Source organism: Molossus molossus, unplaced genomic scaffold (assembly GCF_014108415.1).
Source record: "Molossus molossus isolate mMolMol1 unplaced genomic scaffold, mMolMol1.p scaffold_m16_p_2, whole genome shotgun sequence".
NCBI classification, from domain to species: Eukaryota; Metazoa; Chordata; class Mammalia; order Chiroptera; family Molossidae; genus Molossus; species Molossus molossus.
This window is the reverse complement of record NW_023425355.1, coordinates 56,928,933-57,001,021: the sequence shown is the minus strand read 5'-3', so window position 1 is coordinate 57,001,021 and position 72,089 is coordinate 56,928,933.

Here is a 72,089-nt window from a genome sequence, read left to right as displayed (position 1 = left end):
TTTTTGTAGTCTCTACTTAAGTACTTTCTGAAATGTTTTCCCTTGAAAGATTTTAACTTAGCACTATTATAGAACCACATGAACGAACACTTGAGCAGAACTATAGCTTTTGTGAGAAACATTAACAGTGATGAAAATGCATATTGGCAATTAGGTTGCAACTAATCAAGAGCACCACTTCAATCTATTATGAATGATTTATATGTAGCAGATTGGATATGGAGATCATTAGTAATAATAATCTATTATCATTACAAGGTCACTGTGGTGATTTTTGTCAAAGGTGACAATGATGTTATTGACCTAATTTAAGAAAATCATATTTAGATATTACTTTGTCTCTTGATTACTGTGGAGAAATTTTAAATTGTTGACTTTACTACTGAGATTTTGCCTTAAATATAAAAAATAAGTTTTGGGATTACTTGATTGATAAATTGGGGCTATAAGGTTAATTAAGTGCCAATCATAAAATATTGGAATGTTAATTTTTGTCCCCCCCCACTTTAATTTACCATACTGCCTTTTCTAAAATGGGTTTTTGAAGAATTTAAAACATATAGCTTTTTAAATATATGGGTAATACATATTCAACATAGAAAAATTAGAAAATACAAATACACAAAAAGAACGTTAAATATCTTTTTATAAGCAAGATCCATAATTACTTTGTAATTTATCAATATATTGTTAACATATTTCTATGTCAATAATATATGTCTATACACACATACCACATACAGATATATATGTGTATGTATATATACATATCTATTTAAAACTATATATATATGGCAGTATACAAATCAGAGAAGTGTATGTCTCAAGTTGAGTAATTAGTGGGGATCATTATAGAGCACAGTTCCTGTACTATTACCCAGTACCAAGGGTGGCATATGGAGACATATAGTCATTTTTATAACTATTAAATAAAGGAAGTCATGTTGGACATTAAAAACATGACTGACCCAAAAGTAAGGAGACATGGATTCTAGTCCTGGCTCTACTTAACCAGGTATGTCTTCATGTAAACCATGTAATCTCTCTGGGCCTAAGTCTCCTAATCTTATAACAGGATTGTTTTAATCCTTAAATGAAATGTATATATGAAAATTTTCTGTAAACTGTAACAGACTATCTTAATATAAGGAATTATAATTACTACAAATTGTTTACATTGGTGAAAACTTCCTGAAATTGTGGGCTTTTCATCTCAAAATGAGTGGGATACTGAGCGAAAATAAACTGGGAATATCTTTGTGAATGAGAATTCCACAGTCTTGTCATAAGCTCCTTTATAATTAAGAAATTCTCTAGCAGTATGGTTAATACAATTGTTTTCAGTTTCAAGCAGACATTTTAAGAAACTGACCATTTTATTCCTTGTGAATTATAAAATGAAGTCTTACATTAACAACTTCCATGTCCACTTCCACCCCCACCCCACATGTGTCTCTTCTTTTCCTCCATATAGGGACTATTTTGTACTTGCTTTTACATATGTTTGAAGGATAATTTGGCCTAAATTGTTTGCAGGAATTACAAGGGTGACCTTTATTCAGCTGTCTCCTTTTTGATTCCCATGACTTCTAGATCTATCAAGGTATGTGCATTCTACAGTGAAATTTACTTTAGGGAATTGAACACGTAGCTACACAATGTAAAAAGAGTGGAATGCTCCAGTGGTGTATTTTGTTATGTTTACTGAGTGCCATGTAAATGAAATTGCATTATTTTAAACTTTAAAAAACCTATTTGGCCATTGTATAGATAAGATTTTTTCTGTACTCCATAATTGTTAGTCCTTGCAAAACCAATTATGGAGGCTGTGCTATATATTTGAATGATTCTGTGACCTTTTCCACATACAGTTACTCCTTGACTAGTAGAAATATCTGCAGGGTACAAGGGAAAAGCAGAAGCCAATGAGGGTGTTTGTAAAACCATTTAGTAGTTCTCATTGACTGCAAAATAAATGCAGCATTTCTTCTTATCAATGGCAAAAACATTTCCATTCAGATAGTTTTATTGACAAAACTAATATTTTCCTCCTGAAATGAATGTTTTAATTTTTTAGGAAAGGCTGAGTAAAGTATCTGTATTGCCATGGTATTTCATGCATTTATCAATCTATATGCTCAGTAAGAATTCTTTTGGTAAATATGTCAGTATAGACAGAATTAACCTGAAATATTCAGAAAGTGACTGCTTTTATGTCCATCCCTCTTTTAGATGAAATATGTAAGAAAATGTGGCAAAATGTGGTGAGACATTCAGATTAAAGTTAACCCTTGAACGACACATGGGTTGTTAGGGCCGCCAAACCCTTGCATACAGTAAAAAATCTGCATATAAATCTTGATACACGAAACTTACAATATTTAGGACTTAAATCAGAGCCCTGTGGTAGTGACTCTGACTAGTTTTATTAGTTATACTATTTTTTAAACTTACCTTATTGTTGAATGTATTACAGATGTTCCCCAGTTTTGCCCCCATTGATCCCCTGCTGCCCACTCCCAACCTTCTCCTGCCTTCCCCACATTATTGTCTGTGCCATTGGTTATGCATATATGCATATAAGTTCTTTGGTTTATCTCTTCCCACCCCTCCTCCCACCTTCCCTTTGAGGTTCATTAGTCTAACAACCAATTTGTACTTCTTAATTCCTTCACTTTTTCACTCATCCTCCTAATCCCCCTCCCATCTGGTAACCAACAAAAAGTTCCCTGTATTTATGAATCTGTTTCTGTTTGGCTTGTTCATTTGGTTTGTGATTCCATTGTTGATAGATACATATTTATTGCCATTTTATTGTTCTTATTTTTAATCTTCAAGAAGACCCTTCAACATTTCATATAATAGTGGTTTGGTGGCAACAAACTCCTTTAGCTTTTTCTTGTCTGAGAAACTGTGTATGTCTATCAATTCTAAATGATAGTTTTGCAGGACAGAGCAATCTTGGTTGTAGGTCCTTGCATTTCATCACATTGAATATTTCTTCCCACTCCCTTCTGGCCTGCAGTTTTTAAGAATTTCTTTTGAGAAATTGACTAAAGTCTTATGGGAGCGCCCATGTAGGTAACTAACTGCTTTTCTCTTAGTGCTTTTAAGATTCTCTCTTTGTCTTTACGTTTTACATTTTGATGATGATGTGTCTTGGTGTGGGCTTCTTTGGGTTTGTCTTGATTCTCTGTACTACCTGGACTTGTATGTCTGTTTCCTTCACCAAGTTAGGGAATTTTAGTGTCATTATTTTTTTTCAAATAGGTTTTCAATTTCTTACTCTCTCTCTTCTCATTCTGGCACCCCCATGATGGGAATGTTGGTACTCTTGAAGTTGTCTCAGAGGCTCCTTATACTATTCTCACCTTTTTGGATTTGTTTTTCTTTTTGCTGTTCTGATTGGGTGTTTTTTGCTTCCTTATATTCCAAATCTATAGTTTGCTTCTTGGCTTCACCTACTTTACTATTGATTCCCTTTAAATTATACTTTATTTCAGTTTGTGCATACTTCATTTATCACTGGTCCTTTTTTATGTTGTTGATGTTCTCATTAAATTTCTTGATGTTATCATTAATTTCCTTGAAGTTCTTACTTTCTTGAAGTTCTCACTAAGTTCCTTGAGCATCCTTATAACCAGTGTTTTGAACTCTGCATCTGATTGATTGCTTATCTCCATTTTGTTTAGTTCTTTTCCAGGAGTTTTGTTCTGTTCTTTCATTTGGGACATGTTTCTTTGTTTCCTCATTTTGGCTGCTTCCCTGTGTTTGTTTCTATGTATTAGGTAGAGTTGCTATATCTCCTAGGCTTTGTAGGATGGCCTGTTGTAGTAGGTGTCCTGTAGGGTCCAGTGGCACAGCCTCCATGATCACCCCAGCTGGGCCCTTGAGATGCACACTTCATGTGGACTGTACACCCTTCTGTTGTACTTGAGTCTTGATTGCTATTGGCAAGTCAATGGGAAGGATTTACTCAGGCAGATCAGCTTCATGGACTGGCTGTGCCTACTGACCACTGACCTCTGACTACCTTAGAGAATCAGCTGTGCAGGGACCCACCACCAGAGCAAGATTGACTTCAGCAAGGCCTTGGTACCCATTTAGTCGCTTGAGGAGGTGGTTGTGGGGGGTCCTTCAGTGTGGTCTGAAGCTATTCACTGGGTGTGCTGGCTCTGGGGCAAGGTCAGCCACTGCCTGTGTTCTTCCCAGGGCCACCAGGCATAAGCTACAAAGCAATTTGCAGATGGCTGCTTATTGTGCTGGGCTTGGAGGTGCCCAGGCAATGCCAAGCTGTGAACCAAGGCTGGCTGCTTCTAGTGCCAGGCTTGGGGCTACTTATTAAGAGGTGTGGGGCTTGCTGAGGCCAGATGCTGCTTGTTTGAAAGAACTTAGGAAAATATGAAGCAGGAGCCAAGACAGGCCAATCCTATGGTAAAGACACTGGAAACAGCTTGGGTGGGCCTGAAACAGGTGGGGTAGGGCTTCAGGGGATCTCCAGGGTGGGGCAAACAGGGTAAGTCAGGTTGGTGGAGTCCTAGATATGGTGCCTGGCTACCAGTCTTGTGGAGATAGGTCTCACCAAAGGAACAAAGGTCTCCACCGGCACGTCTGTCTGGGAGAAAGCACCCTCTCCAAACAACTCAATTCTTCCCTGTATTTCTCTGCTGCCTTTCAGGCTGTGTCCTCCACACTGAAGCCTGGAAGGAGCAAGTCTGAGAAAGTCCCTGTGCAGCCCTTTAAGTGGAACTGCCTGGGACTCCAGAAGCCTCAGCCTCAACTCCCACTGATTTTTATAGGCAGAAGTTATGGGGATTTCTCTTCCTGGCCCTGGAATCATGAGCTTGGGGGTCAGGTGTGGGTCAGGGACCCCTTGCTCCACAGGGAGGACCTTCACAGCCAAGGTATTCCTCCTGAATTTTAGCCTCCACATGTAGGTGTGGACCAGCCCGTCCTTGCCTCTGGCTCTCCTGCAAGTCTCCATGTGGCTTCTTTATTTTTGTAGTTGTAGGACTTCCATTCAGCTTGATTTCAGGCAATTCTAAGTGATGGTTGTTCCGTAGTTTAGTTTTTTTTTTTTTTTTTTTGATGTGGTTGTAGGAGGAGGCGAGTACTGCATTTACCTACAGGGCATCTTGACTGGAAGTTCCTAGTTATACTACTACTTTTTCTTCCAGGTTTACGGTTCATTGATCATGAGCCAAAACTAACTAATGTTGATTATGGAAAACTTGTCTCATTTTAATAGTCTGTATTACGTCTGGGACACTGCTGGCCAAAGCTGTATGGCCCAGAAGGCAAAAATTATGATAATTAGAATAATTTTTTTCTATTGTCTTATTTCCACTGCTGAATTTTTACAACTTGAACTTTGAATGGTGTTTTGTGCTGTGTAATGAAATTTATTAAGAGTATACATAAATAACTGGCATTTCAGTAAACTATAAATTGACCTTAAAAAACTCCATATAGACTTCCGGTCAAGATGGTGGCATAGGGAAACGCGGTATCGCGTTCTCCCACAACCACATCCAAGTTACAACAAAACTACCGAACAACCATCATCCAAAACCACCTGAAATCAAGCTGAATGGAAGTCCTACAGCTACGGAATTAAAAAAAAAAAAGCAGCTACATCCAGACCAGTAGGAGGGGCGGAGGCGCTAGGGGAGGCGGCGGCGGCGCGGCGGCCGCGGCGGCGCTACGGGCTGGTCCCACACCCAAGTGTGGCGGATAAAAATCAGGAGGCTCCCGCGGCTGGGAAAGTCCTTCCTGAGGACTGAGGGGTCCCCGTCCCACACCAGGTGCCCCGCTCAGGTTTCCAGTGCCAGGAAGAGAAGTCCTCATAACTTCTGGCTGGAAAAACCAGCGGAAACTGAGGCTCAGGGAAGCTGACCTGGCTGGAGCCACAGGCAGCTCCCTAAAGGGCCCACGCACGGACTTATCAGACTCTCTCCCTCTAAGCTCAGAGGGGAGGCAGCTCGAGGGGCACCAGAGAAATACAGGGAAGAACTGAGCTGTTTGGCACTGGAGCGAGGGCTGGAGAGGGGTCTTCCTCGGGGACAAACGTGTGGTAAGAAGCCTTTGCTCCTTTGGTGAGCCCTTCCCTGGGGCGGCAGACAGTCGCCATATCTGAGACTCCAGCAACCTGGCTCACACTGGTAGCCCCGCCCTGCTGACTCCCTGAGGCCCCGCCCCGCCCCACACAACTTTCAAGCCCACCCAAGCTGTTGCTACTTGCTTAACCATAGGATTGGCCTGTCTTGGATCCTGCTTCAGGTTTTTCCTAAATTCTTTCAAACGAGCAGCATCGGGTCTCAGCGAGCCCCATACCTCTCATTAAGTAATACACAGAAACAAACACAGGGAGGCAGCCACAATGAGGATACAAAGAAACAGGTCCCAAATGAAAGAACAAAGCAAAACCCCAAGAAAAGAACTAAGCGAAATGGAGATAAGCAACCTAACAGATGCTGAGTTCAAAATACTGCTTATAAGGATGCTCAATGAACTCAGTGAGGGCCTCAAGAGCATAAAAAAGGACCAGTCAGAAATGATCGCTGCATAGTTAGAAACGAAGGAGGCTTTAACTGAAATAAAGAATAATTTACATAGCGTCAATAATAGAGTACGTAAATCCAAGGAGCAAACCATCGATTTGGAATATAAGGAAGCAAAAAATGCCCAATCAGAACAGCAAAAGGAAAAAAGAATCCAAAAAAATGAGGATAGTGTAAGGAGCCTCTGGCACAACTTCAAGCGTGCCAACATTCGCATCTTGGGGGTGCCGGAAGGAGAAGAGAGAGAACAAGAAATCGAAAACCTGTTTGAAACAATAATGGCAGAAAACTTTCCTAACTTGGTGAAGGAAACAGACATACAAGTCCAGGAAGCACAGAGAGTCCCGAACAAGATGAACCCCAAGAGGCCCACACCAAGACACATCATCATCAAAATGCAAAATGTTCAAGACAAAGAGAGAATCTTAAAAGCAGCAAGAGAAAGGCAGTTAGTTACCTACAAGGGAGTTCCCATTAGGCTGTCAGCTGATTTCTCAAAAGAAACTTTGCAGGCCAGAAGGGAGTGGCAAGAAATATTCAGAGTGATGAAAACCAAGAACCTACAACCAAAATTACTGTATCCTTCAAAGCTGTCATTTAGAATTGATGGACATATAAAAACTTTTCCAGACAAGAAAAAGTTAAAGGGGTTCATCACTGCCAAACCATTATTATATGAAATGATGAAGGGTCTTTTTAAAGAAAAAGATAAAATGTATGAACAAACAAAATGGCAATGAATACATATCTATCAACAATGGAATCTACAAACAAAATGAACAGGAAGAACAGGAACATTCTCATAGATAGAACATTTTGTTGGTTGCCAGTTGGGAAGGGGGTTGGGGGAATGGATGAAAAAGGTGAAGGGATTAAGAAGCACAAATTCATTGCTAGACTGACAAACCTCAAAGGGAAAGGGGTTGGGGGGGGGTGGGAAGAAATAAACCAAAGAACTTATATGCATAACCAATGGACACGGACAATAGTTTGGGAAAAGGTGGGAGGGGGGCGGGAGGGGGGAGGAGGGGGTCAATGGGGGAAAAATGTGGAACATCTGTAATACATTTTACATCCAACAATAAAGATGTGGGAAAAAACAACAACAACAACAACAAACCTCCATATATAGCCCTGGCCAGTTTGGTTCAGCAGTTAGAGTGTCGACCCACAGACCAATGGGTCTCAGGTTCAATTCCTGTCAAGGGCAGGTACCTCGGTTGCGGTTCGTCAAGGTCCCTGGCTACCAGTTGATGTGCCCCTCTCACGTTGATGTTTCTCTCTCTCTCTCTCTCCTTTCCACTCTATCTGACGATAAATAGAAAAATATCCTCAGGTGAGGATTAAATGAAAAACAACTCCACATATAAATTTTGACTACCCTCAAACTTAACGACAGTTTGCCTTTGTATCCAAGAATTCAACTGACCCCAATGGAAAAGTGTTGTCTCCCAGGGACTGGGACTCTACGATTAGGAAACTGCTGTTTCAAATGCAAAAATAGTTTTCCCATCTGCATTTGTTTGAATCTGTGGATATGAAACCTAAACTGGTGATACTGACCACTGACTGAATTTATTGCAAAAATCTGCTGTTAAGTGGAACCAGGCAGTTAAAACCCTTGTTGTTTAAGTCAACAGTGATTGAAATCTTAAGTCACCTGAAGGACTTCCCTCATTGGTCTTCATTCTAATTAAAAATATTGGTTAATGTGAAGTTCTTAGTAAGTATGGAATAGAAAGCATTGATATCCCCTATCTTTTACGTTTGTTGATGCCTGTGTCTGGCAGTGCTACACATAATTATTCAAATAAGAATTATAATCCCAATTTACAAAAAAGTAAAAAGGATGATCTGAAATTTTTATAATGCTTTGCAATCACTTGATGCTTTCTCTAAGTATGTAAAACAATAAAATTACATAAAAAAATGAAATCCTTAAGTCTTGGAATTTGCACTGTCCTTCAAAAATACAGTACAAGTTCAAATACATTAACAGTTTTTTTAAAAATTGGGTTGCAGTTGAGTGTAGTCCATAATGGAAATTTAAATTGAATTTGTCAGTTTTTTAAAAATTATTTTTATTAATTTGTTTTTGTTACAGATGTTTCTCCTTTTTCCCCCATTGACACCCTCCTCCCCATCCCCCATACCCCTTCCCCAGCTTTGTTGTCTATGTTCATTGGTCATGCATACATGCATATAAATTCTGTGGTTTATCTCTCCCCCACCCAACATCCCCTCTTCTGGGGTTTGTCAGTCTGTACCCTACCTCTATGTCTCTGGGTCAATTTTGTTCATCAGTTTGTTTAGTTTATTATATTCCACAAATATGTGAGATCATGTGATATTTGTCTTTCTCTGCTTGGTTTGTTTCACTTAGCATAATATTCTCCAGGTCCCTCAATAAAATTACATAAAAAAAATGAAATCCTTAAAGTCTTGGAATTTGCATTGTCCTTTAAAAATGCAGTACAAGTTTAAATACATTAACATTTTTTTTTTTTAAATTGGGTTCCAGTTGAGATTAGTCTGTAATGGGAATTGAAACTGTATTTGTCAGTTTTAACTGCCATTTTTCTAGAGATACTACCTTCAAGGGAATACCATTGCCAAGAAATTCAGATCACTATAGAATAAAAAATGTAAGAGCAGAAAACAAAATGACAGATTAAAAAAAAAAAACTTAGGAAATTGAGATTTTTGCATATTTTATCATTTGTGAAAATAATTTTCTTATTTTGGATATTGTGCATCTGCCAGTTATGTAATATTAACTTGAAAGGTATTTTTTTTTTCATAAAGAAGGTTAAATGTGTGAAAAATTAGTGTCTTCCTAACATGATGTGAATGAATAGATCAGAGTGGAGGATAAATGCCTAAGAGGCCAAAAGAATGTACACTTAAGAATATACTTGGCTCCAAATATTTAAAAGGTTCAGAGAGCAGCTACTTTCCTCCCTTAAAGAGACAACAAGGTATAGTAGAAACGCCCTCATCTGTTAATCAGTAAACCTGAGCTCTACTCTCAGTCTTTTTTTCTTTATTGATTTTAGAGAGAGAGAGAAACATCAATAAGAGAGAACATTGACTGGCTGCCTCCCGCATGCTCCCCACTTGGGATTGGGCCCACAACCTGGGTATGTGCCCTGACCAGGAATCAAACTGGCAGCCTCTTGGTGCATGGGTCGGCGTTCAACCACTGAGCCATACCAGCCGGGCCCTACTCCCAGTCTTAACATGAGTGAAATGATCTTCCTCGGGTGACTTCTCTACATTGAGCCTTGGTTTACTTATTCTATAATACAAAATTTGAGATGGGTAGGTCCAACATTTTTCCTGCCCAAACATTGTTTAATTTTTAGAAAATTAAGGGTTAAGTTGTAATTTATACAACAGTTGTTAAAAAGATTGCTGCTTCTTTACGTGGCCTAGTGTTTTGGTAATAAGACATGTATTTATTTTTTATATTAAAGCAGTTGTACATCCTAACATCACTACCACCAGCCCCCACTCTCCATGTACACCAGTATTGGCATTATATTAAATAAATTTGAGTAGAAGTTTAGTTAGTGGTTTTATTTTCCTCCTTGATAAAAATGCTTAACTTTGGAATACGGCTATGCTGCTCCTCTGTCAGTCTCCTGAAGTTCAGCAAAACTGTATGTTTTTTCTCTCTCTCTCTCTTGCAAGGTGGTCATTCAAGGTCAAGCATCTATCTATAACTTGGAACCAGCCAAGTGCATAACCCGATGACTTCAGACTCCAATGCTTTCAATCTGGCACCCTTCCTGGGCATTGAGTTCATACTAAAGCGTTTAAAATATATTATCTTTCATCTACATAACACAGCAATAATAACCTGGGCTCAAGACAGTGCCTGGGAGCAAATAACCACTTGGAGTTAATGATCTGAGGGGCAGCTGAAGGACCATTGACTCTTCCTAGCCAGTCCTTCATCCCTATAAAATGCCTAGCCCTGAGATGTCAAGACTTCAATAATTTTTCTGTCTCACATCTGATTAAGTGGTGGTCATAAATAATAACATTTACTACATAATAATGAGATGTGGTAATGCAATAAAATATCAACAGTTTTAGTACTGTATAAAGATGGTTATTCTAATCAAACCAAAAAAAAAAAAAAGTAGTAAATGAAATTCATGAATCATAATATTTTAGCAGTGACTTGCCTTTTATTGATTTGAAATGAATATAAGAATTCATATGGTTTAGGGGAACAGTTCCCTTTCTTTTGCTCCTTGTTCCACTGACAAATGATCTATTTTATTTTTATTTTTTATTTTTATTTTTTTTTATCCTCTCCCGAGGATATTTTTTCATTTTTTGTTCAGGTAGAGTGGGGGGGGGGGGTGAGAGGAACAGAGAGAGAGAGAGAGAAACATCGATGTGAAAGGGACACATCGAGTGGCTGCCACCCGCACAACCGACCAGGGCCGGGGACAAACTGCAACCGAGGTACGCGCCCTTAGCGGGAACCGAACCCGGGTCTCTCAGGACCGCAGGCCGACGCTCTAACTGCTGAGCCAAACCGGCCAGGGCCAAATGATCTATTTTAGAAATGATAAAAAAAATGCCTCTGACATCTATTCAAAATGTTTTTTAAAAATAGTGTATATCCCGCTTCCCCCTGCTTTTTTAACACTTGATTCAGTTTTAAGATATGTACAACTCTGAACTAACAAATAGAACACTGCAGATGCTCTTTTCCAGAGGGAGCATTTTTAATTTATTTATTATTGTGACAAATTAAGAAGTCTCTACAGTGTGCCAGGCATGGTACTAGGTGCTAGAGAAACAAAAATCAATAAGGGACATGGTCCCTAATTCCAAGCTCATGGTATAGAGCTGAGGACTGATCTATATACAAAGAAACAAAATAATTAAGTATTGTGGGTATGGAATGCATAGGAATTTACTTGTTCATGGCATTCATATTACTTTTCTAAATAAAAAAAATTCATATACGGGAACTTCTTCTGTAGGGCAATGAGACATGTAATCTCAAATATCTCCCACTCAAAAAATATACAAGAATCACTGGTCATGGTAGGCAGAATGCTCCCCTCCAAAGATGTCCATGTCCTAATCCCTGGGATCTGTGAATATGTTGCATCACATAGCAAAGGAAAATTAAGATTGCAGATGGAATTAAAGTTGCTACTCAGCTGACTTTACAACATAGAGATTATCTTATTTAACTGGGTGAACTCAATATAATCACAAGGGTCCTAAAAAAAGGAAGAAGGAGGGAGAAAAGAGAGTACCAGAGAGATGGCAGCGTGAGAGCTTGGCCCAACATTGCTGGCTTTGAAGCCAGTGGTCACAAGCTAAGGAATGGGGGTAGCCTCTGGAATCTGGAAAGGGTAAGGAAAAAGATTATCCCCTAGAGCATTCAGAAAGAAATGTAGCCATGCTGACACCTTGATTTTAGCCCTTCAAAACCTATTTCAAACTTTAGGCATCCAGAACTGTAAGATAAATCTGTGTTGTTTTTATCATCAAGTCTGTGGTAGTTTATTACAGTAGCAGTAAGGAACTAGTACATTGTGGTTTACCAAGCTCAGAAAATTTTGAGAGGTGTCTGTCAGCAGTCATAAACGCTGAAAGTCATGGTTCATGCAGATCTTGGTGCATAGGGATATTTGTCTAGTGACCATTTTTCCTGGATATCCACATCAGGTCTTTCCATTAGAAGTATAGCCTTAAAATACCTGACAGTTCCCTCTTACTCCCACCTCCAGTCTCAGAGAGAATGTAGTCTCTTTCCTTTCCCTTCTGTTGACCACTTGTACCCCTTTCTCCCATTACCTTGTCCCCCCCCCATCCCTCTGCCTTGATGTCTAGGATACAAGATTTATAGATGGGTGAAAAGTGGAAAGTTATCTTTCTTTCATGAGGTACTACAGCAGCGGGAAAAATACAGGCACTATTATCTCAATAAAGTATGCTGGCATGGGTTTTATGACAAACATAAAGTTGGGAATTGAGTACAATATGAAACAGGAGTCTCAGGCCCTCTGCTCAGTATTAGTTCTCAGATTTGTTTTGTTTGCAATGCAGGACTCTTTTTTTTCCCTTTCTTTCTTCCCCTCCCCTCCCATTCCTTATATATATATATATATTTTTTTTTATTTTTAAAATGTTTTTATTGATTTTAGAGAGCGAGGAAGGAAGAAGAAGAGAGGGAAATATCAACACCAATTGACTGCCTCCTGCATACCCCGCATCCTGAGCATGTGCCTTAACCAGGAATTGAACCAGCAACCTATTGGTTCATGGGTCGATGCTCAACCACTGAGCCACACTGGCTGGGCTCCCGTTCCTTTTTTAAATGCTTATAGCTTGAATGTACCTTTTTCAGTTCCATATTATCTGCTACCCACTACTGTCTTATTCCTTACTCACCTGACTTGTGTGTTATGAACCCTGTTCTGTGCTGTAGGTATTAAGTGCATATGCTTTGAGGTTTATGTAGGTGAGATGATACAGTTCTGCCATATATTGGCTGTTCAACTTGGGCAAGCAGATTAAATATAATCTTTTTAAACTTCACTTTTCTTATCTCCAAAATGGGGATAATTATTATACCTCATACCTCAAAGATTTGTGAGGTTTAAAATGGCATACACATGACATATAAAGCACTTTGAACAATGCCCGGAATGTAACATAGTACATGCTCAATAAATATTAACCATCACTCCCACCAATATTATTGCAATTATGAGGGCACAAAGTGTGTGTGGGTAATCAGTTCCATCTAGTAGAGGGATGCCAAGCAGGCATTTGAAAAGGATTCATGGAGAAGGTATGCTGGAACCATTCTGTAAGTGTGGACTGGTCGGGGTAGGGAATAGCAACTTGATATTATCTAATGAAAAATAAATGGTAGGGATGGGCAGATGTTCCAAGCAAGTAAAGCAATGGCACAGAAACATCAAATGGACTCTTACAGAAATCTTAATCATTGTCTTAAGCTAAAGGGTGATGTGGAAAGTAGACATGAAAAGGGATGAAGCTGGAGAGGTAGGCTGTGGAAAGATGAAGAGGGGCTGTTTTGTCCTAAGGAGCATCTCCTTTTTTTTTTTTTTTTTTTTTTCAGGCCAATGGTTTTCTAATGCTACTTGGGAAATTTGAAGTTTAGTGTACTACCCACTGAGCCTGTGACTTGCCTTAGGGCAACCCTTGAAACAGATTCACCTAAGAACACAGTTTTTGAAAAATTTATCTTTATTGTTGAAAGTGTTAGAGATGTCCCACTTTTACCCCCATTGACCCCCTCCACCCAGCTCCAGCTCCCACATCCAGGCCTTCACCATATTATTTTCTCTGTTCATGAGATATGTATACAAATTCACCTAAGAACATAGTTTAAAAGCTTCTTCTGTAGGTATGGAGGAACTGGGGAAGGATTTTAATTACATTTGTGATGTACAGCAGTGATTTTCAACCAGTGTGCCACAAGAATTTTTAAAACATTCAATACTTGACTATTTAGTCAGGGTCAGTGACATCTTTTCCCTTATATTGTTAAATAAAAAAATGACAACAGCCAACACAACAGTAGCTGTGTGGTGTAAATGCCCTGTCTTGAATCACAAATATATGGGTCATATAATAAGAGTTGCATCTTTTTAAAAAATATGTTTTATTGATTATTTTAGAGAGAGAAAAAGGGAGAGAGAGAGAGAGAGAGAGAGAGAGAGAGAGAGAGAAATGTCAATGAGAAAGAAACATCAATTAGCTGCCTCCTGCACACTCCCTACTGGGGATCAAGCCCACAACCCAGGCATGTACCCTGATCAGGAATCGAACCTGGACCTCTCAGTCCATGGGCTGATGCTCAATCCACTGAGCTACACCAGCTGGGTGCATCTTTTTTTTTTTTAAATCCTCATTCAAGGATATTTTTTAAATTTATTTTCAGATAAAGCAGGCGGGAGAGATGGAGGAAGAGAGAAAGAGAAACATTGATGTGAGAGAGACACATCAATTGCTTGGTTCCCACACAACCCCAACCAGGGCTGGTTACAAACCACAACCGAGGTACGTGCCCTTGGCTGGAATCGAATCCGAGGCTATTTGGTGTGGGCCAATGCTCTAACCTCTGAGCCAAACTGGCCAGGCCATCTTTTTTCTTTTTTTAACTTTATTGTTGAGAGTTACATATGTACTCCCCCATTTTCTTCCATTGCCCCTTTCCACCTGTTTCCTGCTCCACCCTAGGCCTTCACTACCCCATTGTCTGTGTCCATGGGCAATGCATATATGCATATAAGTTCTTTGGTTAATTTCTTCCTGTACACCCTCCAGCCTTCCCGCTGAGATCCACCAGTCTGTTCCATGTTTCCATGCCTCTGGTTCTATTTTTATTCATCAGTTTATTGTGTTCATTAGATTCCACATATAAGTGAGATCATGTGATATTTATCTTTCTCTGACTGGCTTATTTCGCTTAGCATAAATTGGTTATGTCACATAATAAGGTTGTGTCTGATTGGTTAATTCTTGGCACCAGAAATCTTTTTTTTTTTTTTTTTTTTATCCTCACCCAAGGACATTTTTGTATTTATCTTCAGATAGAGTGGGAAGGAGAGGGGAGAAGAGAGAGAGAGAAATGTTGATGTGAGAGAGACACATCAACTTGTCACCACACACAGGACCCCAACCGGGGCTGGGGACAAACTGCAACTGAGGTACATGCCCTTAGCAGGAACCAAACCTGGGACTCTGGTCCACGGACTGATGCTCTAACTGTTGAGCCAAACTGGCCAGGGCCAAAAATTTTACAAGTATAGGCACCTGGTCTTTTGAAAAGTCACTTTGGAGTAGAAAGGGTAGGTAATTACTGTTTTTTGTTTGTAAATCAATAAAAATGAAACCTATATTTTTGCTGATGGGCAAAAATTATAATATATTTTTTGGTGTGCCTAAGAATTGCAGTAATTGGTTTATATGTGCCATGAGATGAAAAAGGTTGAAAATTGCTGATCTAGAGGATTTGTCTTGGTGATAGTATGGAGAAAAGATTGGAGTGGGGCAAGACCGAAGGTCAGGAAACCAATCAGGAGAGGATTGCTATAGGTCAGATGAGAAATAATGAGAATCACGTGGTAATTAACAATGGGGAATAACCATAAAGACATAGATTTGAAAGATGGTTATCAAACTTGAGTGTGTATCAGAATCTCTTGGAGGACTTGTTAAATTGTAAATTGCTAGACCCTGCCCATGAGTTACTGTTTCAGTTGGTCTGGGGTGGGGTCCAATAATTTGTATTACAAACAAGTTTTCAGGGGATATTTATGCCATTGGTCCAGGGACTATACTTTAAGATATACTAACTATCTAGAACTGACAGGCATGTGACACATTAAATGTGCAGAGTAAGGGAAAGATTTCTGGTTTGGGAGACTGGTTAGACAGTGTTACCATTCAGTGTTACTGAGATCAAGTTTAAGCTGGGTTAAAAAATTTTTCTCCTGACCCTAGCAAGAGAAGTTCAGCTAAAAAATCTTCAAGCATGGCCTTGGCCGGTTTGGCTCAGTGATTAGAGTGTCTTCCCGTGGACCAAAGAGTCACAAGTTTGATTCCGGTCAAGGGCATGTACCTCAGTTGCGGTTCTGTCCCCGACCCTGGTTTTTGGGGTCATGCAGGAGACAACCAGTCGATCTCTCTCCCTCTCTCTGTCTGTCTCTCCTCAGGTGAGCATTTTAAAAAAATCTTTTTCTTTTCTTTTTTTAATCCTCACCCAAGGACATTTTTGCATTTATCTTCAGATACAGTGGGAGGGAGAGACGGAGAAAGAGAGAGAGAGAAACATAAATGTGAGAGAGACACATGGAGTGGCTGCCACCCACACGACCCCAACCGGGGCCGGAGACAAACTGCAATAAAAGTACGTGCCCTTAACGGGAACTGAACCCAGGACTCTCTGGTCCACAGGCCAACGCTTTAACCACTGAGCCAAACTGGCCAGGGCCAAGAAAATTCTTTAAGCATGACTTGTAATCAGATCGTGGTGTCTCTTCTAGATATCTTGACTTTGTACTATTATACTACTTTCTCCCACCCCTACCCCACCTCCCAACCCCACCCCATTCATCTACCTTATTGTTATTCACTTTCAGGAAGTGAAAGTACAGGTGGAGTGGGGTGTAGGATAATGAGTTTCATTTTATACCTGTTGCGTTTGAGGAGCCAATAGAACATCTAAATGAGGTAATCTTATTTTTAAAAGCCTTAGGCTTTTTAAATTTATTTTTATTTATTTATTTTTAATTTTACAAAAGTTTATCACCTTGTTTCAGTTTGACATCTCTTTATGTAAAATTTGAATAGTCAGGATACAGGTCCAGATGTAGTTGGATTGAGCTTTCAACTGGTAACTTCCTATATATTTGCACTCAATCCTATAAGTATTTCTGAGTGTTAAATTTGGTCTTAGATGACATAATCCTTTTTATAGTACAGATCAGTGAATCCATAACATGTTCATTTTTAAATTCCCCTTGAACACTCCTGTGACCTAGCTTTCTTTACATTACTGCTTCACCAAAGAGAAAATAAAAATATGGCAGAATATCCATGCTGTGAAGTAGGGGAGAGTAAGAGATTATCATGTAGGTTGCCCTTATTTCTTCTTTTCTTTCTTTCTTTCTTTCTTTTTTTTTTTTTTTGTGTGTGTGTGTGGCCTATTTTACTAATGATCAGATTTTTCCCCAATGCTACAAGCTCTCTCTCTCTAGTAGGCAAAAATCTTGCAACAGCATAAAATACCTAAATGCAATGCTAAGATAAGGAATAGAACAGAAACTATTAGACTTTAGAGTAGCAGTAGAAGTGGATACTAAGCAAGAAGAATTAAACTGATATACTTGATTTTGTTGCAAGGGGTACTTGTACAGGTAAGTTGATCTTTCTGGCATATGGTATATCCTTACAGAGATAGATATAGAAAGAGTGAAAGAGAAAGAGATAGATATTCTCCATTTACTTACTTGTCAGTTTATAACCCCATGATACTGTATAATTATCTTAGTGTGGGGGCAGAAATATGGTAAGATGGTCAATTTTAGCCATTCACTGATGTAAACTTCCTTGAAAAGACATTGAATTGTGCCATCATTCTCCTTTGGAGTCCACTAATCTTAGTGACTGATTACATACTTGTATTTTGTGGATAGAATAGCCACTCATACATTTCCATCTGCAAGGTGCATGATGAACCTTAACTTGTAGATTCCATTCATTTTCTTGTAGCATTTAGCTCTAATCTGTTAAGGAAAATGGAAGCATTTCTTTAATCTAGAAACACACACACACACACACACACACACACACACACAGGATCAAACAATCACAATACTGAAAACAAAGCCTTGGACTTTAGCTAAGTATTTATAGACAAGCCATAATCTGAAATGCATCCATGTTTGCCAATAAGAAGTCCAATATTGAATGTTTAGGAAGTGGGATCAGAATTAATAGAAATGGCTCTTGAGGTTTCTGGGAAATCTTTCTGAGCAGATCTTCCTAGGAATGCTATTTCAGCCCCATGATATTGCTAAGCCTATAGCTGAATGCAACGTGTCTTTTGGGTGAGGCAAAGTCCAGTTCTCTATCTCACCTTAATACATTTGAAATTACTATTTCTTCAGCCTAATGCACTTCCAAAACATATTGAGAATTGCTGTATATTCTTTTTTTTTTTTTTTTTTTAAGGCAAAGTAAACAAAACAAAACAAAACAATGACAAAGATTCTGGGATAAGTACAAAGGGGCAAGGTTATCTGAAGTAGTCAGGGTTTCTTCTATAGGATAGATGTTGAATTGGTGACTTTCAAATATTGTCCTATTTTTTATTTATTAATTTATTTTTTTAATCCTCACCCGAGGACATTTTTCCATTTTTATTCAGGTAGAGTGGGGAAGGAGAGAGAGGAAGAGAGAGAGAGAAACATCCATGTGAAAGGGACACATCAAGTGGCTGCCTCCTGCATGACCCCAACTGGGGCCGGGGACAAACTGCAACCGAGGTACGTGCCCTTAGTGGGAACCAAACCTGGGTCTCTCTGGACCACAGGCTGACATTCTAACCACTGAGTCAAACTGGACAGGGCTGTCCTATTTTTACTAGATGTCTGACAAATGTCAGATGGAACTATTCAACTTATGTGATTTTAAATGGCTGTTTTCTGGAAATGTATCACCTACTTATTTTGCCTGAGATTCATCTGTACTACTGCCTTCAAACTTCACTTTTAAAAGCTACACTTTAAGTGACACTGATTATCACTCTGTGTAATAGATAATTGATTTTGCTCTCTTATTGGAAAAATTTTCACCTGGTTAAATGGGATGGATATAATTCATAGTCTATGATGTAAACCTTCAATGAAAAATTAATATAAGCAATACAAGTTGTCAGTACCCTTCTTAATTTTATTTAATTTTATATACTGCTTCGTTCAAAAGCACTCTGATTGATGCTTGAATATTTTGTATACTGTGTATGAACACAAAATGAAAGATTCTTTTATGTGCACACCCTCATCCAAGCTTCTGTCTATATACTGTATGATGTGAGTCTTACCTATGAGTACTAATTTTTATCAAGCTCATGGTTTAAATCATAAGAGAGCACATGAAGTTACTGTTCATTTTATTGTTGACAGTAGTTTGAGGAGGTGGAGTAAGGAATTCAAAGAAGAATGTTTGGAAATTCTAAGAAAGGCTGATTTTTGGTTAAGTACATTTTTGTAAGTCATTTGGTCATTTGGTAAAGGATTATTCTTTTGGACAGATGCAATATTCATTAGAAAGAGAAGTGAGGAAATCACAGTACTATTAAAGAATAGCAAGGGAGGGTGAGGCCTGTTAAGAATATTCTGAATCCAGGAGAAAGAAATCAGAATTGCCATAGAGAGTGACCACTGATAAATGGAAACTTTTGAAAGGGTTATTTCCATAAAGTCTGAGAAAATCTTGGCCTCCATTAAGATTTTGTCCCAGAGAGTCTAAACTATAAGAAAAGTATTCGCTTTGTCTGCAGAATAAAAAAAAACGATCTTTGTTTAATCATTTTCTTGGGAGCTGAACATCTTGCTACATTTGAATAAAAATGCCTATTTCATTATTGATGGGAACACAGAGTTTGGTGTACCAAATGATTTACAGTAGAGCTTACTGACGGGGCTACCTTAAAAATGAACAAGCTATTCAAAGAATACTAGTTGTTGCCATGGCCGGTTTGACTCAACCGTTAGAGTGTAGGCCTTCAGACCAAAGGGTCCTGGGTTCAATATCTGTTCAAAGGCATGTACCTGGGTTGCAGGTTTGATCCTGGCCCTGGTCAGTGTCATGCAGAAAGCAACCAATTGATGTGTCTCTCTCACATCTATGTCTCTCTCTCTCTCCCTTCAACTCTATCTAAAAACAAACAAACAAAAAAGAATACTAGTTGTTAATGTGTTTAATATCAAATGAAGTATATCATGCCCACAAATTCTAAGAAATCTACCAAATGAGTGCTATGTATTAAAAAAGTAGTTTTACTCAAAAAGTTAAATATTGAACTGCCATTGGACCCACTGATCCCACTTCTGGGAATATACCCTAAGAAGCCTGAAACACCCATCAGAAAGAATATATGTACCCTTATATTCATAGCAGCATTATTTACAATAGCTAAGATCTGGAAATAACCCAAGTGTCCATCAGTAGATGAGTGGATAAAAAAGCTGTGGAACATGTACACAATGGAATATTATGCAGCTGCAAGAAAGATCTCTTATCTTTTGAGATGACATGGAGGGATCTGGAAAGTATTATGCTAAGCGAAACAAGCCAAGCAGATAAAGATAAATATCACATGATCTCACTTAATTGTGGAATATAATGAACTAAACAAACTGATGAACAAAATTAACCCAGAGACATAGAGGTAGGGTACAGACTGACGAACCCCAGAAGAGGGGATGTTGGGGTGGGAAGAGATAAACCACAGAACTTATATGCATGTATGCATAACCAATGGACATAGACAACAAAGCTGGGGAAGGGGTGGGGGGATGGGGAGGAGGGTATCAATGGGGGAAAAAGAAGAAACATTTGTAACAATAACAAATTGATAAAAAAATTTAAGGTAAGTTTTATTATATCTTTAGGTAAAATGGAAAGTGGTGACGTGGAAAATACAATTATGATGCATTAATAATACTATCAGGATTTTTTTTCTCTAGTGAAGTCTCTTAAAATGTTGAGATACATAGAGCTATTAAATACTGAGCTGCAGAGGACCTTGAAAAATCATTTGCTTTAGGCTTTTGCTTCAAGCATGTGAGTTTCTGCACAGAGGCTAAGGGAGTCATGGTGTACAGTAAATCCTCTCTGAATGTGATCAGTAGTTTCTTGGAAACTGTGACTTTAAATAATTGAGAGTTAAGTTCCTATGGCATATTTCTGGTTACAAAATCAACCAAACTTCTAAATGAAGACACAAAACATTTCTTATGTTAAACATTGAATGAATGTGAGCTATACATACATTTAAGGAGGATTAAGAAAAACAAGCACTGGCCCTGGCGTGTTTGGTTTAGTGGTTAGAGTGTTGGCCTGCGGTCCAGAGAGAACCAGGTTTGGGGCATATACCTCGGTTGCAGTTTGTGACCAGCCCTGGTTGGGTCGTGTGGGTGGCAGCCACTCGATGTGGCCCTTTCACATCGATGTTTCTCTCTTCCTCTCTCTCCCTCCCACTCTATCTGAACAAAAAATGGAAAAATGTCCTCGGGTGGAGGATTAAAAAAAAAAAGAAAAGAAAAACAAGCTCTGGCCTGTGTGAGTCAGTTGGTTGGAGCTTTGTTCTATATACTGAAAAGTGACAGGTTTGATTCCTAGTCAGGGTACATACCCACGTTGTGGGTTCTTGATCCTCAGTTGGTACAGGAGGCAACCAATTGATCTCTCTGTCTCTTTCTCTCTTTCTCTCTCTTTCTCTCTCTCCCCCCTCCCTCCCTTCCTCCCTCTCTCCCCCCTCCTTTCCTCTCTCTAAGATCAATTTTAAAAAACAGAAAAAAAAAAAAAAGAAGATAATTATTTTCCAACCTATTCCAGGAAGCTCAGGGTGCAAGGCGGGACCCACCCTGGACAGGATGCCCCCCTATCACAGGGTGCACTCACACACACCTACACTCACTGGGATTGGGACAATGTATACATGACTGTTCACCTCACATGCACATCTTTGGGATGTGGGAGGAAACCAGAGTCCCTAGAGAAAACCCACACAGACATGGGGAGAACATGCAAATTGCACAGACAGCCATCCCAGCCAGGAGTCATTTTTGTTTTTCCTCATCAACATTATAAGGAAATGATGTCATTTAAGGACCTGCTATGAGGAATTCTTATTTAAAAAATATGTTTTTATTGATTTCAGAGAGAGAGGAAGGGAGAGGGAGAAAGGGAGAGGGGTGGAAGGAGAGAGGGAGGGTGGGGGGGAGAGAGAAAGAGAGAGAGAGAGAGAGAGAGAGAGAGAGAGAGAGAGACATTGATGTGAGAGGGAAACATTGATTAGCTGCCTCTTGCATGCCCCCCACTGGAGATGGATCCTGCAACCCAGGCGTGTGCCCTGACCAGGAATTGAACAGACAACCTTTTGGTGCACAGAAAGATGTTCAACCAACTGAACCACACTGACCAGGGCCCAGAATTCTTTATTTACCAAACATATGTAGCATTTATATGCCAGGTACTGTTCTAAGCATTTTACAGATATTAACTGGGCACCTTTGTCATGGCACTATTTTTCCCTCCTACTCTTTCTTTCTTTCCCCTTATTTTTCCTCTCTATAGGGTTCGGCAAAAGTAACTTTAAACTTGTTTGTATGGGAAAAAAAATGCAGGTTATGATTATTACTATTTTTATCGTTGACACTATTACAGAGGTTTTGATTATTATAATAGCTTTTTTAATGCAAAAGAATGTACAATGGCACAGTAAATTTACTTTTGCCTGTCCCAGTACATCTTTTCTGTTACCGTTTTTCCACTACTCTCTTCTTAGTTTTGCCACTGGCCTTTCTTAGCATTGTTATGGGCTTGTTGATGCCCTCCAGTGTAATGAGGTGACTGAACTCTTGTGTAAGCCTTTTTTCCCCCCTCATTGGTTTAAAAATTGTCATGGATTTTAAGTCATAATTTTTGTAGACATCAAAATAGATTACTTTATAATTTTGACTTCATTTCTGTCACTTGTCATTTTATCATGGAAGGAAATAAAATTGGCCTAGAATATTTGATGTCCACATAGCATTAGTAGTTACTTCCAGTGTCTTAAGATCATTTCTTTAATGATAATACTTTTGAATAAGTCTAGGTTTAGAAAGGGACTGCATATTCCTTAAATAGTAATTTCCCATTTTAAATTTCCAGTTTGCCAAATCACATGAGAATTTACTCCTTTTTTTCTCATTCTTGACATTTGGCAAAAGAGAGTGAATATGTTTTCTTTGTTTTATATTTTCTCATTCTTGAGTTTGTGTTTTTGTTTTATAAATTTAGTAGGTTTTTATAAGTGACTTCTCACTTTGTTTTTTCACTTTTCTGTTAGATTGAAGATAATCTTATGTGCCTGACATACTTGTGTTTTCAATAATAGTATAAAATTCAGTATTTAACTTACTTTTAAAAAGTGATCTAGACATTTTTGTTTATCAACAAGTGCAAGTGTATGATATAGCAAGTTACGAACAATCACTTTATAAAAGCCAACAACTCTTCTATTTATTTTATATCTGTTATCTCTTTTAATCCCCACAATAACCTTCTGATACCTGTACTATTATATTACCATGTCCAGTTTTAAAGTTTAGAAAACTGAGGCCAAGAGAGATTAAGTAATTTGGCTAAGGTTAATAGTAAATGGTATGGATAGTATTCAAACAGGGTTTCAGCTATTTTTTCCTATATCTCCATTTGTTACTAAATCCGTTAACAAGATGATTCTGGTTTTAAAACTCCGATTTATTTTTTTTTGTTTGGGTGCCCAAATTTATAAATTTCTAAGTTAAGGCATCTGAATCTTGGACTGGACTATTGGATATGGCAGATTATTTTCAGACACCTGCACAGAGAGTACTCTTAATGTGACCCCTCTAAAGTGTGATTCCAGTAGGTGTATTCTGAAATATAGTCTTAATATGTTTGCAATAGATGATAGATAGATAGGTAGGTAGGTAGATAGATAGATAGATGATAGATAGATAGATAGATAGATAGATAGATAGATAGATAATAGATAAATGGATTGACAGTAGATTGATAGATAGATATAAGTGATTCAGAGGAACTGATTTGTAGTATTCCCTAATTCTTTGACTAGCCCATATCACCATACTGAGAAGAATCTCTTTGTCTTATCTTTGTCTGTTGTCCGTATTGTTCATTTCCCATGAAGCCTCCTTGAGTAAAGAAAATAGAGATTTCTTCCTGTATTATTTGCTGTTTCCTATACTCAAAGTGTGATATATTCAAGATTCATTATTTGTTTTTCTTCCTTTACCTTTTCTTCCTTGGGGATTTCATCTACCTTTATGACTCTAACTGCTTTTTCTTTTATAAATGATTTTAAAAAACCAGTTTCTTACACTATGATCTCATATCTCCAACTTCCTGTCACATGTGTACACTTGAATATTCTGCTGATATCTAAAACTCATTGTGTTTCTAAGGTGAGCACATCATCTTTCCAAGGTTGGATCCTCTGTCTACCTTCACAGTTTCTGTCAGTGATACCATCATTTTTCCAGCTATCCAGGCTTGAAACCTTGTTTTCTTTGCACTCTTCTTGTGCTTTGCTTTCCATATATAATGCCATTATGTCCCATCAGTGCTTCATAATGTCTTTCACTGTCCTCCTTTCTTTTTTTGTACCACTGCCATGAGCTTTATCTCTAGCTTAGACAGTTGAACATTTTCCTCATTAATTCCTAATTAAGCTTAGTATAGTGCCTTGCCCATATCATGGACTCTGCATATATTGGTTTTGTGAATGATTAAAATGTAGGTTACTTTCAGCCTCCCGCAATAATGAAAAAGTCACTTTTGGCAACAGATTTTTTGGAGTCCATTTTTTTCTCAAAGTGTTCATATCTCTTTTGTAGCCAGGTATACAGGTATATACATTATATATATATATATATATATATATATATATATATATATATATATATATATATCTTGTGAGCTATTAGGGAAAAGGAGACTTAAATTGATCCTGAATTAATGAGTTCTAATGCTTTAGACGTATAATTAGTATGCTTTATCCATTGAGGATGAGATAATAAACTCCATGAAGATGGAAACTATATTTAGACTTTATTCATTGCTGGATCCCAAGCACCTAGCTCTGTTCCTAGCATCTAGTAGGTATTGACAAATGTGTTTTGGATGAATTAATAATAAATGGCAATGGTAATGTTAACTCTGCTGTTCCAAAACAAAATAAAACTCTCCTGATAACTTGCCTCACTCACTCTAATATATTAGACTGAGGGCATTATACTCAACATATGGGGATTTTTCCACTTAGTTATATATTTAAGGCAATAATTGAACCTTTAAGTAAAATTTAAGTCCATGACAAATTATGCTTCTCATGGGGTATCATGGCATGATTCTACTTGGGCACCACAAATTATATTGATAGGGTGAAATGTGTTTTCATGTCTGTTTGTAAAATGTAGAACATTATTGCCTTAAGTGTCCTGTTTGAGATGAGTTTAGATTGGTTTCTTTGGGTGTGACACATTTCAGTCTGTCATCCTGTCCTTACAGATCATAAAAATTAAATGGGGACAAAAATCACTTAATTTATAAGCTTGCTTACAGCTATGTGGTTTATCAAGCCAGATGTCGGTAGCCTTAGTTTCTTGAAGCTCAGATATTGCCAGAACATAAATTAAACTTGCTTCTGCATGTCAGGGATTAGCATGTAAAAGAAGGAGAAACTTTCTTTCAAATGGTCAATCTTAGTGTAGTCTGCTGGGCAGTGACATTTTTATTTTAAATCATTGGCTCATATTGAAAAAGAGAAAATAGATTAGATTATAATTCATTCATAAAACAAGTCAATTATATTTCTTGAGAAATCCTGTTCCCTCTCTATTTGATGACATAATTCACATCTTTATATTATAATAGAAATGTTACTCTAGCTTCACACCTCCCCCTCCCCAGAAATTGTTTACTGTTGTTTCAATGCAATAAATTTACTCCAGGTTTTATGGTTGTGCTGTCAATATTTCCAGTTTCTCCTTTAAAATTTGTGTAAACAAATTTAAAGGGTGTTTTTCCAGCGAGAAAGTATGCATCTTAGTTCACCCCCCCCCCCACATAGAAATCTCATAAACCCTAACAGTAGGCAACAACACAGACTGCTGAAGCTTCACTGCATTCAGATTTGAATACAGGAAACTTCTTTATCGGGTTTGGAAGGTGGACGTCACTTTCTTGTGTATGTTTTCACGTCTTACCGGTGGCTGTCTCCTACTCCTTCAGGCAACAAGGGGATTTACTGGTACCCTTCTCCTTTGTGTCTACTCCCTGAGAAACATAAAATATACTTTCAGAAAAGGAGCTCACAAATTTAGTCATTTGGAACCCTGAGACACTTAAGGCTCTGTGGGATGGTCTCCCAGTGCTGTTTGCATGGTGACCAGGGGATAAAGGACTTGCTTAACTTACATAAATAGGCATTAGAATTTTCTGATAGCTACTATCACAACATGAATGAGAAGTCATTGATAACACTTCATGTCCTTTTATCTTGTCCAATAATATTAAGCTACTTGAAGTTTGATATTTCTTGCAACTGAAATGAAAATATATAGCTAGATTTTTATTCAAGAACAGTATAAAGGATTTGATTATCCTTGCTGTTTCCCACACTTACTGTTTTTCTTTCTAGTAAAGAATAAATAATATTGTAGCTAGAGTTAAAGAGAGTGAAAACCAAACCCAACAGAAAAGACTGAATGATGAAATTATTTTTTTAGGCCTTGGGTTTTTTTCTTATGGGATCTTAATTTTGGCTTCTACAAGTTGCTGAGTTTTAAGAAACTGATTTATTGATTGGCAAGAAGAGTGTTAAGATTTTGTGTTTGGAAACTTAGCTACTTAAAGAACTGTATTTTACATAAGCAAATTAGCATGGGCCCAGGGTGTTTAGTTTTGAGATAAAACTAAATCTATTAGAAAGTATCTGAGGTCAAGATGTAAAATAGATATCTCACTTACTTTAAAAGCACATAGCCTGACTGAGAAGCAAATTAACACAGAGGAAAATATTTCTGATTTAGACCAGCCATGTGTGGCCACCATAGACATTTTGTTAGTTCATTTTAACTGGATTTCTGAATTTTTTTTCCATCCTACATTACTGTCATCTTTAAAAGGAATGTGGTCCTTTTTCAGCTTCATGTATTAATAAGTAGGTACACAACTCCCAGTGTTTTTCATGTGCACCTAATTGTTGCCACTCTGCTGAAAAATATGTGACAAAATGGAAGTCAGTATATTGTGTTTTGCTTCTCCAGTTGAAAACAATCAGCATGGGGTACAATGAAATACCTAGTTCTCACAAGTAGAAACAATTTATTTTAGCCTGCAAGTATGTCTCTGGTGTTATCTGCTGGGCACTAGGCACTGAGAGAAGAGAAAAAAGGGTGTGTCTTCTTCCCTCAAAGTGTTTATCCTCTAGGATAAAAGAATATGAACTGTACCCATGCTGGGTATAGTATTGTTTTTTTATGGCTGGTAACAAATTATCACAAATTAAGTGGCTTTAAAACACCACCAGTTTATTACCTCACAATTTCTTTTTTTTTGTTATGTGCCTCTAGCAGGAGCTGAACCTGGGACTCTCTGGTCCGCAGGCCGATGCTCAACCACTGAGCCAAACTGGCCAGGGCTACCTCACAATTTCTGTAAATCAGAAGTCTGTGCATGCCTCAAAGGATTTCTCTGCTCAGAGTCTCACAAGGCTACTCTAGTCAAGATGTTGGCTGGGTTTGTTCTCATCTGGAAGTTAGACTGGGGAAAATTCACTTCCACTTCTCTTACGTTGTCAGCAGAATTAATTTCTCTGCAAATGTATAATTCATGGAAGCTTGGTTCTTCAAAGGCAGCCATGGAGAGAGGGTCTCTACTGCTTCAAATCTCTGTCTTCACAGATGGCCTATACTCTTTTAAAGAGCTCTCTGACTAGGTTAGGCCCACTCAGGATAACTTCTCGTTTGATTAAGCTAAAATCAACTCCTTAGTGCTTCTAAGGCAAAAATATCTTTGCCTTGTCTATATCCTATCGATTAGAAGCAAGGGACAAATTCTGTCGAAACTCAAGGGGAGTGGATTACATAAGGTCATGACTTATTGGGTGTCATGCTAGGATGTGTTTGTCACATGCAACAAACATTAAATACAAACAACGATAATACAAGTGCCTTGGTACAGACAACAAATCTAAGTGGAAAGTATGCACAGGGACTAAGGAAACACAGAGAAAAAGAATCATCTCTATATAGGGTTAGCTAATTTATTCAGCAAAAATTTACTGTGCACTTACTGTGTACCAGGCCCTGTGTTAAGTTCTGAGGCTGATAAAAACGCTGAATGACAAAAGCCATAGGTTACTCTTGAAGAAATCCAGAAGACTGCAGAACCCCATTAGATGTATTTGTCCAAAAAGAAATACTAAAGAAATAGATGATAGTAAATATGTTTTCTTGTAACCATGAGTTCCTTATATCTCGCTGTGGAGGTACAATAGTGACACAGATAGACAGACAGACACATACACACACATCAATAAAGCAAAGTGAGTTTAACTGAATATAACAATCCACAAATAGTATATACCCTGACACAGATTTGTGATTGCTTTATTCTGACTTCTTTATTTACTTTGTGAGGAAGGTGGACAATTGTAATGATCAAGGACATGGTTTGGTGATCTCAATATTGAGTTTATTCAGGTAATGCATATGGTGAGCAAAGAAGCTTCTCAGATTAATTGGTGCATTTAACATATTACTTACAGTTTGTTTAATTTATTTTCTATTTATTACCTTATTGGATCTGAACAACAGCTCTACTACATACACAGAGCAAAGCTCCACTCCCACTTTACAGAGGAATTCCTTGTCCAGTATTAGATGAGCAGAATAGAGGAATATAAGGGCTAAATCCCAGGTCTTTTCACTCCAAATCCAAAGTTTTCTATATAGTACGTATGACTTAACAGTAAGGAAGTAGGATGGGAAAAAAAGTAATAGAGAAAAAAGAATTCAGATTCTCCTGTTCTACCTTGTAATATAAGATTTTCTCTTCTAATTCTGTGTTTAGGGCCCCTTTTACTTTGTTTTTAAGCCCCAAATCATAGAGGCTGGAATCAGTACTTATAGTCAAGAGTTTATGAAAAAAAGTCTTTGCCCTAAAAAGTGCCCTCAGCTCACCTAGATGTACCACTTCCTATAAATAGGTTCTCCATGCCCATAAGTTTCTTAATTTCTCTACTGAAATTGCAAAGAAGCTTACCATTTTCACAATAATTGTAATGATGTGAACATTTTCCCATTTGAAATAAGACTGAAATCACGACCAAATCATTTCATATGGGCTATTGCATAACTGACAGTTATAATAATAAATTTTAGGACACTACTGTCTGGTTATTCAAACAACTTTGGGATGTTTTCAGTTCATCCAATTTTACCCCAGATTTTATGTTCTGTTATTCAAGCTACATTAGGACAAATATTTAGTCAGTTTTCCATTATGTAGCCTTACTGCCTGCATCCAGGCTTTACATAATATACCTTCTTGGTCACCTAAAGCTGCTGCATCCTGTCAGTGGGAGAGTGTTGGGCACTAAATCCTGAGAAGAGAGGCATTTGCTTCATATAAGTACTTCATAAGTTCATTTTGAAGGCCTGCTCAGGAAGGCAGCATTTGTTTGTTTTCTGCAGGTGAAACTTAAAGATTAAACAATAGGGTTATATCTGGCTAAAGCTAAAATGTTGGTAACTTAGATGCAGTTGCCATTTAAATTCATTATATGGTAAAATTTTTGTAAATTATATGTTCACTCCCTATTGTGAATATGGATATATATATATATATATATATATATAATTGATTTTAGAGAGAGAGGAAAAAGGGAGAGATAGAGAGAAACATCGATGAGAGAGAACATGAATTGGCTGCCTCTCACTGGGGACTGGGCCCACAACTTGGGTATATGCCCAGACCAGGAAGCGAACCGGAGACCTCTAGGTGCATGAGTCTAAGCTCAACCAGTGAGCCCTGCCATCCTGGCATAAATATGGACATTCTTTTTTTTTTTTAACCCTCACTCGAGGACATTTTTAAAATTTTTTGTTCAGATAGAATGGGAGGGAGAGAGGAAGAGAGAGAGAGAGAAACATCGATAAGAAAGGTACACATCGAGTGGCTGCCACCCACATGACCCAACCAGGGCTGGGGACAAACTGCAACTGAGATATGTGCCTTTAGCGGGAACGAACCCGAATCTCTCTGGACCACAGGCCAAAGCTCTAACTGCAGAGCCAAACCGGCCAGGGCTTTTTTTCTTTTTAATTAATTAATTTATTTTTGTTGCTGATATTTCTCTTTTTTCCCCCTTAGAACACCACCCTCTCGATACACCCAATAGGATTGTTGTCTATGTCCATTGGTTATGCATATATGCACATAAGTTCTTTGGCTTACCTCATTCCTCCCTCCTGCTCCTCTCCTCTGACGTTTGTCAGTCGGAAACATATTCCTTTCAATGTCCCTGGGTCTGTTTTGTTCATCAGCTTATTTTGTTCATTATAATCCACAAATAAGTGAGATCATTTGGTACTTGTCATTCTCTGATTAACTTATTTCACTTAGCATAATACTCTTCAGGTCCCTCCATGTCATCTCAAAGGAAAAGAGAGCTTTCTTACAGCTGCATAGTTCGCCATCGTGTATATGTACCACAGCTTTTTTATCCACTCATCTATTGATGGACACTTGGGCTCTTTCCAGATCTTAGCAATTATATATAGTGTTCCTATGAACATAGGGGTACATATACAGTCATCCCTCGCCACTTCGTGCTTTGACATTCGCGGCTTCACTCTATTGTGGTTTTTGCGAATACTATACTATATTTGAAAAACCGCGATAGAATGCAGCCACAAAAGTTGAAGGGCGAAGTGGTAAGGGATGACTGTATATAGACAAAGAATCCTACTTTGCAGAAATTCATTTATCATGGTAGAGTCTGGAACTGATTAACTGTGATAAACGAAGGCCGACTGTATTCTTTGTGATTGGTGTTTCAGGCTTCTTTTTTTAAAAATTATTTTTATTAATTTGTTTTTGTTACAGATGTTTCTCCTTTTTCCCTCTTTGATAACCTCTACCCATCCCCAGCTTTGTTGTCTATATCTACTGGTTATGTATACATGCATATATGTTCTGTGGTTTATCTCCCCCCCCCAACACCCCCTCTTCTGAGGTTTATAAGTCTGTATCCTACCTCTATGTCTCTGGGTCAATTTTGTTCATCAGTTTGTTTAGTTCATTATATTCCACAAATAAGTGAGATTATGTGATATTTGTCTTTTTCTGCTTGGCTAGTTTCGCTTAACATAATACTCTCCAGGTCCCTCCATGTCATCTCAAAGGATAAGAGATCTTTCTTTTTTACAGCAGCATAGTATTCCATTGTGTACATGTACCACAGCTTTTTTATCCACTCATCTACTGATAGACACTTGGGTTGTTTGCAGATCTTAGCTATTGTAAATAGTGCTGCTATGAACATAGGGGTACATATATTCTTTCTGATTGGTGTTTCAGGCTTCTTAGGGTATATTCCTAGAAGTGGGATCACTGGGTCAAATGGAAGTTCAATTTTTAACTTTTTGAGGTAACACCATAGTGTTTTCCACAGTGGCTGCACCAGTCTGCATTCCCACCAGCAGTGTACTAGAGTATTTTTTCCCCCACATCCTTGCCAGTACTTGTTTGATGATTTATTGATGGCAGCCATTCTGGCAGATGTGAGATCATATCTCATAGTCATTTAAATTTACATGTCTCTGAAAAAATCCACGATAGAGTGAAGCTGTGAAGGTCAAAATGTGAAGTGGTGAGGGACGACTGTTTATCAATAATACAGTATCCAGAGAGACTAGAGGCAAGACTACCATTTATAAGGCTGTCAAGATAGCCTAGCAAAGAGTAGATGGTGGTCTGAAATAAAGAAGTGTCATTGGCCCTGGCCAGTTGTCTCAGTTGTTAGAGCATTGGCCTGAGGACCAAAGGATCACGGGTTTGATTCTGGTCGAGGGCACATATCTGAATTGCAGGTTCGATCCCCAGCCCGGTTTGGGGTCGTGCTGGAGGCAACCAATTGATGTGTCTCTCTCACATCAATGTTTCTTTCTCTCTTCCCCCCTCCCTTCTACTCTCTCTAAAAAATCAATGAGAAAATATCCTTGGGTGAGGATTAACAAAAAATACAAATAATAAAGTAGTGTCATTGGGGATAGTAAAAGATGAACATATGGTAGAGAAATATGATAGTTGAGTTTTAAAATTTTGGAATCTCTGGGAAGGTAGAATGTTAAGAGTGAGAAGGAAGGTCAGAATTACTCCAAAGTTCCAGTCTTATGCACTGGGGGTGTGGGTAATGGTAAATGAAGTGGGAAATTCAGGAGGCGGAATATGTCTGTGATAGAGAAGGATGTTCCATTCTGGACATGTTGTCTTTGAGGTGTCCAAAGGGGTGACAGTCCACTGACTGTTGATATTATGACATTGGGACTTAGGAAAGAGCTTGGGGTTGGAGATGTAGATATGGGAATCCTCAGTATCTCCAGAATTTAGTTAATTGAAGCTGTGGTAATGGATACAATTGTCAGTGGAGGTAATATGGAGATCAAACAGAACAAAACAAAATGAAATGGATTAAGGATAATACCTGAGGTGCTGTTAGAGGAAGAATAGCCAACATAAGAGTTAGTGAAGGGACAGTCAAAGAGTTAGAATGAGAACCATGATAATGTTTGTGTTTTGCAGCCTATAGAAAAAAACAGAATCAAGAGGTGTGAGGTTGGTCAGCCCTATCAAATGTAGAAAAGTTGAAGAAACTAGAGATTGAATAAAGGGACTTGAATTTGGTACACTGGTGACATTTTTTTTTTTTTTAATCTTCACCTAAGGATATTTTTTTCATTTATTTTCAGATAGAGTAGAAGGGAGGGAGGGAGGGAGGGAGAGATGGAGAGAGAGAGAGAGAGAGAGAGAGAGAGAGAGAGAGAGAGAGAGAGACATTGATGTGAAAGAGACACATCAACTGGTTGCCTCCGGCATCAAGGTATGTGCCCTTGGCAGGAACTGAACTCAGAACTTATTGTTCCATGGGCCTATGCTCTACCGCTGAGCCAAACTGGCCAAGACCATTGGTGACATTTTTTTAAAGGAGCAATTTCAGTTGAATGTGACAAGCAGATATAGATTACCAAGAGTTACTGAGGAAGTAGAAGTAGGAAATATATGCTACGTCTCACATAGTATTAGTGATAGGAACTATAGTGGTAAAGTAAAAAAATATATATATAGAAATTGCCTTAAGTTTATGGATTTAATTGTGACAGTGCACAAATGCTTCATTAGGTGGTATCCTCAATCCATATGCCTATCTCCAATGAATCCAATATAGCACTGTGAAATTCTGTCAACAGCCATTATAATTTTTACAGCCAAAATACAGAGCAACGTAGATGAAATCAAAGAAGCTATTCCCTGAGTTTTTTTTCTGAGTTTCTCTGGGTTTCACAGTATCTGGCACATAGTAGGCACTCACCAACTGTTAATGGAATTTAATCGAATTCCTTGAGAATCTTTATCTTAACACACCAATTGCCTTAGGAAAAACAACCGAATAAAAGCTATTCCATTGGTCAGGATCCATTCAGGCTACCATGTTTTTTGTGAAAGGAGAAAATGACATTTTAATTCTCCTATGCCAGTGTTTGGTACTGGGCTTGTGGTGAAATATGCTCTTGATTTCTTATTCTGTTTTTCAAAGAAATTTTCAATACTAGGTACTTCCTTGTATATTAACAAATGATCTTAAGATAAATATCCTGAAACACTCTCTCTCTCTCACACACACACACACACACACACACAGTCTTAAAGTCTGTTGTGAAGTGAAGAATTTTCTTTCTGGAACTGAATATGATATAGAATTTTGTTTCAATAAACATTTGCTGTGATTTTGCAGATAAAACATGCTAACATTATTTCATCTGATTGGTTTATTATCCAGACTTAGGCATCTGCATCAAATCTTCTTAACCTGGTTATTCTGATTAGACCTAGTTGTTAACTTACAGATTCTAAACTTTTATAGTGCATAAACTTAAGACCACGAGTATTTTTGCATTTTTATCATATTAAGATTGTTTATATCAGGTTATATAGAGGAATAACTTTCTGGGAGACCTGTTAAATACAGAAGAGTAATGGAGATAGAGAAACTAAGGGAATTATGTGTTAATTCTCTAAAAGTATATTGATTATTTAAATAATTATCTCTCTGATAATGGGACGCAGGGTTTTGTGGTCATATAGGGTTAAAGGCTTTGGTAAATTTTACTTTTAAATGATTATTTAGTCATCTGAAATCATTTTAGTAAAGATGAAGTATGAATAAATAAACTTTATCTTGGATATTCTTGAGTATAAATGGAAAAAACACAAAACTCAAGAGTGACTTAAATAATTAAGAGATTTATTGTCTCACATAACAAGAACTCTTAAGATAAGGTTGGTAACTTCTGTGGCTTAAAGACATCATTTTATTTCTGCTTTTCCATCCACAGTATGTAGCTTGTTCCTCATAACATAAATATGGCTTCAACAGTTCCAGGCATCACATTCTCATACAATACAGACAGGGACAGAAAAGAGAATTATTTGTTTCTTGTAACTCTTTAAGTGTTAAGAAATCTTTCTCACTCTTTTACTCCAAAAGCCTTTGCCTCATACCTCATTGATTAAAATTGGGCCACATGAATCTTCTTTAGCCAAAAATGATTGCATTACTATAATCTACTTACATTGATCAATATTGACACTCTGTGGTTGGTTTGGGTCTGGGTTTGGGCTTGCAGTTTCAGCTGGGATTAAAGCTAGTGCTGTGGATAGACTTTTTTTTTTAGCACCTTTATAGAGATAAAACTCATATACAATGAAATTCACACATTTAGTATATGCAGTTCAGTGGCTTTTGGTATCTTCACAAAGTTATGAAACCATTAACAAAGTTCATTTTAAAACATTTTTATCACCCCTCAAGGAAATCCCAAACCCTTTAAATAGTCACTCACTATTTTCTCTTCTCCCTAGCTCCTAGCAACCACTAATCTACTTTCTGCCTCTGGATTTGTCTGTTCTGGACATTTCATATGACTGGAATGATAAATGATGTTTTCAAAGTTCATCTATGTTGTAGCATGTATCACCACACCATTCCTTTTTATGGCTTTATAATATTCCATTTAATGAGTATACCACATTTGTTTATTGATTAATAGGTTGATGGACATTTGGGTTGTTTCTACCTTTTGGCTATTGTGAAAATGCCATTATAAACATTCGTGGACAAGTATTTGTGAAAACATATTTATGTTTTCTCCTAGTTATATATATAGTATTGGAATTTCTGGGTCATATGAGAGCCATTATTGAACTTTCTGAGGAATTGCCAAACTCTTTTCTACAATGTTTTAACAATTTTTCACAGTTTCTTCAAATTATCTATAATACTTATAATTATCAGTTTTTTCATTATAATTATCCTCATGGGTATGAAGTGGCATCTCACTGTGGTTTTGTAGTCTTTCTTGAACCATATGGACAAGTGGAAGAGCAATAATTCCTGAAAAAAATCTGAGATCATGTTAATAAGAAAGTAGAAGGAATTGGCTGTTATATGCCAGTAGCAGATTCTGATCACAAATAAATAAAAAATAAATTCTATCGAAACTAAAGTGATAACCTTACTTACTTTACTTCAACTTACATTTGCTAATCTTTAAATTCTCAGAATTTCTCAGTAACTGATTCAAGAAAAATCAGTGGTGATGGAAAGAAATGAAATAAAGAAAAATTCAGTGGAATAAGCAAATATATTTGGGTATAATTCTCTAACTAAAATATGTCATGAAGGAAGATGGCAGTGGGCAGGACTGGAAAGAGGGTGAGTGTGTGAGAGAGTGACCAAGTGTGTGAGAGAGTGTGAGTGGACCTGAAGTGGACAACCAAACCCGAGCACTGCAGAGCCATGAAGCAGAAAGTTCTTGAGCTGTGGAAGGGAGCAGCCGGCTGCCACAGTAAGGGGCCCTTCAGATCCCTTTTCCCTGTGCCACAGGGAGGTCCCACCATTTTGGAAGATCCCGGGACTTCCCTGGGAAGAGGCAGTGGGAGGGGCTAGGGCCCAACAACCTGAGCTCACCAGCGAACCTGGCACCATCTGACCAGTGGACACTTTGTGTTAACCCAGACCGGTGCACAGTAGTGGAGCTCCCAAGGTGCTGGTAACAGAAGCCGCAGATAGCTTGGAACCCAACATCATCTCCCATAGTAGCAGCCCAATCAGAGTCCAGATATAATTCCAGCAACAGAGGCTGGGGAGCAGACATCCATCCCCAGGCAACAGAAGCACAGACCAGCAACTGAGACACATCCCCAAAAACTACAACAAAAGATGAGCAAGAGTTGAGCCCCACTGGGCAGCAGCAGTCCCCAGCTGCCAGCGGCGGGATCTGAGGCTCCACAGAGGCCTGTGCAGTCCAGTAGTGCACAAGAGCAGTGGGAAGCTGGAGCCTGAGAGATACTGGTGCTATCCAGCTACCCACCCACAGGACCTGCAGGGTGCAGCGGCACCAGAGAGGCCTGTGCAACCCAGCAGGGACTGTGCCATCCAGTTACTCCCAGGACCTGTGGGGTACTGAAACACCAGAGAGGCCTGCATGACCTAGCAGGGACTCTGTCATCCAGTTATCAGCGGGACCTGTGCGGGGCTGAATCATCAGAGAGGCCTGTGCGACCCAGCAGCCCATAACATAGGCATAGAGTGCGGTCCTCAAAGGGACTGTGAGATCCAGTTACCCGTGGGACCTGCAGGGTGCTGGAACACCAAGAAGACCTGTGCGACCCAGCTACACACAAGATAGGCATAAAGGATGTGAAAAATGGAGGCAGAGTGAATAGAAGCTACACAGACAATCTCGCAGGACAAAACGGGAATACAATTAAAATAAATACAAATCCTTGAAAAAAAGCAACAGAAAAGCAGCAGGACAGGACCATATAACCAGGGATACTGGTAGGATCTGTAGAGGCACGAGAGGGTGGAGAGTGGGGAGCCCACAGACAGCAGCAGTCTTAGCTGTAAGGAGAGCCCTTGTGGAATAACGACCAAGCCCACTCCACAGCACAGAGAGCCAGGACAGAGTGCTAAAATAGCCACAGCCACTCACCTGGGGGCTACGGCAGAGAGAGGGCAGCCTGAGCTGCAACTCTGTGGGGACATCCGGGATTTGGAGGGCACTCAGAGTTTATGCTGAGTTGCAGCCACAAAGGATAGTGGCCAGTGTGCTCCTTCCTCAAGCCGTAGGGGAAATCAAAAGTCTCCCCACCCCCCAGAGATTCAGATTTACCCAGGTGAGGCAAAAATATGTAAATTGAGGCTCATTAACAACCATCATCTATTCCACGCTCTGGAAATCCTCTTATGCAGAACATTAGGTCTACATTACAAACCATGGAGTAATTGAGACTACTAGCTTCAGGAAAAAGCTAGAAGATAACTGAACTTTTCCTGGGCTTGCAAATCTATCCAGAAACATGAGACTTGACAGTGGTGTTTAACGTGGGCCCACCCAGGCCCATCCAAATCTAGTAGAGGGAGCCACAAACATCAGAACAATAACACCCAAGGGAAAATTTGGAAGGCTCCAAAACCAACTGTGATAGCCAAAATAGTGAAACAATCAAACAAATCCCAAATGGAAGAACAAGAGAACTGTATCAAAGATGAGATAAATGAAATGCAGCAAAGCAAATTATCAGAGGTAGAGTTCAGAGCCATGATCTTGAGGAAGCTCAACAGCATGAGAAAAGATATCAGTACCATGAGTAAAGACATAGAAACATTGAAAACAAACCAAGTGGAAATGAAGAATGACATAGCAGAAAATAAGAAAAAATTGGAAAGACTACCAGCAGAGTAGAGGAAGCTGAGGACCGGATCAGTGAATTAGAAGACAGGGCAGAAAAAAATCAACCAATAAGAAAACCCAAAGGAAAAAGCAATTAAAAAACAAGGAGACAGCTTAAGAAAACTGTGGAACAACTGGAAACATAATAATATTTGCATCATAGGAGTCCCCAAAGAGGAAGAAAATGGGCAAGGGTTAGAGAATATATTTGAAGAAATGGTGACAGAAAACTTTCCTAAGTTGGTGAAGGAAGAAGGCTTTCAAATTCAAGAAGCACAGAGAGCCCCAAGTAAGTACACCCAAACAGTCCCACACCAAGAGACATAGTAATTAAAATGTCAAATATTAAATACACAGAGAGAATCCTAAAGGCAGCAAGAGATAAGCAACAGGTTACATACAAAGAAAACCCCAAAAGGCTCTCAGTTGACTTCTCAACAGAAACACTACAGGCCAGAAGGGAGTGGCATGAAGTAATCAAGGTCATGAAAAACAAGGATCCGAATCCAAGACTACTCTATCCCGCAAGGCTATCATTCAAAATAGAATGTCAAATAAAGAGCTTCCCAGACAAAAAAAAAAAGGCTAAGGGAATACATTAGCACCAAACCAGCACTGCAAGATATGCTAAAAGGATGGCTGTAATTAAAAACCAGCACTGTAAGATATGCTAAAAGATGGAAGAAAAATAGAACTACACTAAACAAAAATGGCAATCAATAAGAACATATCAATTATCACAATAAATATGAATGATTTGAATGCTCCAATAAAAAGACATAGAGTAGCTGACTAGATAAGGAAGCATGACTCATATATATGTTGTTTACAAGAAACCCACCTAATAAAAAAAGACTCACATAGGTTGAAAGTGAAGGGATGGAAAAAAATCTTTCAAGCAAATGGAATGAAAAAAAGAGCTTGGGTGGCTATACTCATATCTGATAAAGTAGATTTCAAAATGAAGACCATAACTAGAGACAAAGAAGGCCACTACATATTACTGAAAGGATCTATCCAACAAGAAGATATAACCTTGGTAAACATCTATGCACCCAATATAGGAGCACCAACATATATAAAAAAAATATTTGGAGGACTTCAAATACGAAATCAACAGCAATACAATCATAGCTGGGGACTTCAATACCCTGCTGACATTACTGGATAGATCTTCTAGACAAAAAAATTAACAAAGAAACAGATCAAAATGAAGGGGTAGATCAAATGCATTTAATACATATCTAAAGAGAATTACACTCCAAAAACTGCAGAATTCACATTATTCTCAAGTGCACATGGGACATTCTCAAAGACAGACCACTTGTTAGGGCACCAACTAAGTCTCTACAACTTCAAAACATTAAAATCATATCAAGCATCTTCTCAGATCACAATGGCACACAACTAGAAATCAATTGCAACAACAACATGCAAAGACATTTGAAACCATAGAGGCTAAATAGCATGTTATTGAACCATGAATGGGTTACCATGGAGATCAAGAAAGAAATTAAAAACTTCCTAAAAACCAATGAAAATGAAAACACAACAGCACAAAATCTATGGGATGCAGCAAAAGCAGTTCTGAGAGGGAAGTTCATAGCACTACAGACCTCCCTCAAGAAGCAAGAAAAATTTCTAGTAGACTATCTAACCTCACAACTTAAAGAACTAGAAAGCAAACAGAAAGAAAACCCCAGAGCAAGTAGAAGGAAGGAAATAGTAAAGATCAGAGCAGAAATAAATGACATGGAGACTAAAAAAACAACTCAAAGGATCAATGAATCAAAAAGCTGGTTCTTTGAAAAGATAAACAAGATTGATGGACCCTTAGCTAGACTCACCAAGAAACAGAGAGAGAACCCAAATACACAAAATCAGAAATGAAAGACGAGAAGTAACAACAGACACCATAGAAATACAAAAGATCGTTAACAATTACTATGAATAATTATACAGGAACAAATTCGACAATCGAAGCAAAATGGACAAATTCCTAGAAACACATAGTTTCCCAAACTGAACCGAGAAGAGATAGAAAACTTGAACAGATCAATACCAACAAAAGAAATTGAAGATGTAATCAAGTCTCTCCCAGAAAACAAAAGCCCAGGCCCTGACGGCTTCACGGGGGAATATTACCGAACATTCAAAGAAAAACCAGTACCATTTTCCTCAAAGTATTTGAAAAAATTCAGGAAGAAGGAAGACTTCCAAACTTGTTTTATGAGGCCAGCATAATTCTAATTCCTAAAACCAGAAAAAGACACTACAAAGAAAGAAAGCTACAGGCCAATATTCCTGATGAACATAGATGCCAAAGTCCTGAACAAAATACTAGCAAATAAAGGCCAGCAATACATCAAAAAAAATATTTACCATGAACAAGTGGGATTCATCCCAGGGATGCAAGGCTGGTACAATATTAGCAAATCAATAAATGTGATACACCAGGTAAACAAAGTGAAATATAAAAATTGTATGATTATATCAATAGACACTGAAAAAGTTTTTGACAAAATCCAGCACCAATTTCTGATAACAACACTCAGCAATATTGAAATAGAGGGATAATATCTTGACATAATAAAGACCATATATGAAAGATCTACAGCCAACCTCATACTTGATAGGCAGAAATTAAAAGCATTTCCTTTAAGAACAGGAACAAGGCCGAGATGACCACTTTTGCCACTCTTATTTATCATAGTACTGGAAGTCTTATACACAGCAATCAGACAGAAAGAATAAATAAAAGAAATCCAAATTGGAAAGGAGGAAGTAAAATTATCATTATTAGCAGATGACATGATAATATACATGGAAAACCCCAAAGACTCCATCTAAAATTTACTAGACTTAATAAATGAGTTTCGCAAAGTAGCAGGATACAAAGTTAACAACAAAAAATCGATGGCATTCTTATACACCAATGATGAACTCACAGAAAGAGAAACAAGCAAACAAAAAAATCCCATTTACCATGATGGCAAAAAAAAATTAAGATACCTAGGAATAAACTTAACCAAAAAAATAAAGGACCTATTTGCAGAAAACTACAGGTCATTGAAAATCAAAATATAGAAAAAATATAAAAAATTGGAAGCACATACCTTGTTCATGGATTGAAAGAATTAACATCATTAAATGTCCATACTACTGAAAGCAATCTATAGATTCAACACAATCCCCATCAAAATACCAACGACATACTTCACAGAACTAGAACAAATACTTCAAAAGTTCACGTGGAACCAAAAAAGACCTCGAATAACCACAGCAATCTTGAAAAGGAAGAACAAAGTTGGAGGGATCACATTAACAGATTTCAGGTTATACTACAAAGCCACTGTAATCAAAACACCCTGGTACTGGCACAAGAACAGGCACATATACCAATGGAACAGAACAGAGAACCCAGAAATGAACCTAAGGCAATATGCTCAATTAATATTTGACAAAGGTGGCAAGAGCATACAGTGGAGTAAAGACAGCCTCTTGAATAAATGGTGTTGAGAAAATTGGACAGCTACATGCACAAAAATGAAACTAGATCATCAACTTACACCCTACACAAGAATAAACTCAAAATGGATAAAAGACTGAAATGTGACTCATGAATCCATAAAAATCATAGAAAAAGCTGTAGGCAGCAAAATTTCAAACATCATACGCAGCAGAATTTTCACTGATACCTCACCTAAGGCAACAGAAACAAAGGAGAAAATGAACACATGGGACTACATCAAACTCAAAAGCTTCTGCACAGCAAAAGACACAATAATCAAAATGGAAAGGCAACCCACTGTATGAGAGAGCATAATTGCCAATGATATAACAGATGAGGAGTTAATTTCCAATATATAGAGGGTGCTCATACAACTCAACAAAGGGACGACAAAGAACCCAATTAAAAAATGGGCAGAGGAACTAAATAGACTCCTCTCCAAACAGGACATACAAATGGCTAAGAGACATATGAAGAAATGTTCAGCATCACTAATCATCAGAAAGATGCAAATTAAAATAACAATGAGGTATCACCTCACACCTGTCAGAATGGTCGCCAGCAATAAATCATCAAACAAGTGTTGGCGAGGGTGTGGGGAAAAGTGGACTCTAGTATACTGCTGGTGGTAATGCAGACTGGTGATGCCGCTATGGAAAATTCTATGGTGTTACTTCAAAAAATTAAAAAATGAACTTCCATTTGACCAATTGATCCCATTTCCAGGAATATACACTAAGAAGCCTGAAACACCAATCAGAAAGACTATTTCTACCTTCATGTTTGTAGCAGCATTATTTGCAATAGCTAATATCTGAAAACAGCCCAAATGTCTATCAGTAGACAATAGGGATTAAGAAGTACAAATTCATTGCTAGACTGACAAATCTCAAAGGGAAAGGGGTTGGGGGGTGGGGTGGGAAGAAATATACCAAGGAACTTATATGCATAACCAATGGACACAGACAAAAGTGTGGGAAAAGGCGGGAGGGGGGCCGCAGTGGAGAGGAGGGGGTCAATGGGGGAAAAATGTGGAACATCTGTAATACATTCTACATTCAACAATAAAGATTTTTAAAAAAGAAAAAGAAAAGCTGTGGTACATATGCACAGTGGAGTATTATGCAGGTGTAAGAAAGAAAAATCTCTTATTTTTTTGAGATGACATGGAGGGACCTGGAAAGTATTATCCTAAGTGAAACAAGCCAAACAGAGAAAGCCAAGTATCATATGATCTCACTTATTTGTGTAATATAATGAACATAAAAGTCTGAGGAATGGGGTAGTCCCAGAGACATGGAAGTGGGGTACAGACTGACAATCCCCAGAACAGGGGGTGGTGAGAGAGAGATAAACCACAGAACTTATATGCATGTATGTATGAACAGTGGACATGGATAACAAAGCTGGGAACAGGGTAGGGAGGGAGTGGGAGGGGGGGATCAGTTGGGGGAAAAGGAGGAAAACCTGTAACAAAAATAAATTAATTAATTAAATAAAAATAAGAAAAAAAATTTCAATAACAACTTGAAAAAAATAAAAAATTAAAATACTTAATAAAAATAAATAAAATATGTCATAAAAAATACACCTCTTAAATTTATGTGGGCTGATGTATTAATTATAATTACTCCAATAGATTATATTCATGATACAATAGTTGATCAGTGTTAAAACATCAATTTTTGGAAGACCACAATAGGTGGCAGTCCCATATCCCAGTACTAGGAGTTAAGTTTGGTAACGAATGGCAAATTGAAAATTTTTTAATAAACATGATCATGAGCATAAGAGTTCAGGAGATGAGTGTGTGAGTTTTGTCAATTCAGACCAAATCTAAATTCAATCTGAGAGTTTTAAGTGGGCTAGTGTGAGAAGTTAAGGGACTTAAACCAGGAGAGTCTACAGCTTTTTTCTTGTGATTACCAACCCTATTTCCATAGCTCTTTGTGTGACTTTCCCTGATATTTGTGGGTCATTGTAACCAATTTCTTTCTTGACTGAACTCAGTTTCCTACTGGTTAGTTATAACCTTTCTGGGTGCTCAAAATCACCTTTTCACATGTTAATGGACTGCTTCTGCCTTTATTCTCCTACAATGCTTGGATATCTGTAAGCTGACTGTAAGCCTTGCTTATTTAAGTAAGCTCATTTATTTGTGATCAGATACTGTTATTGCCTTTTCAACAACCATGTTGTCTTCTTTTGTTGTTACTATAATATCTGATTTGTTCTGCTTTCCTAGAATCCTAAAGTCACAATCATATTTGATATTTAATAAGTAAATGTAACTTAGAATCTGTCATTAATCCTTGTTTTCTAAATGTGGGAAATGTATTCAAGCCTATATCCTCTAGGTGGGCCTGGCACCTCAAACACTGACCTCTCTTAGTACTCATGTTCACAAATATATAATGGTTCCTTGACAACAGACTTAGTATCATTGTGAGCAATTTTGCTTGTTAATACCATTTGAGCCCTTCTTCTCTCTTGGGAACCTATTATTTTAGAGTCTCTGAGAGTGGAAAATAAAAGTATTATTTTACACACTCCCAAGAATGATTAAAATGTGTATCTAGTGCTAAGAGCTGCTGGACAGTCCAACTTCTCCCAAAATTGCTTTGAGAAGTATGCATGTTAATGCCATAAAGGGCTATGCTTGAGTACAACCCTGAATTTTTGTGGTTGATACCATATAGACATCTATGACCATCCATGTTGCAAAATGCTCCTTGATACCTCCAGAAATACCATCTGGACTGGAGAGGACCATAATTGATTCAATTTGGTATGTTCCATTATTTCAAAAAATTGTATTTATTATCTATGTCTGGGTTTAGGTAAGAACACATCCAAAAAATATTTCTTCTCATCCATAATTTGATGTCTTTATTTTTGGTTTATAAATGTGTGCCATAGATAGTTCAATTTCTTCACATTGGCATGATATGTACCGTATATATTTGGTTTAAAAGATGGGTTTTAGGAATACTGAAGTGTTTTGAATATTCTTCTTTTTTACCTTTTATTAGCTAATGAGTTTGTTCAAATGATGACACTTTTCCCCTAATTAATAAGATTATTGCTCAGGCCCAGTAGTGTGGCTCAGTGCACTGAGCATTGTTCCATGGACTGAGAAGTCTGGGTTCAATTTCCAGTTGGGACATGTGCCCAGGTTATGGGCTTGATCCCCAGTGAGGGCATGCAGGAGGCAGATGATCGATATAACTCTCTCATATTGATGTTTATATCTCTTTCTCTAAAAAATCAGTAAAAACATATTTTATAAAAATAGATTATTGCTGAAATATATGTTAAAGTAATATTTTCCCGGGAACATATTTAGGCATTTCCAGGTTTTGTTCTGTGACTTGTTCCCTAATTAAACGCTGAATAACATATGATATTATTTTTATACTTCAGTTTTGGACTCCTTTTACTTTAGAAATATATTCCGAATATGACCATCCATGTTGAATTCATAAAGCAAAGTTACTTGGAAATCACGGCATGTTAGTTTGTTCACTCCAAATAGACTTGTTGGGAGGTCAGCCTTTCTTGGAAATTGCTCCCAGAGAAACCAATCACCATCAAGTTTTATTATATGTGCATGATGTAAAGTGTTCCAAAAATGTATAACAGCAACAAAAATACAGTATCAGTTGATGGATACAAAATCATATGCAATGTATAAATGTTTATCTGCATGAAGCCTTGTGCTGAGTACTTGGACAGTAACCTGGTGTTGACATTTATATTTTTAAGCTGTATGGCATATTGGGGTGATTGTTACAACAACTAGTTAAACAGAAGTATAAAATTGCCACAGAGCATCTAATAGAATGCAAACAGCCTATGTCCTATATGTATGACTATGCAAACATTTTCTAAGTGAATTAGTAAAAAAATTATATAAGCCAGCACAACAATTCTCAACTCTGCCTGCATATTAGAGTCACCTAGGAGGATTTTTTAAGAGGAGAAAAATGGCAATGGAGTGAATGGAATCTACAGAAACTGTCTCTCAGGATCAAACTGTAATTACAACTAAAATAAATAAAAATCATCAGGAAAAAACAACAAAAAAGCATCTGGAGAGAACTTATCAAACCAGGGACAGAAAGAGGACACCAAATTGAGTCTGGTAGGCACTGCGGAGGTGTGTGAGGGAGGGCTAGGAGCACATGGAGAGCAGCAGAGGGCTGTATTAGGTGTGAGTGCTTCCCACTGAGAAAGCAGGAGTTTTAAAAAGTACCAAATTACTTACAGTCACTCTTCTTGGGCTCCAGCAGAGGGATAGTGGAGTGGACTGGACCTGTGTGGAGAGAGTTCTGAGCTCCTGGCTCAGGAGAGAGCTGGAGGGGAGGACACTGGGAGTTCTGTGATGAATCACTCCCTCACAGGATAGCAGCCATTTACTCAAAGAGCCCCTTCCCAGAGCCCCTGAGAGAAGCAAAGTCCCCTCTTTCAAGAATTCAACACAACCAGGCCAGGTCACAGAAATGCATATTGAGGCTTATTAACAGCTAGAGTCTGAGAGCAAGCAAGCACCTCACCCACTGGAAATCCTCTTATACCTGAGGGACTTTTCATTCAGGTGGTGACTACAAATGCAGGATCATTAAGTAATTGAGACTAATAGGCTCCAGGCAAAAATCAATAGAATAAGTAAACTTCCCTTGGCTTGGAAATCTACCCAGGAAAATAAGACCATGTGGGTCCTCCCATACTTATTGATACTCAGCAGAGGAATCCACAACCAAGGGAACATGAATACCCCCAGGGGAAATTTGGCAGGCTCCATAACCCACTAGAAAAGCCAAAACGGTGAAACAAAGAAATATATACCAACTTAAAGAACTAGAAAGTAAACAAAAAGAAAAACCCGGAAGAAGTAGGAGTAAGGAAATAGTAAAGATCAATGCAGAAATAAATTACATAGAGAGAAAAAAAAATCAAAGGATCAATAAAACAAAGAGCTGGTTTTTTGAAAAGATAAACAAGATTGATGGACCCTTAGCTGGACTCACCTAGAAACAAAGAGAGAGAACCCAAATACACAAAATCAGAAATGAAATAGGAAAAATAATAACTGACACCACAGAAATACAAAGGATTATAAGAAATATTATGAACAATTATATGGCAACAAATTCGACAATCTAAGCAAAATGGACAAATTTCTAGAAACACATAGTCTGCCAAAACTGAACTGGGAAGAGATAGAAAACTCAAACAGACCAAAAACAACAGAAGAAATTGAAGATGTAATCAAGACTCTCCCAGCAAACAAAAGTCTAGGCCCTGACGGCTTCATGGGGGAATTTTGCCGAACATTCAAAGAACTAATACCCATTCTCCTCAAACTACTTGAAGAAATTCAAGAAGAAGGAAGACTTCCAAACTCGTTTTACGAAGCCAGCATAATTCTAATTCCAAAACCAGAAAAAGACACTACAAAAAAGAAAACTACAGGCCAATATTCCTGATGAACATAGATGCCAAAATCCTGAACAAAATACTCGCAAATTGAGTCCAGAAATACATCAAAAAATTATTCACCATGATCAAGTGGGACTCATCCCAGGGATGCAAGACTGGTACAATATTTGCAAATAAATACATGTGATACACCACATAAACAAAATGAAAGATAAAAATCATATGATCATATCAATAGACGCAGAAAAAGCATTTGACAAAACTCAGCACTCATTTCCCATAAAAACGCTCAGCAATAGAGGAATAGAGGGATCATATCTCAACATAATAAAGGCCATATATGAAAGACCTACAGCCAACATACTCAATGGGCAAAAACTAAAAGCATTTCTTTTAAGAACAGGAACAAGACAGGGATGCCCACTTTCGCCACTCTTATTTAACATAGTACTGGAAGTCTTAGCCACAGCAATCAGATAGGAAGAAAAAATAAAAGGGATCCAAATTGAAAAGGAGAAAGTGAAACTGTCATTATTTGCAGATGACATGGTACTATATGTAGAAAACCGCAAAGACTCCAGCAAAAGTTTACTAGACTTAATAAATGAATTTGGCAAAGTATCAGGATACAAAATTAACGTCAAGAATTCGATGAAATCACAGAAAGAGAAAATAATGAAACAATCCCATTTACCATTGTGGCAAAAAAAAAAAAAAAAAAAAAAGACACCTAGGAATAAACTTAACCAAAATAATAAAGGACCTACTTGCAGAATACTACAGTTTATTGAAAAAAGAAATATAGGAAGGTATAAAAAAGTGGAAGCACAGTCCTTGTTCATGGATTGGAAGAATTAACATCATTAAAATGTCCATACTACCCAAAGAAATCTATAGATTCAATGCAATTCCCATCAAAATACCAACGACATACTTCACAGAACTAGAACAAATACTTCAAAAGTTCATATGGAACCAAAAAAGACCTCGAATAGCCACAGCAATCTTGAAAAAGAAGAACAAAGTAGGAGGGATCACATTACTAGATTTCAGGTTATACTACAAAGTCACTGTAATCAAAACAGCTTGGTACTGGCACAAGAACAGGCATATAGACCAATGGAACAGAACAGAGAACCCAGAAATGAACCCAAGGCAATATGCTCAATTAATATTTGACAAAGGTGCAAGAGCATACTGTGGAGTAAAGACAGCCTCTTGAATAAATGGTGTTGGGAAAATTGGGCAGCTACATGAACAAAAATGAAACTAGTCCATCAACTTACACCATACACAAGAATAAACTCGAAATGGATAAAAGACTGAAATGTGACTCATGAATCCATAAAATCCTAGAAGAAACTGTAGGCAACAAAATTTCAGACATCATACGCAGCATAACTTTCACTGATACATTACCTAAGGCAACAGAAACAAAGGAGAAAATGAACACATTGGACTACATCAAACTCAAATGCTTCTGCCCAGCAAAAGATACAATCATCAAAATGGAAAGGCTAACCACTGTATGGTGAGAGCATAATTGCCAATGATATATCATATAAGGGGTTAACTTCCAATATGTATAGAGTGCTCATAGAACTAAACAAAGGATGACAAAGAACTCAATTAAAAAATGGGCAGAGGAACTAAATAGATATCTTCCCAAACAGGACATACAAATGGCCAAGAGACATGTGATAAAATGCTCAACCTCACTAATCATCAGAGAGGTGAAAATTAAAAGAACCTTGAGGTGTCACCTGACACCTGCCAGAATTGCTGCCATCAACAGATCATCAAACGTTTGCTGGTAAGGGTGTGGAGAAAAGGGTTGTGTTGTGCACTGCTGGGGGGAATGGAGGGTGGTGCAACCACTATGGAAAACTATATGATGTTTTCTCAAAAAATTAAAAATTGTTCTGCTCTTTGACCCAGTGATCCTATTGCTAGAAATATATCCTAAGTAGCCTGAAACACCAATCAGAAAGAATATATGTACCCCTATGTTTATAGCAGCACTGTTTACAATTGCTAAGATCTGGAAACAACCTTAAGTGTCCAGCAATAGAAAAGTGGATAAAAAAAGCTGTGGTACATATACATAATGAAATACTATGCAGCTGTAAGAAAGAAAGACCTCTTATCCTTTGAGATGACACGGAGGTATCTGGTGAATATCATGCTAAGTGAAATAAGCCAATCAGCAAAAGACCAATATCACATGACCTCACTTATTTGTGGAATATAATAATCAAAATTGACCCAGAGAGATAGAAGTAAGGTACAGACTGACAAACCTCAGAAAAAGGGGACGGGGGTGGGGGTGCAGTCATTGAGGGAGGAGATAAAACAAAGAATTTATATGCATGTATGCGTAACCAATGGACATAGACAGCAATGCTGGTTGGGGGGCATTATTGGAGGAGTGTGTCAGTGTTGGAAAAAGAGAAACATCTGTAACAAAAATAAGTAAATAAAATTTCAAAAAAATAATGACATCCAGTCTTTACTCTCACAGATTCTTATTTAATTTGTCTGGAGTGAGGCACAGGCATCAGTAATTTTTTGAGTCCCTCAGGTGATATAAACATGCAACCAAATTTGAGAATAACTGGACTTGACTATATGACTTGTGAAGATAGGCCTGTGTCGGACACGTTGCAGTTCTATAAATGTTTGTTTCATGCAGATTTACCAGTAGTAGAATTGCTAGAAACCTGAGCATTTAGATTCAGTTTTTCAGGAAATCACATGGCAACATTTACTAAATGTTTTCTGTGTAGGTATACCTTGTTTTATTGCACTTTGCTTTATTGTCCCTCAAATGTGTTTTTAGCAAATTGAAGGCATGACGCTCTATCAGCAAAATGATTAGGTTCCCTGTATTTTAAAACTCACTTTATCCAGTGGTCTGGAACCAAACCCACAATATCTTTTAGGTATGCCTGTAATCAGAGAGCTGTGGATGCTTACAGTGAATATACTCTCACAAAAGTACTCATTAGGGGGGTTTCTTAACTGATGGTCTGTTATGCCTGTGTCTTGCCTAAGATACACAGGTGTCAGAAAAAAAAAATACGTAGGCCCTGACCTCAAGGTGTTTTTAATCTACAGATTCTACTCATTTCCCATGTTCCCCTTCCTGCTCTTAACTTCCTTAAGAAATGTGGACAAATGCTACATCAGGTGGGTCAGCTTTTTCCTTACATAAAAATATGAAGCGGAGATAGGCGAAAATAAGTTGAGTAAACAAGACACCTGTGTGGAATTTTCAAGATAGTTTTCAAGTCTGTTAGTGCAGTAATGTCTCAGGATTATACTCTAGCTGTAAATTCCTGCTTTGAGACTAAACTTACTCTTAATACATCTCAGAACTTTTTGAAACAGAAAATTTTCAAACTAGTTTCCTTCACTTACTCTTTGGCATAGTTCCATGACTTCAGAGTCATATCCCAAACCTCAGGGTTATGACTCCAACTGAAACATGTCAATTTAAGAAACATAATGCCAATACTCTTTTTTGTTAGTATAGATTGGCTCCAAATGCTGGCAAAGCTGGGACTTGATAACTACTTTGACCTATAGTAAATCTAGTTGGGTAGTGAATCAGGTAACATTTAACTAATTGATTGTATTTTCTTTGTATTAATTTCATGTTTGCAATTGAGTTGAGTTATGTATGAAGCAGTAAAAACATTCTGCTGTCCTTTGAAAATGGTGTTATGTGTTATCACACATTATCTTAAGCATACTAATGTTTAAGGAGATGATGGGAGAATTAAAATGAAGCATTAAACATATATACATAGCCCATGGATACAGATAATAGTGTGGTGAAATTCTAGGGTGGGGCAGGGACTGGGTGAAAAAGGACAAAGGGTAAGGGAAATGGTGGACATCTGTAATACTGCAAACAATAAAAAAATTGAAGCATTAAAAATGCAGCTTTTTATTTTAATTAATTTGTTTTTGTTACAGATGTTTCTCATTTCTCCCCCATTGACACCCTCCTCCCCTTCCCCCTCAACCCATCCCTGGTTTACTTGTCTATGTTCATTGGTCATGCATACATGCATGTAAGTTCTGTGGTTTACCTCTTTCCCCCTCAAACTCCCTCCTCTGAGGCTTGTCAGTCTGTACCCCACCTCTGTGTCTCTGGGTTAATTTTGTTCAGCAGTTTGTTTAGTTCATTATATTCCACAAATAAGTGAGATCATGTGATATTTGTCTTTCTCTGCTAAGTGAAATGCAGCTTTTTTTATGGAAGAAATATCTCTCAGCAATAGCTGATACAACATATGTGTACTGAGAGTGACAATCAATTGATCTATTAAAGGAGACAGATTTCTTGTGTAAAATATTTCTTTGTCAAGATTCCTCATGGTGGCAGAATAGAGGGAACCTCCTACTGCTTGCTCCCAACACTCAGTGGACTTGTGGCTGAACTGCAGGGCAACCAGCATGAAAAGCCAGTTGAAGTGAAGCAGATCTCAAATATTGTGAACAGGGAACACAGAGAAAGACAGAGCGATGTTGAGCCAATGCTCACACGTGCACAGTTGGGGAGCCAGATAGTTATTGTGGTTGTGGAGCCCCTGCCCTGCCATGAGTTGTAGTCTAAGCCCCATGCAGGGATCCCCAATTTAGAAAAACAGAGGGTAAGGGTAATGCGTGTAGCACCAGGTGATGGAAAGCAGTGGAGAGTTGGTCCACCCTGGAAGCTCCAGTGGAGGCATCCAGGCAAAGAGTGTTCTCTTTGTTGCAGCACCAGAGGTGACCCTGCTCTGATTTGGGATTGGGGGAGGGGCTGAGCAGCATAGCTCCATATGCAGAGTTCTGCAAAGGAGGGAGCTGAGTGGTACACCCATCAGTGACTCTGCTTCTCCACCCCCTGGTAGAACACTGGGCAGAGAGGTGGACAGAAGCAGGTTTGTGCAATTAGGAGTGAAAAAAAAAAAGAGATTGGACCCCCCTACTCCACCTCCACTTCAAGTATACTGAAGTTTCCCTGCTTCCAGTCTATAAATCTGCTGGTCTGCCCCATTCTTCTATGATTCCAGCCAATGTAAAACAGGGTAGGGCTGTAAATCTACACACCTATGGCTTGGTTGGATAGTGTCGGGGACAAGGATACTCAGCCAGTTGGAGCCTGGACACAATACAGGCCCAGGGGTGGCCTGTGGTGCATAGGGACTGTTTTTTGTATTTGTTTTGCTTTTGTTTTTTGACCCCCTCCTACTCTGAGAGGTAACAGGGGAGTGTCAAGGAGCAAGAAGGAGCTGAAGTGTTGCAGTGCTATATGTTTCCTCGGAACGTTTCTGTTGTGGAGAAGAGGGGCTTGCACTGGCCCCATCAGTGGTATTACAGGGAAGCAGATCCTAGCTTCCCAGTGAATACAGTCAGCCAGCTTAGCTCTGGGAAAAATGAGACGTGCTCCCCCCTACTCCTATGGACTATCCCCAACAGAGTCTGCTTAAACCACCCTATCCAGGTCCAGGATACCCCCATAGAACAAAGATCTGTGGGGGAAGGGAAAGCATTTCACAGGAGGGTCATTCAATGGGTGAGTTTCTTGGAAGACCCAGTCTCTGGGCTTTAGAGAACCTACCCACTGGATTGCTTGGGTCTCTGCACTGCAAAGTGTCATAGTGTTGGCAGAAAGCCAGGCAGCGATAGTGACTGACATTGATTGCTCCAGAAAACCTACCTCAAGGCCTGTGATCAGTACACCAAGGGACTAGTCTTGAACAACATCTGAGCAAAATCCTGTGAAAGCCAAATCCTGTGAATATTATTTTGTAGATAATCTTTTTATTTTCTTAAATTTCACTTTGCTTTTGCTTCTTTTTTTCACTCATATCCCTTACTTAACTCTTTCCTTCACTCCATTTTTCTTTCTCTTCGCTTTTTAAAATTTTTCTCTTCTGTTTTTCCTTTCCTACTCCATATATTATTTTATTCAGTATTATCACATTTTTAATTATTATTACCATATATGTATATGTATATTTCTTTTCATATATATACATATATGTATATTTATTTTCTTCTATTCCTATATTTTTTTGCTTCTTTTCTCCAACCTCTTTTCTTTCACATTCACTTTATTCAATTCTTTTTTTTTTTCGCTCTAATTTCCTAGGAAGCTTGTATTATAGTATTTATTTTTATTTCCCTTTTTCCTTCCTCTCTTCTCTCATGCTTTCTAGATGGGGGGTTATTTTTGTTCTTGTATTAGTTTATATTATGTGTATATGTGTTGTTTTCAGTTTAGTCCTGTTTTGTCTTGTCTTATTTTGTCAGCACCTGAAAAAGAGCTGTCACAACGTGGTAGCCAGCCCAAGAACCAAGCCCACCCACAAAAGAGACATCAATAATCAGGAGACAATTACAGTAGGAGGGCTCACATAATCCACACAAGAGTACCCAGCTGAGAAGATTAAGGACACCACACCACTTGGTCCCATAAGACACCCACTACAGAAGGCCAGCCCACAAAGACTGGGAGATATAAGAGATCTTTCAAATAAATAGATTCAAGGCAGCCAAAATGGGGAGATAAAGAAACAAGCCCCAAATGAAAAACAAAACACAAAAACAACAACAAGAGAAGTCTCCAGAAGAAGAGCTAAATGAAATGGAGATAAGCAATTTATTAGAGTTCAGAATAATAATTTTAAGGATGCTCAACAGCATAAAAACAGATATAGAAACTACAAAAAACAGGCAGTCAGAAATGAAGAATGACATAGCAGAAATAAAGAATACTGGAAGAATAAATAGCAGATTAGTGAATTTCAAGGATCAAATCAGTGAATTGGAAGACAGAGAACCAAAAATAAAAACCAATTAAAAATTAGGAGGACAGTTAAAGGGAGCTGTGAGACAATATGAAACGTAACAACATCTGTATGATAGGAGCATCAGATGGAGAAGAAAGTGAGCAACAGATAGAGAACCTGTTTGAAGAAATATTGGCAGAAAACTTCCCAAACCTGATGAAGGAAAAAGTCACACAAATTAAGGAAGCACAGAGTCCCAAGCAAGAAGAACTCAAATAGGGCCATGCCAAGACACATCATAATTAAAATGCCAAAAATTAAAGACAGAGAATCTTAAAGGCAGCAGAAGAAAAGCAACTTGTTACCTACAAAGAAGCTCCAATAAGGCTGTCAACTGATTTCTCAACAAAAACACTACAGACCAGAAGGGAATGACATAAAGTATTTAAAGTAATGAACAGCAAGGATCTTGAACCAAGACTACTCTATCCAGCAAGTCTATCATTGAAAACACAAGGTGAAATAAAGAGCTTCTCAGACAAAAAAAAAAAAAAAAAAAGACTAAAGTAATTTATTACCACCAAACCAGCATTGCAAGAAATGTTAAATGGACTGCTGTAATAAGAAATATATATAGAGAAACATAGGCATAAATAATAAAAATGACATCAAGTAAGCACCTAATAATAATAACCTTAAATGTAAATGGATTAAATAATTCAATCAGAAGACATAGAGTACGTGAACGGATAAGAAAACATGACCTTTACATACCTTTATATATGCTTTCTACAAGAGAACCAACTCAGAACAAAAGACTCACAAAGGATGAAAGTGAAAAGATGGAAAAAATGTTTCCATGCAAACAGAAATGTAAACAAGAACTGAGGTATCAATACTGATATCTGAAAAAATGGACTTCAAAACAAAACTCATAATAAGGGACAAATAAGTTCACTACATAATACAAAAAGGATCAATCCAACAAGAGGATATAATCCTGGTAAACATATGTGTACTTATATAGGAGCACCAAGATATATTAAAACTCTTCTGGAGGACTTTAAGGGAGAGATTAACAGCAATACAACCATAGTAGGGGACTTTAATACCCCACTAACATCACTGGATAGATCTTCTAGGCAAAACAAAATAACATGGAAACAGAGACACTGAATGATGCACTATATCAAATGGATTTAATAGATATTCACAGAAAATTATATCCCCAAATTGCAGAATTTACATTCTTCTCAAGTGCACATGGGACATTCTTAAAGATATAACACATGTTAGAATGCAAGCCAAGTCTCTACAAGTTCAAGAAGATTGAAATTATATCAAGCATCTTCTCAGATCACAATGGCATGAAACTAGAAATCAACAACAATAAAAACACCCAAAACATTCAATCACATGGAAACTAAATAGCATGTTATTAAACAATGAATAGACTATTAGTGAGATCAAGGAAGAAGTAAGTTTCTGAGAACTAATGCAAGTGAACATACAACAACCCAAAATCTATGGGACATAGCAAAAGCAGTCCTGAGAGGGAAGTTCATAGCATTACAGGCCTACCTCAAGAAACAAGAAAAATTTCCTAGTAAACTGTATAAGCCTACAGCTTAAGGAATTAGAAAGAGAACAACAAAAAATCCAGAGTAAGTAGAAGGAAGAACATAATAACAGTCAAAGAAGAAATAAATGACATAGAGACTAAATAAATAATACAAAAGATTAATTAAACCAACAGCTGATTCTTTGAAAAGATAAAGAAGATTGATGAAGCTTTAGCCAGAGTCACCAAGAAACAAAGAGAGAAGACTCAAATGAATAAAATCAGAAACAAAAGAGGAGAAGTAACATCTGACACCACAGAAATACAAAGGAATGTAAGAAAATACTACGAACAAATATATGCCAACAAATTGGACAACCTAGAGGAAATGGACAGATTCCTACAAACATACCATCTTCCAAAACTCAACCAGGAAGATTCAGAAAACCTGAACAGACCAATAACAACTTAAGGAAATTGAAACAGTAATCAGGAAACTCCCATCAAACAAAAGCCCTGGTATGGACAGGTTCACAGGGGATTTTTACCAAACATCAAAGAATAACTAATACCTATCCACCTCAAACCATTCCAAAAAATTCAAGAGGAAGGAAGACTTACCAAGCTCTTTTAACGAGGCCAGCATTATCCTAATTGCAAATCAGATACAGACACTACAAATGAAGAGAATTACATCCCTGATGAATACAGATGCTAAAATCCTCAAAGAAATATTTGCAAATTGGATTCAATAATATATTAAAAATATCATACACCATCACCAAGTGGGATTTATTCCAGGGATGCAAGGCTGGAACAATATTACAAATCAATAAATGTGGTATGTCACATAAAAAATTGAAAGATAAAATTTACATGATTTATATTAATAGACACAGAAAAAGCATTTGACAAAATCCAACACCCATTTTTGATTAAAAAAAAAAAAACTCTCAGCAAAGTGGGAATAGAGGGATCATACCTCAACATAATAAAGGCCATATATTACAAACCTACAGCCAACATCATATTCAATGGAAAAAAAACTTAAAACATTTCCCCTAAGAACAGGAACAAAACAGATATGGCCCATTTCACCACTCTTATTCAACATAGTACTGAAAGCCCTACCCCATTGATCAGTCAAGAAGAAAAAATTAAAGGCATCCAAATTGAAAAGAAGGAAGTAAAAATGTCATTATTTGCAGATGACATGATATGGTACCTAGGAAACCCTACAAACTCCATAAAAAATCTACTAGATTTAATAAATAAATTTGACAAAGTAGCAGGACACAAAATTAACACCCAGAAATCAATAGCATTTTTATACACCAATAATGAGCTATCAGAAAGAAACTAAAAAAGAAAAACAAACAAACAACAATCCAATTTTTCATTTTTGTTGCAACAGCAACAAAAAAAAATGATACTTAGGAATAAACTTAACCAAGGAGTTAAGACACTTGTACTCAGAAAACTACAGGGCTTTAAAAAAAGAGATAGAGGCCCTGGCCGGTTTGGCTCAGCAGTGAGAGTGTCGGTCTGCAGTCCAGAGAGACCCAAGTTCTGTTCCTGCTGAAGGCACGTACCTTGGTTGCAATTTGTCCCCAGCCCTTGTTGGGTTGTGTGGGTGGCAACCACTTGATGTGTCCCTTTCACATCAATGTTTCTCTCTCTCTCCCTCCCACTCTGTCTGAACAAAATATCGAAAAGTGTCCTCGGGTGAGGATAAAAAATAAATAAACATATATATATATATATATATATATATATATATATATATATAGAGAGAGAGAGAGAGAGAGAGAGAGAGATAGAGGAAGATGTAACATGTGGAAAAATATACTGTGTTCATGGATTGCAATAATTAACATCCTTAAAATGTCCATTCTATCCAAAAATATTTATAAATTCAATGCAGTACCTATTGAAATACCAAGACCTTACTTCACAGATTGAGAACAAATACTCTAAAAATTTATATGGAACCAAAGAAAAAAAAACCTGAATAGCCGCAGCAATCTTGAGAAAGAAGAACACAGTAGGAGGGATCACAATACCGAATATCAGGTTATATTACAAAGCCATTGCAATCAAAAGAGCCTTGTAGTGGCATAAGAACAGTCATATACATCAATGGAAGAGAACAGAGAGCTCAGAAATTGACCCAAAATATTGCTCAATTAATATTTGACAAAGATGGCAAGAGCATACAATGGAGGTAAGACAGTTTTTTCAATAAATGATGTTGGGAAAATTGGACAGGTACAGACAAAAATATGGAACTAGACCACCAACTTACACCATACACAAAGATAAACTCAAAATAGCTAAAAGACTTAAATGTAAAAATCCAGACATCTCACGTAGCAGAATTTTCACTAATACATCACCTAGGGCAAGAGAAACAGGAAAAAATAAATGAATGGGACTAAATCAAACTGAAAATCTGTACAGCAAAGGACAACTGCATCAAACTGAAGAGGGAACCCACTGTATAGGAGAACATATTTTTCAATAATGCATCTGATAAGGGGTTAATTTCCAAAATAGATAAAGTACTCACCTCACTCAAGAAAAGAAAGACAAACAATTCGATAAAAACATGGGCAGAGTCCTTGAATAGATACTTCTCCAATGAGGCCAAGAAACACATGAAAAATGCTCAGTCACTAATGATAGGGGCAATGTAAATTAAAATAACACTGAGGGTCCGGCTGGTGTGGCTCAGTGGTTGAGCTTCGACCCATGCACCAAGAAGTAGCTGGTTCGATTCTCGGTCATGACATATGCCCAGATTGTGGTCCAGATCCCCAGTGAGGGCATGCAGGAGGTGGCCAATTGATGTTCTCTTTCATCGTGTTTCTATCTCTCTCTCCCTTTCACTTCCTCTCTTTCTAAAATCAATAAAAAGGAAAAAAAAAAAACTAAAATAAAACGACACTGAGGTACCACCTCACACCTGCCAGAATGGCTCTCATCAATAAATCAACAAAGACAAGTGCTGGCAAGGATGTGGAGAAAAGGGATCCCTAGTACACTGCTGGTGGGAATACAGACTGGTGCAGTCACTATGGAAGACATTATGGAATTTCCTCCAAAATTTAAAAATTGAACTTCCATTTGACCCAGTGATCCCACTTCTAGGAATATATTCTAAGAATCCCAAAACACCAATCAGAAAGAATGTATGTTCCCCTATGTTCATAGCAGTGCGATTCACAATAGCTGAGATCTGGAAATACTCCAAATGCCCATCAGTCAGTCAGTGAAAAAAATATGTGGTACATTTACACAATGGAATACTATGCAGCTGTAAAAATGAAGGATCTCTTAAACTTTGAGACAGCTTAGAGGGAACTGGAGAGTATTATGCTAAGCAAAATAAGCCTATTAGAGATAGACAAGTGTAATACGATCTCACATGTGGAATCTAAGGAACAAAATAAACTGATGAATATAATAGAACCAGATGCATGGGAACATGGAACAGACTGACAAATCTCAGAGGGAAGGGGGATGGGGGCAGGAAGAGATTAACCAAATAATTTATGTGCTTATATGCATTGCCTGTGGATAGAGAATAGGGTGGTGAAGGCCTGGTGTGGGCTGGGAACCTGGAGAAGGAGGGCAATGTGGGAAATCTGTAATACCCTCAAAAATAAAGATAAAAAAATGTTGAAAGATGGAACTGCCAAACATATACATGAATTAATAGGAATGCTGCACTAATAATTTCCAGTAGAAGTCATCATTTAGTTTCCTTATGATATCCATTGTCTAATCTGAGTGCTACTTCACTCTTGTTAACATGCTTGTTAAAATAATCCATTTATTCCCAAAGCCAAATTATTCAAATCAATGTTGTTAACTTTGTTATAGATTGATACTTAACATTACAGATTATATCAGGTCCTATAAGATTATATATTATATTGGTAGAAAAAAGAATTTGAACTCTTTTTGCCAGTGACAATTTTCTCATAGTTTAGGAATTCTTATTTCTTACCGAAGCCAGCTGAAAATGAGTACAGTATTACAGAGCCTTCCTTAGCTGTTAGCCTGGAGTATATACATTCTCCAAAATTTAAATCTTTGGTTGATGCTCTAACTGCTAAGCCAAAATGGCCAGGGCGAGTTTTACAGTTTAACACGTTAGAGTTTAATATAGACAGATTATTAGTTCCAGGAAAAAAAATAAAATAAAAATAAAAATAAAAGAGACAAGGGAATACTTGGTGGCAGTACTGAAGCACCAAATTTCCTTGATTTAGTTTTTTCTTGGGGGAAACAAAAGAGTTTCCCTTAAGCTATTCTCAAGCTCCTGCAAATTTCTTTCTCTAAGCTGTCACTGAATTACTAAAATATTTCTTCCAGTGAGGAAACAGAAGTTGGCAGGACTATAGCTTTATGATTGCTTTTTCATTTGAACATCTCCTTGATCAGGAAGGAATTGTTTCTTTGGGATTTTAAGAAGCACCTTCATTCCTTGCATTATCATACTTAATTGTTCTCTATCCCTTCTCTCTGGTCCCCTTTCTCAAGCAGTTTTTTAGCTGGTGTGGTTTGTATTAGGCTTGTCATATTGTCCTCTTCAATAGCATCTACCAGTCTCTTGATTATGTAACACCTTTTGACTCTAGATGGTATTTTTTGGTGTCAATAATCTTGGTGTTCACAAACATCCTTCCTCATAATATGATTGTTAGCACAGACTATTCAGGCAAGTCTCATTCTATGTGCTTCTAGAACTGTATGGCTGAGAACTCTCTGTAATAAATGACACATAAATAGTAGAAAAACAAACAAGTTAATAACTGTATACTTTCTGTAAACACTGGAGAGACCCGGGAAAACTAACTCCTGGAAATGGTTCAAGCCAACACCTTAAAAAACATCTCCACCTAAAAACAAAATATAATGTTGGTGTTGAATGCTGGCCAGTTATGGGATGCTATCAGTAAAATCACAGCAAACAAGGGTAAGTTTGTTATGTAGATTTAGGTCATTTCCTTCTCCATTGATGAAAGTTTCCAGAGACTGATTTATCCTCTTCTTCCTGGTAAGGAGAGGGAGACCCCTTATAAATGGAGATATTTCTTTAAGTGTAGATGTCTCTTACAAAAAGGTAACTTACCAGTTTTCAGAGCTTTTCCTATGTCTGTTGTTTCTTAAGAAATAATCACTCTAAAATAATCTTTATATCAAAATGGAATATTTTGGAGTGGTATATTCTGCTCCCCTACATTGGTCAAGTCATTAATTACTTTCTTAAGCCTACACACATTCACACACACATTCTCTGCACATTGACAATACTTCTTACTCTTCACTGCCTTTCATGGAGTATATTGCTCTACTAGATTGTTATTGGTAGAAGTGAGTTTCTTGGGGTCACCACTGGAATAAGTATTTCCAGAGGCCTGCATGGGAGGATGAGATATGGTAGAAAGCTTTATTTCCGTGGAATTATGTTTCTGGGTTTCCAAAGTCTCATTTCTCTTAGTCCAGTTATAGAAGTGTTGTTAGTGTTTCAGTAGAGCTAAAATCAGAGCCAGTGTCTAGAGTTTCCTTTCTATGTTGGAGCTGCATCCAGTTCAGCATCAGGCAAGCTGCAGTCCATTACTCCATTGTATGTAGGGTCCACATGGCAGTGGGCCAAACAGAACAGTGCAGGGGAAGGCACCCCAAGCAAAGAGAGTCCCAAGGGTCCCAAAAGCACAAGAGAGCAAATTTCTTTGTTCAGGAGATTAACTATCTCAAATATTCCCATGTTTTTAGTGGCCACACCCATTCTGGCCAGTGACCTCTGTTCCCAGGTGTAATTAAGAGGAAGCACCTTCTCTAGTCACCCCAACTGGGCATGTCTTTATCTTCAGTTTGCTGGAATCCTGGGGAGTATAAAGTTGTAGCTTCCTGATGAAGCTTCCCAAATGACATGCCTATAATGTCTGGCTGCCTTCTTTACTCCTTTCCTGTTATAAATAACTAGCTAATTACAACAGTATCAAGATGACTATACCGAGTAGCCTTATTTTTTATTATTTTTATTTTTTGTTAATCCTCACCCCAGGATGTTTTCCATTGATTTTTAGATAGAGTGGGAGGGAGCGGGAGAAAGAGAGAGAGAAAGAAACATCAGTGTGAGAGAGACACATAAATGGTTGCCTTCCATAAAGCCCCAACCAGCACCAGGGATAGAACCTGCAACCCAGGTATGTGCCCTTAACCAGGAATTGAACCTGAGATACTTCCATCCACAGGTTGATGTCCTAACTGTGGAGCCAAACTGGCCAGTGCCCAAGTAGCTTTATTATAATGCTTTCTAGGAAAACCCATAAATTAAAAGCAAAACTAACAGGCAAAAATATATTTTAATATGTTACTACAGTAATTGGACATGGGATCCAAGATTACATTCTTTTTTGTTTTGTTTTTGTTAATCCTCACCTGAGGATTTTTTTCCATTATTTTTTTAGGTAGAGTGGAAGGGAGGAAGGGAAGGAGGCAGCGAGAAAAGGGGAGAGGCCTTGATGTGAGAGAGACACATTAATTGGTTGCTTCCCACATGCTCTCTGATTAGGCCAGGGATTGAACCTGCAACTCAGGTGTATTCCTTTGACCGGGAATTGAACCTAAGGCCCTTTGGTCCTTGGGCCAACACTGTAACTGCTGAGCCAAACCAGCCAGGGCTTAAGATTATATTCTTTTTTTTTTTTTCTTTTTAAACTTATCTTTATTGTTGAATGAATTACAGATGTCCCTCCTTTTTTCCCCCTTGACCCACTCCTCCCCACTTTTGCCCCCTCCTGCCTTCCCCACACAATTGTCTGTGACTACTGGTTATGCATATTAGTTCTTTGGTTTCTCTCTTCCCACCCTACCTCTCACCTTCCCTTTGAGGTTCCTCAGTCTAACAACTAATTTGTATTTCTTAATCCCTTCATCTTTTTCACCCATCCCCACAATCCCCCTCCTATCTGGCAACCAACAAAAAATTCTCTGTATTTATGAGTCTGTTTTTGTTCTGCTTGCTCATTTTGCTTGGAGATTCAATTGTTGATAGATATGCACTTATTGACATTTTATTGTTCATATTTTTTATCTTCTTTTTGAAGAATACCCTTCAACATTTCATATAATACTGGTTTGCTCTTGATGAACTCCTTTAGCTTTGTCTTGTCTGGGAAACTCTTTATATGGCCATCAATTCTAAATGATAGCTTTGCAGGATAGAGTAATCTTGGTTGCAGGTCCTTGCTTTTCATCACTTTAAATACTTCTTGCCACTCCCCTCTGGCCTGCAAAATTTCTTTTGAGAAATCAAATGACAGTTTTATGGGAGCTCCCTTTTAGGTAACTAACTGCTTTTCTCTTGCTGCTTTTAAGATTCTGTCTTTGTAAACTTTGGCATTTTGATGATGATGTGTCTTGGTGTGGACCTCTTTGAGATCATCTTGTTTAAGACTCTCTGTGATTCCTGGACTTGTGTGTCTTTTTTCTTTACCAAGTTAGGAAAGTTTTGTGTCATTGTTATTTTAAACAGATTTTCAATTTCTTGTTCTCTCTCATCTCCTTCTGGCACTCCCATGATGCAAATGTTGGTACACTTCAGGTTGTCCCAGAGGCTCCTTATACTATCCACGTTTTATTTATTTTTGTTGTTTTTTGTTTGTTTGTTTTTTGGGGGGGTTCTTTTTTCTTTTTGTTGTTCTGATTGGGTGTTTTTTGCTTGCTTATATTCCAATTTGATGGTTTGCTTCTTGGCTTCATTTACTCTAGTATTGATTCCCTGTAAATTTTTCTTTATTTCAGTTAGTGCATCTTTCATTTCTGACTGGTCCTTTTTAATGCTCTTGAGGTCCTCACTAAGTTCCTTGATGTTCTCACAAAATTCTTTGAAATTCTCACAAAGTTCCTTGAGCATCCTTATGAGCCATGTTTTAAACTCTGCCTCTGTTAGATTGCTTAATCTTCATTTCATTTATTTCTTTTCCTGGAGTTTTGTTCTATTTTTTCATTTGGGACATGTTTCTTTGTTTCCTCATTTTGGCTGCCTCCCTGTATTTATTTCTCTGTATTAGTTAGAGTTGCTATGTCTCCTAAGTTTCCTAGGATGGCCTGTTGTAGTAGGTGTCCTGTAGAATCCAGTGGCACAGCCTCTCTGGTCACCCAGCTGGGCTCTGGAGGTGCACCCCTCACGTGGACTTTATACCCTTCTGTTGTAATTGAGTCTTGATTGCTGTTGTTGCATCAATGGGAAGGTTTTACTCAGGTTGATAAGCTGCAAGGACTGGCTCTGCCTACTGACCACTGACCTCTAACTACCTTAAATGGTCAGCTGTTCAGGGGCCCACCACACAGAGAAAGACTTACTTCAGTAGGGCTCTTGTAACCACTGAGTTCATTCCTTGTGTGTTTCACTTGTGGAGGTGGTTGGGTGGTGGTGCTTCAACATGGTCTGAAGCTGTCCATTGGGTATGCTGGCTCTGGGGCAAAGTCAGGCACTGCCTGTGTTTTGCCTGGGGCCACCAGGCTTAACCTACAAAGCAATCAGTTGGTGGCTGCTTCTTGTGCTGGGCTTGGAGGTGCCCAGGCAAAGCCAAGCTGTGAACCAAGGCTGGCTGCTTCTAGTGCCAGGCCTGGGGCCACTTAGCTAGAGATATGGGGCTTGCTGTAGCCAAATGCTGTTTGTTTGTGAGAATTTAAGAAAATCTGAAGCAAGAGCCCGAACAGGTCAATCCTATGGTAAAAACCACTGGAAACAACTTGGGTTGGCCCAAATTTTGGGTGGGACAGGGCCTCAGGGAATAATGAGGGTGGTGCAAACAGCGTGAATCAGGTTGCTGGAGGGCCAGATATAATGCCTGTCTGCTGTCCTCATGTGGGAAGGACTTACCAAAGGAACAAGGACCTACACCAGCACATCTTTTGGGAGAGAGCTGCCTCTCCAGCTCTCACCCCGATGCCAAACAATTTAGTTCTTCCATGTATGTCTCTGGTGCCTTTAAAGCTGCCTCCCCTCTGTGCTGGAGCTCAGAGGGAGTGAGTTCAAGTGAGTCCGTGCACGAGCCCTTTAAAAGGAACTGCCTGGAACTCCAGAAGCCTCAATTCACAGCAGTTTTTACAGCCAGAAATTATGTGGCCTTCTCTTCCTGGCACTGGAACCCTCAGCTGGTCATCTGGTGTGGGACAGGGACCTCTTGCTCCTCAGGGAGGATGTTCACAGCCTATGTATCCCTTCTGATTTTTATTGCCACACATGGGTGTGGGACCAGCCCGTCCACGTCTCCGCCCCCTCCTACCAGTCTTGGTGTGGCTTCTTTATTTCATTTTGTAATTGTGGGACTTCCATTCAGCTCGATTTCAGATGGTTATGAATGATAGTTGGTCTGTAGTTTAGTAATAATTTTGATGTGCTCATGGGAGGAGGCAAGTTCCACATTTACCTACATCTTCATCTTGACTGGAAGTCAAGGTTATATTTTTTATGACAAATTTCAGTTTATGTTAGCTAAGGTTGTTGTGAGGTCTCAGTATATTTATTCTCTTATGCCAGGGTTTTCCACAAAGGCACTATTGACATTTGGGGTTGGATAATCCTTTGTTTTGAGGGAGTTGTCCTGTGTGTTGTAGGATGTTTAACTATACATATAGTTAAAAAACCAAAAACCAAATTCAACTTAGTAAATTTGAAACTCTAATTGGCTTTATTAAGGGATTCATGAATCAGGCAGCATCGCATCTAGCAATCAGAGGAGTGCTTAGTGGGGTGTACAAAAAGAATGTTTTTGTAGGAAGAAGTGTGAGACAATGAAGCTGTTAATGAAATAAACGAAAAACTTATTTTTGGACCAAGACATGTGGGGTGGGGGTGGTGGCAAGGTTTTTTTTATTATACAGATTACCTCTTTTTATGGGTGAGGGAGAGGGCCTCCTAGACAGACTACCTTACTGGAGCTTCACCAGAAAATTCCAGACTGGTTGATTAATATTACATTTTTAAGAGAGGTTGAAATTGCAGTTAGGTAAGATATTAAATCAAGGTTTGGTAGCATGGGCTATTAGCACATGTCCCACCATTTTGAGACTGTGGTTTTCCCATTATGCATTTATATAGTCTACTATGAACCTAGTTAGTTCATACTATACTATAACTCTCTATGGTGATAACTCTTTCCTTGAATAGATCTTCTATCATAATTTTTTAGACTGTTAAGGGGAAGGTCAAAGATTCTTCCTGAACCTTCCGAACCTTAAAAATATAATAATCACTTAAAGCCCATAGTTTACAGTAGAGTTTACTCTTGGTGTTGTGGATTCCATGGGTTTAGACAAATGTATAAGGACCTGTATCCATTATTGTAATATCATACAGTGTAATTTCACTGCTCTAAAAATCCTCTGTGCTCTGCCTATTATCCCCTCTGATCTTTTTACTGTCTCCATAGTTTTACCTTTTCCAGAATGGCATCTATTTGAAATCATATAATATGTAACGTAAGGATGGCTTTTTCCACTTAGTACTATGCATTTAAATTTCCTCCATGTCTTTTTATGGCTTGATGGTTCCTCTATTTTTTAGCACTGAATAGTATTTCATTCTTGGATGTATCACAATTTATCTGTCCATTTACCTGGCAATTATGAGTAAAGCTATAAAAACATAAAAAAAAAAAACAGCTTAGAATAATTAATATCTGAAAAAGGCATTTTTGTGGTGGCAAACTCTGCTCCCCTTCAGCAGCATCCCTGACTACTGCCTTGTATGAGCCAGTATCATCACCCCCTCATCCCGCAGAACCAATGAAAAATGTCTGAGGACATTCTCAAATGTCCCCAGGTTTGGGTCGGTGGGGATAAAATCAACCTCAGTTGGGAACTACTAGATTAGAATATCTGGGACATGGTCTTTTTTTTCTTTTTTCCCATACTGTTTTTCATTTATTTGACCCATATCTTATAAACTTGCCATGCATTAGTAGTGATGAGTAAGACGTGGTCTCTGTGTCCATGGAGCTTATAGAAAAGGAAACTTAAAACTAAAGAGTCTGTACAAGATTACCTGACAGCTTCTTAAATTGTCATCTCTGTCAGCCAAATTGGTGTTCTCTAGAGCACAGGATTGCAATTAGATTATAAAGTCCTCAGAAGAGTTCTTTGTAATACATCTAACATGAATGGCAACATATGCAGACGCTGAGGATGATGAAAAAAAAGCACTTCTTGCAGTGATTTCTCAGTGCAGGAAGTAAATTCCAGGAGAAACCGTTTCAAGATCTCTTTTATTTATATTTGGCTTTTTTCTCTTTTGCTGCCCTTTCCCTTTATCACTTAAATTTTCCTGCTTTTTTTAATGAAAAAAAAAAATTCCTGCTTTTTTTTTATTATCAATTTAAAAAAAAAATTTATATCTATTACAGATGCTTCTTATTTTTTTCCCCATTGACACCCTCCTCCCCATCCTTCCACCCAATCTGCAGCTTTGTTGTCCATGTCCATTGGTCATGCATATATGAATGAAAGTTCTGTGGTTTATCTCTCTCCCTCAAACTCCTCTTCTGGGGATATTCAGTCTACCCTACTTCCACATCTCTAGGACTACCCCATTTCTCAGACCGTTGTGTCCATTATATTCTATAAATAAGTGACATCATGTGGTATTTGTCTTTTTCTGCTTGGCTTGTTTGGCTTAGGATAATACTTCTAGGTCCTTCCATGTTGTCTCAAAGGATAAAAGATCTTTCTTTTTTACAGCTGCATAGTACGCCATTGTGTATATGTACTACAGCTTTTTACTTGGGCTATTTCCAGATCTTAGCTATTGTAAATAGTACTGCTATGAACATGGGGGTACATATATTCTTTCTGATTGGTGTTTCAGGTTTCTTAGGGTTTATCCCTAAAAGTGGAATCGCTGGGTCAAATGGCAGTTCAATTTTTAATTTTTTGAGGTAACACCATAGTGTGTTCCATAGTGGCCGCACCAGTCTGCATTCCCACAAGCAGTGTACTAGAGTCCCCTTTTCTCCACAACCTCGCCAACACTTGTTGTTTGATGATTTGTTGATGGCAGCCATTGTAACAGGTGTGAGGTGATACCTCATGGTTGTTTTAATTTACATCTCTCTGATGATTAGTGATGCTAAGCATGTCTTTATATGTCTCTTGGCCATTTGTATGTCCTGCTTGGAGAGGTGTGTACTTAGTTTCTCTGCCCATTTTTAATTGGGTTCTTTGCTTCCTTTTGTTGAGTTGTATGAGCACTCTCTATATTTTAGAAATTAACCCCTATCTGATGTATCGTTGGCAATTATGCTCTCTCATAGAGTGGGTTGTCTTTCCATTTTGGTGATTGTTTCTTTTGCTGTGCAGAAGTTGTTGAGTTTGATATAGTCCCATGTGTTCATTTTCTCCTTTGTTTCTGTTGCCTTAGGTGATGTATCAGTGAAAATTGTGCTGCATATGATGTCTGAAATTTTGTTGCCTATATTTTCTTCTAGTATTTTTATAAATTTATGAGTCACATATATGTCTTTTATCCATTTTCAGGTTATTCTTGTGTAGGGTGTAAGTTGATGGTCTAGTTTCATTTGGGGGCATGTAGCTGTCCAATTTTCCCAGCACCATTTATTAAAGAGGTTGTCTTTACTCCACTGTATGCTCTTGCCACCTTTGTCAAATATTAATTGAGCATATTGTCTTGGGTCCATTTCTGGGTTTTGTATTCTGTTCCATTGATCTATCTGCATGTTCTTGTGACAGTACCAGACTGTTTTGATTACAGTGGCTTTGTAGTAAAACCTGATATCCGGAATTGTGATCCCACCTACTTTGTCCTTGTTTTTCAAGTTTGCTGTGGCTATTCGAGGTCTTTTTTGGTTCCATATGAACTTTTGAAATATTTGCTCTAGTTCTCTGAAATATGTTGTTGGTATTTTGATGGGTATTGCATTGAATCTATAGATTGGTTTTGGTAATATGGGTATTTAAATGATGGTAATTCTTCCAATCCATGAACAAGGTAAGTGCTTCCACTTTTTACATCTTCCTCTATTTTTTATTTCTAGTGTCCTGTAGTTTTCTACAAATAGGTCCTTTATTTCCTTGGTTAAGTTTATTCCTAGGTATCTTAATTTTCTTGCCACAAAAGTAAATGAGATTTTTTTTTTTTTTTTTAGTTTCTTTTTCTGTGACTCCATCATTGGCATATAAGAATTATGTCGATTTCTTGATTTTAATTTTGTATCTGGCTACCTTGCCAAATTGATTTAATAAGTCTAGTAAATTTTTGATGGAGTCTTTAGGGTTTACTATGTATAATATCATATCATTTGCAAATAATGACAGTTTCATTTCCTCTTTTCTAGTTTGGATCCCTTTCATTTTTTCTTCATGTCTGATTGCTGTGGCTAAGACTTCCAGTATTATGTTACATAAGAGTGGCAAAAGTGGGCATTCCTGTCTTGTTCCTGTTCTTAAGGGAAATGCTTTTAGATTTTGCCCATTGAGTATGATGTTGGCTGTAGGTCTTTCATATATGGCCTTTATTATGTCAAGATATGATCCCTCTATTCTCACATTGCAGAGTGTTTTTATCAGAAATGGTTATCTCCTTGATAACCCATTCATTGTTCAATAACATACTATTTAGCCTATATGTGTTCAAATGTCTTTGCAAGTTCCTATTGCAGTTGATTTCTAGTTTCATGCCATTGTGTTCTGTATTTTGTCAAATGCTTTTTCTCCATCTATTGATATGATCATGTGGTTTTTATCCTTCATTTTGTTTATGTGTTGTATTACATTTATTTATTTGCAAATATTGTACCAGCCTTGTATCCCTGGGATGAATCCCATTTGGTCATGGTGGATAATTTTTTTGATGTATTGATGGATTTGATTTGCTGGTATTTTTTTAAGGATTTTGGCATCTATGTTCATCAGGTATATGTAGTTTTCTTTCTTTGTAGTGTCTTTTTCTGGTTTTAGAATTAGAATTATGGTGGCCTTATAAAAGGAGTTTTGAAGTCTACCTTCTCCTTGCATTTTTTGAAACAGTTTGTGGAGAAGGGGTGTTCAGTAAAACTCCCCTGTGACGCCATCTGGGCCTGGGCCTTTGTTCATTGGGAGAGTCTTGATTCCATCTTCAATTTTCTTAGTTGTTATTGGTCTGCTCAAGTTTTCTATCTCTTCCAGGTCCAGTTTTAGGAGACTATGTATTTCTAGAAATTTGTCCATTTTACTTAGATTGTCAAATTTGTTGCCATATACTTGTTCATAAGATTTGTTAACGATCTTTGGCCTTGCTGTGGGGTCAGTTAGTTGTTACTTCTCTTCTTTCACTTCTGATTTTGTGTATTTGGGTTCTCTCTCTTTGTTTCTTGGTGAATCTAGGTAAGGGTCCATCAATCTTGTTTAGCTTTTCAAAGAATCAGCTCTTTGTTTTATTGATTCTTTGAATTTTTTTTTTTTTTTTTGGTCTCTATGCCATTTATTTCTACTTTGATCTTTACTATTTTCTTCCTTCTACTTGCTCTGTGTTTTTTGTTTGCTTGTTTGTTTGTTTGTTTTTTGGTTTTCTCTTTAGTTCTTTAAGTTGTGAGGTTAGATAGTTTATGAGAATTTATTTTTTGTTTCTTGAGGTGGGTCTGTAGTACTATGGACTTCTCTGTCAGAACTGCTTTCGCTGCATCACATAGATTTTGCATTGTTGTGTGTTCATTTTCATTGGTTTCCAGGAAGTTTTTATTTCTTCTGTGATCTCCTTGATAACCCATTCATTGTTCAATAACATGCTATTTAGCCTCTATGTGTTCAAATGTCTTTGCAAGTTCCTATTGCAGTTGATTTCTAGTTTCATGCCATTGTGATCTGAGAAGATGCTTGATATGATTTCAATCTTCTTGAACTTGTAGAGACTTAGTTTGTATTCTAACAAGTGGTCTATCTTTGAGAATGTCCCATGTGCACTTGAGAAGAATGTAAATTCTTTAGTTTTGGGGTGTAATTTTCTGTATGTATCTATTAAATTCATTTGGTCTAGTGCTTCATTTAGAGTCTCTGTTTCGTTGCTAATTTTTTGTCTAGAGGATTTATCCAGTGATGTCAGCGGGATAGTCCCCTGTTGAAGTCCCCTTCTATGATTGTGTTGCTGTCAATTTCTCATTTGAAGTCCTTCAGAACATTTTTAATATTTGTTGGTGCTCCTATATTGGGTGCATATATGTTTACCAAAGTTATATCTTCTTGTTGGACAGATCCTTTCAATATTATGTAGTGGCCTTTTTTGTCTCTGTTTATGGACTTAATTTTGAAATCTATTTTATCAGATATGAGTATTGCTACCGCAGCTTTTTTTTTCTTTTCCATTTTCTTGGAAGATTTTTTTCCATCTCTTCACTTTCAACCTATGTGAGTCTTTTGTTGTGAGGTGGGTGTCTTGTAAACAACATATATATGAGTCAGTGTTTCTTATCCAATCACCTAGTCAGTGTCTTTTCATTGAACCATTCAACCATTTGCATTTAAGGTGATTATTGATATGTATTTATTTATTGCTATTTTTTTTAATGTGGTTATATTTTTCTTCCTATTTCTTCTACTAATTGCAGCAGTCTTTTATATATATATATATATATAATCACCTGAGGACATTTTTGTATTTTATCTTCAGATAGAGTGTGAGGGTGATGGGTGGGAAGAAAGACAGGGAAACATCCATGGGTGAGAGACACACCAAGTGGTTGCCACCCACAGAACCCAACCAGGGCCAGGGCCAAACTGCAATCGAGGTACATGCCCTTAGAGGAAACCAAACTCGGGCCTCCGTGGACCGCAGGCCAACGCTCTAACCGCTGCACCAAACTGTCCAAGGTTAATTACAGCAGTCTTTTTAACATTTCTTGCAGTGCTGGTTTTGTGCTATTGTATTCCCTTAGCCTTTTCCTGTCTCGGAACTTTTTATTTGATTTTCTATTTTGTTTTCCATTTGCTTGAAATATTTTTTTTTCCATCCCTTCACTTTCAAGCTATGTGAGCCATTTGTTGTGAGGTGGGTTTCTTATAAACAACACATATGTGAGTTATGATTTCTTATCCAGTCAGCTACTCTGTGTCTTTTTATCGGAGCATTCAAGCCATTCACATTTAACGTGATAATTGATATATACTTATTCATTGCCCTTTTTGTTTAGTGTGGTTCTATTTTTCCTTCCATTTCTTCTACTAATTACAGCAGTCCTTTTATTATATCTTGCAGTGCTGGTTTGGTGTTAATATATTCTCGTAGCCTGTTTTTTTTTTTTTTTTTTTTTTTTTTTTTTTTTGTCTGGAAAGCTCTTCATTTGACCTTTTATTTTGAATGATAACCTTGCTGGATAGAGTAGTCTTGGATTCAGATTCTTGTTTTTCATGAACTTGATTACTTCATGCAATTCCCTTCTGGCCTGTAGTGTTTCTGTTGAGAAGTCAGCTGAGACCCTTCTTGGGTTTCCTTTTTAGGTAACCTGTTGCTTATCTCTTGCTGCCTTTAGGATTCTCTCTTTGTATTTAATGTTTAGCATTTTAATTACTATGTGCCTTGGTGTGGGCCTGTTTTGGTTCTTCTTACTTGGGGCTCTCTGTGCTTCTTAAACTTGAATGCCTTCTTCCTTCAGCAAGTTGGAAAGTTTTCTGTCACAGTTTCTTCAAATATTTTCTCTAACCCTTGCTCATTTTCTTCCTCTTTGGGGAGTACAATGATGTGAATGTTATTACGATTTCAGTTGTCCCACAATTCTCTTAAGCTGTCTTCCTGTTTTTTAATTTTTTTTTTCCTTTTGGTTTTCTGATTGGTTGATTTTTTCTACC